At 48.0% G+C, this 72089-nt stretch overlaps 1 long non-coding RNA gene across 1 annotated transcript; it reads left to right on the plus strand.

Annotated features, from left to right (window-relative positions):
• The first annotated feature begins 36412 nt into the window (after positions 1 to 36412).
• LOC309632188 lies at positions 36413 to 54649 on the plus strand. The gene is made up of 2 exons (XR_014246782.1): positions 36413 to 36719; positions 49203 to 54649. It is a non-coding gene; the product is annotated as an uncharacterized lncRNA (long non-coding RNA).
• Positions 54650 to 72089: the final 17440 nt, after the last annotated feature.

The following is a 72089-nucleotide window of genomic DNA, read 5'->3' on the forward strand; positions in this document are numbered from 1 at the left end:
CATGGAACATCTACCACCACCACAGGTGATACTATTTGTACAAAAATACCTGCTACTCTTACCACCACCAAGAGTAACTACTTGTACCACAAAACCTGCTACTCCTACCACCACCATGAGAGCACCTACTTCTACCACAGGCCCTGTTACTACTACCTCCATCATGAGCAATCCTACTTCTACCACAGAAACTACTAGTTCTCGCACCCCCACGAGCACAACTACTTCTACCAGAGCACTACTACTCCTACCACCAGAACGAGAGCCACTACTTCTACCCTAGAAACTACTACTACCACAAACACCACGAGTGCTTCTTCTTCTACCACAAAACCTGTTATGCCTACCACCACCACGAGCGATCCTACTTCTACCACAGACACTACTACACCTACCACCACCACGAGCAATCCTACTTCTACCACAGAATCAACTACTCCTAACACCACCACGAGCGCTCCTGCTTCTACCACAGAAACTACTACTCCTACCACCAGCACGAGCGCAACAACTTCTACTACAGACACTAATACACCTACAACCAAAATGAGTGCTCCTACTTCTACCACAGTCACCACTACTCCCAACAACACCACGAGCGCTCCTACTTCTACCACAGACAGTCCTACTCCTACCACCACCACGAGCGCTCCTACCTCTAAGGAAGTATCTAGTACTCTGAACACCACCACGAGCTCTCCTACTTCTACTAGAGAAACTACTACTACCAAGACCACGAACGCTCCTACTTCTTCCACAGACTGTGCAACTCCTACCACCACCAAGTGCGCTCCTACTTCTAACACAGAACATGCTGCTCCTACCACCACCACGAGCAAAACTACTTCTAACAGAGACCCTGCTACTCGTACCACCACGAGAGCACCTACTTCTACCACAGCCACGGCAACTCCTACCACCACAATGAGCGCTCCTAATTCAACCACAGAAACTAAAACACCCACCAGCACCATGAGCGCCAATACTTCTAGTACAGACACTAGTACTCCTACCACCACCAGGAACGCTCCTACTTCTACCACAGAAACTACTACTAATACCACGGGAACGAGCACAACAACTTCTACCACAGACAGAACTATTCCTACCACCAGAACGAGTTCCCGTACTTCTACCACAGACAATACTACTACCTCCACCACGAGCACAAGTACTTCTAGCACACAAACTACTACTCCTACCACCACCACGAGTGCAACTACTACTACCACTGACACTACTACTCCTACCACCACCACGAGTGCGCATATTTCTACGAAAGACTTTGCTACTCCTACCTGCCCCACGATCACCAGTCCTTCAACCACAGAAACTACTACACCTACCACCAACAGAAGAACACCTCCTTGTACCACACACCCTGTTACTCCTACCACCACCAAGAGCACTCCTACTTCTACCACAGAAACTACTACTCCAACCACCACAACGAACACTCCTACTTCTACTGCAGAAAATACTGCTCCTATCACCACCACGAGTGAACTACATCTGCCACAGACACTACTACTCCTAACACCATCACGAGCGCTCCTACTTCTACCACAGACACTATTACTCCAAGAAGCACCATGAGCGATCTCCTCCCTCTACCACAGACACTACTCCTCCTAACAACACAACGAGCACTCCTACTTCTGTCAAAGAAACTATTACCCTACCACCACCACGAGCGCTTGTACCTCTAACAAAGTATCTAGTACTCTGAACACCACCACGAGCTCTCCTACTTCTACTAGAGGAACTACTACTACCAAGACCACGAGCGCTCCTATTTCTTCCACAGACTGTGCAACACCTACCACCACCAAGTGCACTCCTACTTCTCACACAGAACATGCTGCTCCTACCACCACCACGAGCAAAACTACTTCTAACAGAGACCCTGCTACTCGTAACACCACCCTGAGAGCACCTACTTCTACCACAGGCACTGCAACTCCTACCACCACAATGAGCACTCCCAATTCAACCACAGAAACAAAAACTCCCACCAGCACCACGAGCGCCCCTACTTCTACTACAGACACTAGTACTCCTACCACAACCAGGAACGCTCCTACTTCTACCACAGGAATTACTACTAATACCACGGGAACGAGCACAACAACTTCTACGACAGACAGTACTATTGCTACCACCACCACGAGCTCTCCTACTTCTGCCACAGACACTACTACTCCTACCACCACCACGAGTGCAACTACTACTACCACTGAAACTACTATTCCTACCACCACCATGAGTGCACATATGTCTACGAAAGTCATTACTACTCCTACCAACCACACGATCACCAGTCCTTCTACCACAGAAACTACTACTCCTACCTCCACCACAAGAGCACCTACTTGTTCCACAGACCCTGTGACTCCTACCACCACCAAGAGCACTCCTACTTCTACTACAGAAACCACTACTCCAACCACCACAACGAACACTGCTACTTCTACTGCAGAAACTACTGCTCCTACCACCACCACGAGCGAACTACATCTACCACTGACACTACTATGCCTAACACCATCACGAGTGCTCCTACTTCTACCACAGACACTATTACTCCAAGAAACACCATGAGCTCTCCTCCCTCTACCATAGGCACTACTCCTCCTACCAACACAACGAGCGCTACTACTTCTATCAAAGAAACTACTACCCTACCACCACCATGAACGCTCCTACTTCTACCACAGAACATGCAACGCATACCACCACCACAAGTGTTACTACTTCTACCACAATACCTGCTTCTCCTACCACCACCGCGAGTGGATCTTCTTGTACCCCAAAACCTTCTACTCCTACCAACACAATGAGAGCACCTACTTCTACCACAGGCCCTGCTACCTCTACCTCCATCACGAGCGATCCTATTTCTACAACAGAAACTACTACTCCTACCAACAGGAAGAGAGCTCCTAATTCTTCTACAGAAACTACTATTCCTACTACCACCACGAGCGCAACTACTTCTACCACAGACAGTACTACTCCTACCACCATCCCGAGTGTAAGTACTTCTACCACAGACACTACTGCTCTTACCACCACCACGAGTGCAAATACTTCTACCACAGACACTAGTGTTCCTACCACCAACACGAGTGCCAGTACTTCTACCACAGAAACTACTACTCCTACACCCACCACGAGCGCAACTACTTCTACCACAGACATTTCTACTGCTATCACAACCATGAGCCTCCTACTTCTATCAGAGACCGTGCAATTACTACCAGAAGGACTAGCGCTCTTCCTTCTAACACAGACACTACTACGCCTACCTCCATCACTAGCCCTCCTACTTCTACCACCATACCTGCTACTTCTACCACCACCATGAGCACAACTACTCCTACCACAGACACTACGACTCCTGTCACCACCATGAATGCTCATACAAATACGAAAGAGAATACTACTCCTACCACCCCCATGAGAACCACTGCTTCTAACACAGACACTACTACTCTTACCACTATCACGAGAGAACCTATTTGTACCACAGACCCTGCTATTCCTATCACCACCACGAGCACTGCGACTTCTACCACAGAAACTACTACTCGTAACACCACCATGGGCGCTCATACTTCTACCAAAGACACTACTACACCTTCAACCACCACGAGCACTCATACTTCTACCAAAGACATTATTACTCCTAGAACCACTACGACCACCACTACTGCTATCACAAACACTACTAATCCTACCACAACCACGGGAGCACCTACTTCTACCACAGACCCTGATATTCCTACCAACACCCTGAGCGCTCCTACTTCTACCACAGAAACTACTACTACTACCACCAACACGAGCACTCCTACTTCTACCACGGAAACTACTAATTCTCCCTCCACCACGAGCACAGCTTCTACTACCACAGAGAACACTACTCTTACCACCACCACCAGTGCTCCTACTTCTACCACAGACACTACTACTCCAAGCACCTCCACGAGCACTCCTACATCTACCACAGACACTACTACTCCTACCAACAAAATGAGCACTCCTACTTCTACCAAAGAAACTACTACCCTACCACCACCATGAGCACTCCTACTTCTACCACAGAACATGCAACTCCAAGCACCACCACAGGCGATACTACTTCTAGCACAAAACCTGCTACTCCTACCACCACCACGAGTGCAACTACTTGTACCACAAAATATGCTACTCCTTCCAACACGACGAGAGCACCTACTTCTACCACAGGCCCTGCTACTCCTACCTCCATCACGAGCGATCATACTTCTACCACAGAATCTACTGCTCCTACCACCAAGAGTGCTCCTACTTCTACCACAGAAACTACTAGTTCTCGAACCCCCACGAGCAAAACTACTTCTACCAGAGCACTACTACTCCTACCACCAGAACGAGAGCCACTACTTCTACCCTAGAAACTACTACTACCACAAACACCACGAGTGCTTCTTCTTCTACCACAAAACCTGTTATGCCTACCACCACCACGAGCGATCCTACTTCTACCACAGACACTACTACACCTACCACCACCACGAGCAATCCTACTTCTACCACAGAATCAACTACTCCTAACACCACCACGAGCGCTCCTGCTTCTACCACAGAAACTACTACTCCTACCACCAGCACGAGCACAACAACTTCTACTACAGACACTAATACACCTACAACCAAGATGAGTGCTCCTACTTCTACCACAGTCACCACTACTCCCACCAACACCACGAGCGCTCCTACTTCTACCACAGACAGTCCTACTCCTACCACCACCACGAGCGCTCCTACCTCTAAGGAAGTATCTAGTACTCTGAACACCACCACGAGCTCTCCTACTTCTACTAGAGAAACTACTACTACCAAGACCACGAACGCTCCTACTTCTTCCACAGACTGTGCAACTCCTACCACCACCAAGTGCGCTCCTACTTCTAACACAGAACATGCTGCTCCTACCACCACCACGAGCAAAACTACTTCTAACAGAGACCCTGCTACTCGTACCACCACGAGAGCACCTACTTCTACCACAGCCACGGCAACTCCTACCACCACAATGAGTGCTCCTAATTCAACCACAGAAACTAAAACACCCACCAGCACCATGAGCGCCCCTACTTCTAGTACAGACACTAGTACTCCTACCACCACCAGGAACGCTCCTACTTCTACGACAGAAACTACTACTAATACCACGGGAACGAGCACAACAACTTCTACCACAGACAGAACTATTCCTACCACCACCACGAGTTCCCGTACTTCTACCACAGACAATACTACTACCTCCACCAGGAGCACAAGTACTTCTAGCACACAAACTACTACTCCTACCACCACCACGAGTGCAACTACTACTACCACTGACACAACTACTCCTACCACCACCACGAGTGCGCATATTTCTACAAAAGACTTTGCTACTCCTACCTGCCCCACGATCACCAGTCCTTCAACCACAGAAACTACTACACCTACCACCAACAGAAGAATACCTCCTTGTACCACACACCCTGTTACTCCTACCACCACCAAGAGCACTCCTACTTCTACCACAGAAACTACTACTCCAACCACCACAACGAACACTCCTACTTCTACTGCAGAAAATACTGCTCCTATCACCACCACGAGCGAACTACATCTACCACAGACAGTACTACTCCTAACACCATCACGAGCGCTCCTACTTCTACCACAGACACTATTACTCCAAGAAGCACCATGAGCAATCTCCTCCCTCTACCACAGACACTACTCCTCCTAACAACACAACGAGCGCTCCTACTTCTTTCAAAGAAACTATTACCCTACCACCACCACGAGCGCTCGTAACTCTAACAAAGTATCTAGTACTCTGAACACCACCACGAGCTCTCCTACTTCTACTAGAGGAACTACTACTACCAAGACCACGAGCGCTCCTATTTCTTCCACAGACTGTGCAACTCCTACCACCACCAAGTGCGCTCCTACTTCTCACACAGAACATGCTGCTCCTACCACCACCACGAGCAAAACTACTTCTAACAGAGACCCTGCTACTCGTAACACCACCCTGAGAGCACCTACTTCTACCACAGGCACTGCAACTCCTACCACCACAATGAGCGCTCCTAATTCAACCACAGAAACAAAAACTCCCACCAGCACCACGAGCGCCCCTACTTCTACTACAGACACTAGTACTCCTACCACAACCAGGAACGCTCCTACTTCTACCACAGAAACTACTACTAATACCACGGGAACGAGCACAACAACTTCTACCACAGACAGTGCTATTCCTACCACCACCACGAGCTCTCCTACTTCTACCACAGACACTACTACTCCTACCACCACCACGAGTGCAACTACTACTACCACTGACACTACTACTCCTACGATCACCATGAGTGCACATATTTCTATGAAAGACTTTACTACTCCTATCTGCCCCACGATCACCAGTCCTTCAACCACAGAAACTACTACTCCTACCTCCACCACAAGAGCACCTACTTGTTCCACAGACCTTGTGACTCCTACCACCACCAAGAGCACTCCTACTTCTACCACAGAAACCACTACTCCAACCACCACAACGAACACTGCTACTTCTACTGCAGAAACTACTGCTCCTACCACCACCACGAGCGAACTACATCTACCACAGACACTACTATGCCTAACACCATCACGAGCGCTCCTACTTCTACCACAGACACTATTACTCCAAGAAACACCATGAGCTCTCCTCCCTCTGCCATAAACACTACTCCTCCTATCAACACAACGAACGCTCCTACTTCTGTCAAAGAAACTACTACCCTACCACCACCATGAACGCTCCTACTTCTACCACAGAACATGCAACTCATACCACCACCACAAGTGTTACTACTTCTACCACAATACCTGCTTCTCTTACCACCACCGCGAGTGGATCTTCTTGTACCCCAAAACTTTCTACTCCTACCAACACAACGAAAGCACCTACTTCTACCACAGGCCCTGCTACCTCTACCTCCATCATGAGCGATCCTATTTCTACAACAGAAACTACTACTCCTACCAACAAGAAGAGAGCTCCTACTTCTTCTACAGAAACTACTATTCCTACTACCACCACGAGCGCACCTACTTTTACCACAGACAGTACTACTCCTACCACCACCCCAAGTGTAAGTACTTGTACCACAGACACTACTGCTCTTACCACCACCACGAGTGCAAATAGTTCTACCACAGACACTAGTGTTCCTACCACCAACACTGGTGCCAGTACTTCTACCACAGAAACTACTACTCCTACACCCACCACGAGCGCAACTACTTCTACCACAGACACTTCTACTGCTATCACTACCATGAGCCTCCTACTTCTATCAGAGACCGTGCAATTACTACCAGGAGGACTAGCGCTCTTCCTTCTAACACAGACACTACTACGTCTACCTCCATCACTAGCCCTCCTACTTCTACCACCATACCTGCTACTTCTACCACCACCATGAGCACAACTACTTCTACCACAGACACTACGACTCCTGTCACCACCACGAATGCTCATACAAATACGAAACAGAATACTACTCCTACCAGCCCCACGAGAACCACTGCTTCTAACACAGACACTACTACTCTTACCACTATCACGAGAGAACCTATTTGTACCACAGACCCTGCTATTCCTATCACCACCACGAGCACTGCGACTTCTACCACAGAAACTACTAGTCATAACACCACCATGGGCGCTCATACTTCTACCAAAGACACTACTACACCTTCAACCACCACGAGCGCTCATACTTCTACCAAAGACATTATTACTCCTAGAACCACTACGATCACCACTACTGCTATCACAAACGCTACTAATCCTACCACAACCACGGGAGCACCTACTTCTACCACAGACCCTGCTATTCCTACCAACACCCTGAGCGCTCCTACTTCTACCACAGAAACTACTACTACTACCAGCAACACGAGCACAGCTTCTACTACCACAGACAATACTACTCTTACAACCACCACCAGTGCTCCTACTTCTACCACAGACACTACTACTCCAAGCACCTCCACGAGCACTCCTACATCTACCACAGACACTACTACTCCTACCAACAAAATGAGAACTCCTACTTCTACCAAAGAAACTACTACCCTACCACCACCATGAGCACTCCTACTTCTACCACAGAACATGCAACTCCTAGCACCACCACAGGCGATACTACTTCTAGCACAAAACCTGCTACTCCTACCACCACCACGAGTGCAACTTCTTGTACCACAAAATATGCTATTCCTTCCAACACGACGAGAGCACCTACTTCTACCACAGGCCCTGCTACTCCTACCTCCATCACGAGCGATCATACTTCTACCACAGAATCTACTGCTCCTGCCACCAAGAGTGCTCCTACTTCTATCACAGAAACTACTAGTTCTCCCACCCCCACGAGCACAACTACTTCTACCAGAGCACTACTACTCCTACCATCAGAACGAGAGCCACTACTTCTACCCTAGAAACTACTACTACCACAAACACCACGAGTGCTTCTTCTTCTACCACAAAACCTGTTATGCCTACCACCACCACGAGCGATCCTACTTCTACCACAGACAGTACTACACCTACCACCGCCACGAGCAATCCTACTTCTACCACAGAATCAACTACTCCTAACACCACCACGAGCGCTCCTGCTTCTACCACAGAAACTACTACTCCTACCACTGCACGAGCGCAACAACTTCTACTACAGACACTAATACACCTACAACCAAGATGAGTGCTCCTACTTCTACCACAGTCACTACTACTCCCACCAACACCACGAGCGCTCTTACTTCTACCTCAGACAGTCCTACTCCTAACACCACCACGAGCGCTCCTAGCTCTAAGAAAGTATCTAGTACTCTGAACACCACCACGAGCTCTCCTACTTCTACTAGAGAAACTACTACTACCAAGACCACGAACGCTCCTACTTCTTCCACAGACTGTGCAACTCCTACCACCACCAAGTGCGCTCCTACTTCTAACACAGAACATGCTGCTCCTACCGCCACCACGAGCAAAACTACTTCTAACAGAGACCCTGCTACTCGTACCACCACGAGAGCACCTACTTCTACCACAGGCACGGCAACTCCTACCACCACAATGAGCGCTCCTAATTCAACCACAGAAACTAAAACACCCACCAGCACCATGAGCGCCAATACTTCTAGTACAGACACTAGTACTCCTACCACCACCAGGAATGCTCCTACTTCTACCACAGAAACTACTACTAATACCACGGGAACGAGCACAACAACTTTTACCACAGACAGAACTATTCCTACCACCACCACGAGTTCCCGTACTTCTACCACAGACAATACTACTACCTCCACCACGAGCACTAGTACTTCTAGCACACAAACTACTACTTCTACCACCACCACGAGTGCAACTACTACTACCACTGACACTACTACTCCTACCAGCACCACGAGTGCACATATTTCTATGAAAGACTTTACTACTCCTACCTGCCCCACGATCACCAGTCCTTCTACCACAGAAACTACTACTCCTACCTCCACCACAAGAGCACCTACTTGTTCCACAGACCCTGTTACTCCTACCACCACCAAGAGCACTCCTACTTCTACCACAGAAACTACTATTCCAACCACCACAACGAACACTTCTACTTCTACTGCAGAAAATACTGCTCCTATCACCACCACGTGCGAACTACATCTACCACAGACACTACTACTACTAACACCATCACGAGTGCTCCTACTTCTACCACAGACTCTATTACTCCAAGAAGCACCATGAGCGATCTCCTCCCTCTACCACAGACACTACTCCTCCTGCCAACACAACAAGCGCTCCTACTTCTATCAAATAAACTATTACCCCACCACCACCATGAACGCTCCTACTTCTACCACAGAACATGCAACTCATACCACCACCACAAGTGTTACTACTTCTACCACAATACCTGCTTCTCCTACCACCACCGCGAGTGGATCTTCTTGTACCCCAAAACCTTCTACTCCTACCAACACAACGAGAGCACCTACTTCTACCACAGGCCCTGCTACCTCGACCTCCATCACGAGCGATCCTATTTCTACAACAGAAACTACTACTCCTACCAACAGGAAGAGAGCTCCTACTTCTTCTACAGAAACTACTATTCCTACTACCACCACGAGCGCAACTAATTCTACCACAGACAGTACTACTCCTACCACCATCATGATTGCAACTACTTCTACCACAGACCCTGCTATTTTTATGACAACCACGAGAGCATCTACTTCTACCACAGGCCCTGCTACTACTACCACAACCATGAGCACTCCTAATTCTACCACAGACACTACTTCTCCTACCACCACAACAATGGCTCCTACTTCTAACACAGAATCAAATACTCCTACCACCACCACGAGTGCTCCTGCTTCTACCAAAGAAAAGACTACTCCTACCACCTACATGAGCACAAGTACTTCTACTACAGAAAATACTTCTCCCACCACCAACACGAGAGCAAGTACTTCTACTACAGAAGCTAATACTCCTACCAACAACAAGAGCTCTCCTACTTCTACCACAGACACTACTACTCCTACCACCACCCCGAGTGTAAGAACTTCTACCACAGACAAAACTACTCTTACCACCACCACGACTGCAAGTACTTCTACCACACACTCTACTACTCCTACCACCAACACGAGTGCCAGTACTTCTACCACAGAAACTACTACTCCTACACCCACCACGAGCGCAACTACTTCTACCACAGACACTACTACTGCTATCACAACCATGAGCCTCCTACTTCTATCAGAGACCGTGCAATTACTACCAGGAGAACTAGCGCTCTTCCTTCTAACACAGACACTACTGTGCCTACCACCATCACTATCACTCCTACTTCTACCATAATACATGCTCCCACCACAATGAGCACAACTACTTCTACCACAGACACTACTACTGCTGCCACCACCCCGAGTGCTCATACAACTATGAAAGACAATACTACTCCTACCACCCCCACGAGAATCACTGCTTCTAACACAGACACTACTACTCTTACCACCATTACAAGAGAACCTATTTGTACCACAGACCCTGCTATTCCTATCACCACCAAGAGCACTGCGACTTCTACGACAGAAACTACTGCTTGTAACACCACTACAGGCGCTCCTACTTCTACCAGAGACACTACTACCCCTGCCACCACCACGAGCGCTCATACTTCTACCAAAGACAGTATTACTCCTACTACCACTACGAACACCACTACTGCTGTCACAAACGCTACTAATCCTACCACCACCACGAGAGCACCTACTTTTACCACAGACCCTGCTCTTCCTACCACCACCCTGAGTGTTCCTACTTCTACCGCAGAACCTACTACTACTACCACCAACACGAGCACCCCTACCACAGAAACTACTACTCCTCCCTCCACCTAGAGCACAACTACTACTACCACAGACAGTACTACTCCTACCAACACCACCAGTGCTCCTACTTCTACCACAGACACTACTACTCCAAGCACCTCCATGAGCACTCCTACATCTACCACAGACACTACTACTCCTACCAACAAAACGTGCAGTCCTACTTCTACCAAAGTAACTACTACCCTACCACCACCATGAGTGCTCCTAATTCTACCACAGAACATTCAACTCCAACCACCACCACAGGCAATACAACTTCTAGCACAAAACCTGCTACTCCTACCACCACCACGAGTGCAACTACTTGCACCACAAAACATGCTACTCCTTCCAACACCATGAGAGCACCTACTTCTACCATAGGCCCTGCTACTCCTACCTCCATCATGAGCGATCATACTTCTACTGCAGAAACTACTACTCCTACCACCAAGAGTGCTCCTCCTTCTACCACAGAAACTACTAGTTCTCCCACCTCCACGAGCACAACTACTTCTACCACACACACTACTACTCCTACCACCAGAACGAGAGCCACTACTTCTACCCTAGAAACTACTACTACCACAAACACCACGATTGCTCCTTCTTCTACCACAAATCCTGTTATGCCTACCACCACCACGAGCGATCCTACTTCTACCACAGACACTAATACACCTACCACCACCACGAGCAATCCTACTTGTACCACAGACCATGAAACTACTACCACTACCACTAACGCTCCTACTTCAACCACAGTCACTACTAAACCTACCACTACCATGAGTGCTCATACATCTACCATAGAAATTACCACTCCTACCACCACCACGAGAGCAACTACTTCTACCAACGACACTACTACTCCTACCACCACCACGAACGTTAGTAGTTCTACCACACAACCTGCTACTCCTAACAAACAACCAGCGGAACTACTTCTACCACAGACACTACTAAGCCTCTCACCAACACTAGCCTTCCTACTTCTACCACTGACCATGCAAATACTACCACCACCATGAGCACTCCTACTTCTACCATAGACACTACTACTCCTACCAACACCATGAGTGCAATTACTTCTACTACAGACACTACTACTCCTTCATCCACCACGAGTGCAAATACTTCTACCACAGACATTACAATTCCTATCACCACCACGAGCCCTCCTACTTCTACCACAGAGCGTGCACCTACTACCACCACCACTAGAGCTCCTATATCTACCACAGACACTACTACTCCCACCACCACCACGAGTGCTCATATTTCTACCACAGAACCTGCTACTCCTAAAACAACCACCAGTGCAATTACTTCTACCACAGACACTAAATCCTATCACCACAACGAGCCTTCCTGCTTGTACCAGAGACCGTGCACCTACAATGACCACCACTAGTGCTCCTAATTCTACAACAGACACTACTACTCCTACAACCACCACGAGTGCACCTACTTCTACCACAGACCCTAGTACTCCTTCCAACACCACGAGAGCACCTACTTGTACCACAGACACTGCTACCCCTACCACAACCATGAGCGCTCCTACTTCTACTACAGAAATTTCTACTCCTACCACCACCATGAGCGCACCTACTTCTACCACAGGCCCTAGAACTCCTACCACAACCACGAGCGCTCCTACTTCTAACACAGAATCTAATACTCCCACCAGCACCACAAGTATTCCTACTTCTACCACAGAAATTACTACTCCTACCACCACCACAAATGGTCCTATTTCTACGGCAGAAACTACTACTCATACTACCACCACGAGTTCAACTACATCTACCACAGACACTAATACCTCTACCACCACCACGAGCACTCCTACTTGTACCATAAAAACTACTACTTCTACCACCACAACGAGACCTCCTAATTCTACCACAGAGCCTACTACTACCACCAACAACACGAGCGCTCCTATTTCTCCCACAAAACCTGCTACTCCTCCCACCAGCACGAGAGCACCTACTACTACCACAGGCCTTGTTACTCCTACCACGACCACGAGCGATCCTACTTCTACAACAGACCGTGCAACTCCTACCACAACCACGAGCACTCTCACATTTAACACAGAAACTGCTACTCCTACCACCACTACGAGTGCTCCTATTTCTACCCCAGAATCAACTACTCCTACCACCACCACGAGCATCCTACTTCTACCACAGAAACTACTATTCCTACCACCACCACGAGCGCAACTACTTTGACCACAGACACTACTACTCCTACCACAACCACAAGCGCTCCTACATCTACCACAGACCATGCAACATCTACCACCACCACGAATGCTCCTACTTCTACCACAGAATCTGCTACTCCTACCACCACCACGATTGCAACTACTTCTACCAAACACCCTTCTACTCCTACCACCACCACGAGAGCATCTTCTTCTACCACAGTCCCTGCTACTCTTATCACCACCACAAGCACTGCTAATTCTACCAAAGAAACTACTACTCCTACCAACACCAAGAGTGCTCCTACTTCTACCACAGAAACTACTACTCCTACCACCACCATGTGCGCTCCTACTTCTACTACAGACACTATTACTCCTACCACCACCATGAGTTCTTGTACTTCTACCACAGACACTACTACTCCTACCCTCACAACGAGCACAACTACTTCTACCACAGACACTACTACTGCTATCACAACCACGAGCCCCCCTCTACTACCAGAGACCATGCAACTAATACCAGCAGGACTAGTGCTCCTACTTCTACCACAGACACTACTACTCCAAGCACCACCACAAGAGTTGCTACTTCTACCACAGACACTACTCCTCCTACCAACACCATGAGCGCTCCTACTTCTACCAAAGAAACTACTACCCTACCACCACCATGAGCGCTACTACTTCTACCACAGAACATGCAACTCCTGCCACCACCACGAGTGATCCTACTTCTACCACAAAACCTGCTACTTCTACCATCACCATGAGAGCACCTACTTTTACCAAAGGCCCTGCTACTCCTTCCACTACCATGGGCGATCCTACGTTTACCATAGAAACTACTACTCCTACCAACACCAACAGTGCTGCTATTTCTGCCACAGAAAATACTACTCCTACAACCACCAGGAGCGCTCCTACTTTTATGGCAGAAACCACTACCCCTCCCACGACCACGAGAGCATCTACTTCTACCACAGGCCGTTCTACTCTTACCACCACCACGAGCGATCCTACTTCTACAACAGACACTACTACTCCAAACACCACCACGAGCACTCCTACTTCTACCACAGACACTACAACTCCTACCAACACAACGAGCGCTTCTACTTCTATCAAAGAAACTACTACACTACCACCACCATGAGCGCTCCTACTTCTACCACAGAACATGCAACACCTACTATCACCACCAGCGATACTACTTCTACCACAGACACTACTATTCTTACCACCAAGATGAGCGATCCTCCTTTTAGAACAGACATTACTACAACCACCACCACCACGAGCACTCCTAATTCTACGACAGACAGTACTACTCCTTCCACCACCACGAGCACTCCTACTTCTACCACACAAACTACTACTCCTGCTGCCACAATGAGCGATCCTACTTCTACCACAGACACTATTACTCCTACCACCACCACGAACACTCCTATTTCTACCACAGACCATGCAACTACTACCACCACCACTAGCGCTCCTACTTCAACAACAGTCACTACTTAACCTACCACTAACATGAGCGCTCATCCTTCTACCACAGACATTACTACTCCTACCACCACCATGAGAGCAACTACTTCTACCAAATACACTATTATTACTCCCACCACCATGAACGTTAGTACTTCTACCACACAACCTGCTACTCCTAAATAAACAACCAGCACACCTACTTCTACCACAGACCCTACTAAGCCTATCATCAACACGAGCCTTCCAATTTCTACCACGGACCATGAAAATACTACCACCACCACGAGCCCTCCTACTTCTACCACAGACACTACTACTATTACCACCACCATGAGTGCAAGTATTTCTACCACAGAAACTCCTACTCTTATCACCACCGTGAGCGCTCCTACTTCTACCACAGACACTACTACTCTTACCCCCACCACGAGTGCAATTACTTCTACTACAGACACTACTACTCCTACCTCCACCACGAGTCCAACTACTTCTACCACAGACAGTACAACTCCTATCACCACCACGAGCCCTCCTACTTCTACCACAGGTCATGCAAATACTACCACTACCACTAGTGCTTCTACTTCAACCACAGACACTACTACACCTACCACCAACACAAGCGCTCATACTTCTACCACAGACACTACAATTCCTACCACGACCACGAGCTCTCCTACTTCTACCACATACCTTGTAACTCCTACAACCACCACGAGGGCTCCTACATCTACTACAGAATCTGCTACACCTACGACAACCATGATTGCAACTACTTCTACCACAGAGCCTGCTACACCTACCACCACCTAGAGATCACCTACTTCTACCACAGGCCCTGCTACTCCTATCTCCAAAACGAGCTCAACTATTTCTACCAAAGACACTAGTACTCCTATTACCAACATGAAACCTCCTACTTCTACCATAGACCGTGCAACTACTACCACCACCACTAGCGCTCCTACTTCTACCACAGACACTACTACTCATACCACCACCAGGAGCACTCCTAATTCTACCACAGAACCTGCTACTCCTAACACCACGACCATTGCCACTACTTCTACCACAGTCACTACTACTCCTACCATCTCCAAGAGCGCTCCTTGTTCTACCACAGACCGTTCAACTACTACCACTACCACTAGCACTCCTACTTTTACCACAAACACTACTACTCCTAACACCACCACGAGCCCTTCTACTTCTACCACAGAAACTACTATTCCTACCACCACCACGAACGCTACTACTTCTACCACAGACACTACTACTCCTACCTCGCAGGTTCGTGAACCTGTGGGAATGATCGAAACATCAAGCAGTCCCAGGAAAGAGTGCAGTGTGTTGCCCGACACTCGACTTACACAGAGTGACTCCGAAGGACTACAGGCCTGGATGTTGCTTAGAAGGCCAGGGGAGCCTGGGGATACTCAGTGTTTTTGCATGGAATACTATGCCCACGTGATGCTCCTAGGTGTCCTGAAAATCGTACTGGCTTTAAAATACTGCAGAGCAGCGAATACGGCCTCATAGAAAGTGCTGCACACCTCCGCTTCTTCATGGCAATTTAGGGCCTTACCTCGAGGCAAGTCCTCACGTTGAGTGCCCCGTGAGTGACAGAGCATAGTAGGTTGCTGAGTTTCTCCTTGAGTAGATTGACTTCAGGTACGAGGTCTGCGAAGAATTCTAAGCAGAGTGTTTTCTCACTGCAGCTCAGACGAGGGCTAAGATGAAGACTTCCAGGGCACGTTGGACTGCCTAGAAATGTGATCCTGATGCTGTTCGAGTGCTCTCGAAATGTAGCTCTCCTGAAGTAACGTGCAGTGTGTTGCCCAACATTCGGCAGACACAGAGGGCCACCGAGGGACCTATGGGCCTTGATGTTGTTTGGCAGGCCCACAGGGGACTGGAGGCACTCAGTGAACTTGGTGGGAGAATGATGCACACCCGAGGGGACTAGGAGTCCTGAAAAGGGTACTTCCTTTAAAATAAAGTGGAACAGCGTCTAGGACTACAAGGAAACAGCTGCATGCCTCCCTTTCTACATGGTTACCAGGGCCTTTCCTCAAGGCAATTATTCACGATGAGTTTCCCTTTAGCTCAAGTGCATGGCAGGATGAGCCCCACCCCAGCCATGGAAGCACCCTGTGTAGCCAGAGAAAACTCATTTTCTTCCCAGACCCATGCCTAGAGTGGCCAAAGGCCTGTCAACAGCAGAGAATTTCAGGGAGCTTCAAGGCAGCATGAATGGAGCTTTCCAAATGGAAAAGCAAGGCTAGTACCATCACACCCCCATTTCCATGGGCACATGCAGCATATATCCCTGTGGTTTCTAACAACTCAAAAGACACACAGAGTACACACTGATTCCTTCCCTGAATCAACTTCTCGAGGCAGGGTATTCTGCATCTAGTGAATTGCCTCAACCAAGTAGTGCCTTAGCTAGGCCTCTGGGCCTATGACTCTTCAAAAGCCTGCAGTGCTACAGGAAGAACTATGTTTTAGTGGCAATAGAAATGCAAGCCGACTTTCTCCTGGAGGCAGGGTGACTGCAGGTAGGAGGTCCAAGATGGAATGCGAAGCCGAGGCTTTTTCTCAGTGCAGCTCAGACTAGGGAATGAGTGCGACATCCACGACATGTTGGAACTCGCTAGAAAGGTGTTCATGAACCTGTGCGAGTGCTGGAGAAATCAAGATGTCCCAAGAAAGAGTGCACTGTGTTGCCCTACAGTCGTCCTACACAGAGTGAGTCCAAAGGGCTACGGGCCTGGATGTTGCTTTGCAGGCCCAGTGCAGCCTGGGGATACTCAGTGTTCTTGCAGGGAATAGAGTGCCCACGTGAGGCTCCTAGGTGTCCTGAAAAGCATACAGGCATTAAAAGGCTGTGGAGCAGAGACTACGGCCTCAGGAAACTGCTGCATGCCTCCGCTTCTGCATGGCAATTCTGGGCCTTACCTTGAGGCGAGTAATCACGTTGAGTGTCCCGTGAGCAACACAGCATGGTAGGATGCTGGCTTTCCCCTTGAGTAGAGTGACTTCAGGAACGAGGTCCTCAAAGAATTCTAAGCAGCGTGCTTTCTCATGGCAGCTCAGACGAAGGCCATGATGAAGACTTCCAGGGCACGTTGGACTGGCTAGAACTCTGGTCCTGATGCTGTTCGAGTGCTCTCGAAATGTAGCTCTCCTGAAGGAACGTATAGAGTGTTGCCCATCACTCGGCATACACAGAGGGCCTCCCAGGGACCTATGAGCCTTGATGTTGCTCAGCAGGCCCACAGGTGTCTGGAGGTACTCAGTGATCCTGGAGGGAAAATGTGTCACTGCCTGAAAAAGGAGTAGTGTAAGGGCCTTAGTTAGGGACAGTGTCAGGGCCTTAGTTAGGAGTAGTGTCACGGCCTTCATTATGGACAGTGTCAGTCCATAAGTTAGAAGTAGTGTCAGATCCTGTGTTAAGTATAGTGCCATTGCCTGTGTTGGGAGTAGTGTCAGGGCCTTAGTTAGGGACAGTGTCACGGCCTGCATTAGGAGTAGTGTCATGGCTTAGTTAGGGTCAGTGTCAGTGCCTGAGTTAGGAGTACTGTTTGGGCCTGAGTTAGGAGTAGTGTGAGTACATAGTTAGGGACAGAGTCAGTGCGTGAGTTAGGAGTAGAGTTGGGGCCTTTGTTAGGGACAGGGTCAGTGCCTGTGTTAAGAGTAGTGTCAAGGCCTTAGTTAGGGAGAGTGTCAGTGCCTGAGTTAGGAGTAGTGTCAGGGTCTTGTTAAAGATAGTGTCAGTGCCTGTGTTGGGAGTAGTGTTAGGGCCTTAGTTAGGGATAGTGTCAGTGTTTGAGTTAGGAGTAGTGTCACAAACTTAATTAGGGAAAGTGTCAGTGCCTGAGTTAGGAGAAGTGTCAGGGTTTTAGTTACGGAAAGTGTCAGTGCCTGAGGAGGGAGTAGTGTCAGGGCCTTAGTTAGGGACAGTGTCACGGTCTGAGGTAGGAGTAGTCTCAGAGCCATAGTTAGGGACACTGTAACACCCTGAGTTAGGAATAGTGTCACGGACTTAGTTAGGGACAGTGTCAGTGCCTGAGTTGGTATTAGTGATAGGGCCAGTGTTAGGAGTAGTGTCACGGCCTTAGTTAGGGAGAGCGTCAGGGAATGAGTTACGTGTACTCTCAGGACCTTAGTTAGGGACAGTGTCAGGGTCTGAGTGAGGAATAGTCTCAAGGTCTTAGTTAGGGACAGTGTCAGTGCCTCAGTTAGGAGTAGTGTCATGGCCTTAGTGAGGGACTGTGTCAGCGGCTGTGTTGGGAGTAGTTTCAGGGCCTTAGTTAGCAAGGGTGTCAGTGCCAGAGTAGGGAGTAGTTTCAGGGCCTGATCTAGGAGTAGTGTCAGGGCCTTAGTTAGGGACAGTGCCAGTGCCTGTGCTAAGAGTTGTGCCCAGGCCTTAGTTAGGGAGAGTGTCGGGGCCTGAGTTAGGTGTATTGTCAGGGCTTTACTTATGGATAATGTCAGGGCCTGAGTTAGGTGTAGTGTCATGACCTTAATTAGGGACAGTGTCAGTGTTTGAGTTAGGAGTAATGTCAGAGTCTTAATTAGGGAAAGTTTCAGTGCCTGAGTTGGGAGTAGTGTCAGGGCTTTAGTTAGGGGCAGGGTAAGTGTCTGAGTGAGGAGTAGTCTCAGGGCCTTAGTTAGGGACAGGCTCAGTGCCTGTGTTAGGAGAAGTGACATGGCCTTAGTTAGGAAAAGTGTCAGCGCCTGTGTTGGGAGTAGTGTCATCGGCTTAGTTAGGGACAGTGTCATTGCCTGAGATAGGAGTAGTGTCAGGGCATTAGTTAGGGATAGTGTCACTGCCTGAATTAAGAGTAGTGTTAGTGCCTGTGTTACAAGTAATGTGAGGGTCTTACTTTGTGAAAGTGTAAGGCCCTGAAGTAGGAATAGAGTCACGGACTTAGATAGGGACAGAATCAGTGCCTGTGTTAGGTATAGTGTTAGGGCCTGAATTAGGAGTAGTGTCATCCCTTAGTTAGGGACAGTTCAGTGCCTGAGTTAGGAGTAGTGTCACGACCTTAATTAGGGGCAGAGTCAGTGCCTGGGTTAGGCGTAGTGTGAGGGTTTTACTTTCGCAATGTGTCAGTGCCTGAGTTGGGAGTAGTGTCAGGGCCTTAGTTAGGGGCAGTGTCACTGCCTGTGTTAAGAGTAGTGTCAAGGCCTTTGTTAAGCAGAGTGTCAGTGCCTGAGTTAGCAGTAGTGTTAGGGCCTTAGTTAGGGACAGTGTAAGTGATTGTGTTAGGAGTAGTGAGAGGGCCTTAGGTAGGGACAGTGTCAGTGCCTGAGTTAAGAGTAGTGTCAGAGCCTTAGTTAGGGACAGTGCTAGTGCCTGTGTTAAGAGTAGTGCCCAGGCCTTAATTAGGGAGAGTGTCGGGAATTATTTAGGTGTACTGTCAGGGCGTTACTTAGGGACAGTGTGAGGGCCTGCGTTAGGAGTAGTGCCACGGCCTTATTTAGGGACAGTGTCACTGCCTGTGTTGAGAGGAGTGTCAGGGCCTTAGATATTGACAGTGTCAGTGTCTGTGTTCAGAGTAGTGTTAAGGCCTTACTTAGGGAGAGTGTCAGTGCTTGAGATGGGAGTAGTGTCAGGGCATAAGTTAGGGACAGTGTCAGAGTCTGAGTTAGGAGTAGTGTCAGGGCCGTAGTTAGGAACAGTTTCAGTGTGTTAGTTAGGAGTAGTGTCAGAGCCTTAATTAGGAAAATGTAGGTCCCTGAGTTAGGAGTAGTGTCAAGGACATAGTTAGGGACAGTGTCAGTTCCTGAGTTAGGAGTAGTGTTAAGGCCTGAGATAGGAGTAGTGTGAGGGCCTTTATTAGGGATAGTGTCAGTGCCTGAGTTAGGCTTAGTGTCTGGGCCTTACTTAGGGACAGTGTCAGGCCCTGCGTTAGGAGTACTGTTACGGCCAAAGTTAGGAGTAGTTTGAGGGCCTTATTTAGGGACAGAGTCAGCACTTGTGTTAGGAGTAGTGGCAGGGCCTTAGTAAGGACAGTGTCAGCACCTGTGTTGGGAGTAGTCTCAGGGCCTTATTTAGGTACAGTGTCAGTGCCTGATTTAGGAGTAGTGAAAGGGCCTGAGTTAGGAGTAGTGTGAGGGCCTTAGTTAGGGACAGTGTAAGTGCCTGTGTTAGAAGTAGTGTTAGAGCCTTAGTTAGAGACAGTGTAAGGCCCTGTGTTACGAGTAGTGTCTCGGACTTTGTTAAGGGTAGTGTGAGGGCCTTAGTTAGGGACAGTGTCAGTGCCTGTGTCAGCAGTATTGTCAGGGCTTTAGTTAGGGGCAGTGTCAGTGCCTGTGTTAAGAGTAGTGTCAAGGTCTTAGTTGGGAGATTTTCAGTGCCTGAGTTAGGAGTAGCGTTAGGGCCTCAGTTACAAGTAGTCTGATCGCTACTCCTAACACCAACATGATTGCAATTACTTCTACCACAGACCCTGTTACTCCTATCACAACCATAAGAGCACCTACTTCTACCACAAGCCCTGCTTCTCCTACCACCACCATGAGCACTGCTAATTCTACCACAGTCACTACTTCCCCTATCACCACTACGGGCCCTCCTACTTCTACCATGGACCATGCAACAGCTACCACCACCACGAGTGCTCCTACTTCTACGGCAGAAACTACTACTCCTACCACCACCACGAGCGCATCTGTTTATACCACAAAACCTGCTACTCCTACCACCACCACAGGTGGTACTATTTCTAAAACAATACCTGCTACTCCTACCACCACCACGAGTGCAACTACTTGTACCACAAAACCTGCTACTCCTAAAACAACCACCAGCGCAATTCCTTCTACCACAAACACTAATAATCCTATCACCACCACGCGCCTTCCTACTTGTACCACAGACCGTGCAACTACAACCACCACCACTAGTGCTCCTACTTGCTCCACAGACACTACTACTCCTACAACCACCACGAGCGCACCTATTTCTACCACAGACACTAGTACCTCTACCAACACCACGAGAGCACCTACTTGTACCACAGTCCCTGCTACTCCTACCACATCCGGGAGTGCTCCTACTTCTACTACAGAAACTTCTACTCTTACCACCACCACAAGCGCTACTACTTCTACCACAGACACTAATATTCTTATCACCATCACGAGCACTCCTACTACTACTTCAGACACTACTACTCTTACCACCACCACGAGCACTCCTACTCCTATAACAGAAATTACTACTCCCACCAACACAATGCACACTCCTATTTCTACCACAGACTCTTCTATTACTACTAACACCACAAGCCCTCCTAATTCTACCACAGACAGTACCACTCCTACCCCCACCACGAGCAATCCTTCTTCTCCCACAGACACTACTATTCCTACCACCACCACTAGCTCAACTACTTCTACCCCAGAAAGTACTGCTACCACCACCACGAGTGCTCCTACTTCAACCACAGACATTACAACAGCTACCACCATCACGAGGGCTCTGACTTCTACCACAGACCGTGCAACTCCTACCAATACCATGAGTGCAACTACTTCTAACACAGACCCTGCTACTCCTACCAACACCACGAGCCCTCCTACATCCACCAAAGACCATGCAACTACTACCACCACTACTATCGCTCCTTCTTCCACCACAGACACTACTAGTCCTACCACCACCATGAGCGCTCCTAATTCTACCACAGAAACTACTACTCCTACCAACACCAAGAGTGCTCCTACTTCTCCCACAGAAACGACTACTCCTACCACCACCATGAGCGGTACTACTTCTACTACAATACCTGCTACTCCTACCCCCACCATGAGCACAACTACTTGTAACACAGACACTACTACTCCTACGACCACCACGAGAGCACCTACTTGTACCACAGACCCTGCTACTCCTACCACCACCATGAGCACTGAGACTTCTACCACAGAAAATACTTCTCCTACCACCAAAAAGAAGACTCCTACTTCTACTGCAGAAACTACTACTCTGAACACAACCACGAGCGCTCAAACTTTTACCACAGACACTACTACTTCTACCACCACCACGAGCGCAATTACTTCTACCACAGAAAGTACTACTCCTACCACCACAAGGTGCGCACCTTCTTCTACGGCAGAAACTACTACTCTTACCACCACCACGAGTGCAACTACTTCTACCACAGACACTAATACTCCTAACACCACCACAAGCGCTCCTACTTCTACAATGGACACTCCTACTACTCCTGCCACCACCACGAGCACTCATACTTCTACGAAAGACCTTACTACTCCTACCACCCCCAAGAGCACCATTGCTTCTACCACAGGCACTACTACTCCTACTACCACCATGATAGGACCTACTTGTACCACAGACCCTGCAACTCCTACCACCACCTCTAGCATTCCTACTTCTACCACAGACAGTACTACTCCTACCACCACCACAAGCGCTCGTACTTCTACCAAAAACATTACCACTCCTGCCACCATCACGAGCACCTCTACTTCTACCACAGACACTACTACTTCTACCACCACCACAAGAGCAACTACTTGTACCACAGACCCTGTTACTCCTACCACCACCACGAGCACTGCGACTTCTACCACAGAAACTATTACTTTTACCACCACAACGAGCACTCCTACTTCTACCGCAGAAAAGACTACTCCTAACACCACTACGAGCGCTCATACTTCTATCACAGACACTACTACTCCTGTCACCACCACGAATGCTCATACTTCTACCAAAGACATTACTACTCCTACTACCACTATGAGCACCACTACTTCTATCACAGACATTACTTATCCTACCACCACCACGAGAGCACCTACTTCTACAACAGACCCTGCTACTCCTACGACCACCATGAGCACTCCTACTTCTACCACAGTCACTACTACTCCCACTAGCACCATGAGTGCTCCTACTTCTACCACAGACAGTTCTACTCCTACCACGACCACGAGTGCTCCTACTTCTACCAAAGAACGTACTACTACTAACACCACCATGAGCTCTTCTACTTCTATCACAGAAACTACAACTACCAAGACCATGTTCGCTCCTACTTCTTCCACAGACACTACTGCTCCTATCAACACCACGAGCGCAACTACTTCTACCCCAGGCACTACTACACCTACCACCACCACTAGTGCTCCTGCTTATACCATAGAAACTACTACTCCTACCACCACAAGGAGACCTCCTACTTCTACCCCAGGAACTACTACTACCACCACCACCACGAGCGCTCCTACTTCTCTCACAAAACCTCCTACTCCTCCCACCACCAGGAGAGCACCTACATCTACCACAGTTCGTGCTACACTTACCACCACCGTGAGCCATCCTACTTCTACCACAGACTCTACTACTCTTACCAACACAACGAGCACTCCTACTTCTATCAAAGAAACTACTACCCTACCACCACCATGAGCGCTCCTACTTCTACCACAGAACATGCAACACCTACCACCACCATGAGCAATACTACTTCTACCACAGACACTACTACCATAATCACCAAGACGAGCACTCTTCCTTCTAGCACAGACACTACTACTCCCACCACCACCACGAGCACTCCAACTTCTACAACAGAAAGTACTACTTTTTCCACCACCACAAGCGCTCCTACTTCTACCAAAGACACTACTACTCCTACCATCACCACTAGCTCTCCTACTTCTAACAGAGAAACTACTACTACCACCACCACAAGCACTACTACTTCTACCACAGATTGTGCAACTTCTACCACCACAACAAGCGCTCCTACTTCTAACACAGTTCATGCTACTCCTACCACCACCACAAGCGCTCCTTCTTCTACCACAGAAACAACTACTCCCACCAGCACCACGAGTGCCCCTACTTCTACTACAGACACTACTACCTCTACCACCACCAGGAATGCTCCTACTTCTAGCACAGAAACTACTACTTCTACCACCACCACGAGTGCAACTACTTCTACCACAGACACTACTACTCCTATCACCACCACGAGCCCTCCTACTTCTACCACAGACCATGCAACTATTACCACCACCACTAGTGCTCCTACTTCTACCACAGACACTACTACTCCTAATATCAACATGAGCGCAAATACTTCTACCACAGACACTACTACTCTTACCACGACCATGAGCACTCCTACTTCTACCACAGACCATGCAACACCTACAACCACCACGAGCGCTAATACTGCTACCACAGGTTCTGCTACTCCTAAAACCACCACAATTGCAACTACTTCTACCACAGACCCTGCTACTCCTACCACAACCACGAGAGCACCTACTCCTACCAGAGGCCCTGCTACTCCTACCTTCACCACGAGCGCTCCTAATTCTACCACAGACACTACTACCCCTATCACCACTATGAGCCCTCCTACTTCTACCACAGACAGTGCAACAACTACCACCACCACTAGCGCTCCTACTTCTTCCACAGACACTACTACTTCTACCAGCACCACGAGCGCAACTACTTCTACCACAGAAACTACTACTCCTACGACCACCAAGAGTGCTCCAACTTCTACGGCAGAAACTACTACTCTTACCACCACCATGAGCACAAACACTTCTACCACAGAAAGTACTACTCCTAACACCACCACGAGCATCCTACTTCTACCACAGATATGACTACACCTGCCACCACCACGAGCGCTCATACAACTATGAAAGACATTGCTACTCCTACCACCCCCAAGAGAACCACTGCTTCTACCAAAGACACTACTAAACCTACAACCACCACGAGACCACCCTCTTTAACGACAGGCCCTGAAACTCCTACCACCACAACGAGCGCTCCTACTTCTACCACAGAAACTACTACTCCCACCAGCACCACGAGCGCTCCTACTTCTACTACAGATACTACTACCCCTACCACTGTCAGCAACGCTCCTACTTCTTTTTTTTTTTTTTTTTAATTTATTTATTTATTTATTTTTGGCTGTGTTGGGTCTTTGTTTTCTATGCGAGGGCTTCCTCTAGTTGCAGCGAGCAGGGGCCACTCTTCATCGCAGTGTGCGGGCCTCTCACTGTCACGGCCTCTCTTGTGGCAGAGCACAAGCTCCAGACGCGCAGGCTCAGTAGCTGTGGCTCACGGGCCTAGTTGCTCCGCGGCATGTGGGATCTTCCCAGACCAGGACTCGAACCCGTGTCCCCTGCATTGGCAGGCAGACTCTCAACCACTGCGCCACCAGGGAAGCCCAACGCTCCTACTTCTACCACAGAAACTATTACTTCTACCACCACCTCTAGCGCAAGTACTTCTACCACAGACACAACTACTCCTAACACCACCACTATTGCAACTACTTCTACCACAGACCCTGATACTCCTACCACAACCATGAGAGCACCTACTTCTACCACAGGCCCTGCTACTCCTACCACCACAATGAGCACTCCTAATTGTACCACAGACAGTACTACACCTATCAGCACTATGAGCCCTCCTACTTCTACCACAGACTGTGCAAAAACTACCACCACCACTAGCGCTCCTAATTCTTCCACAGACACTACTATTTCTACCACCACCACGAGCGCAACTACTTCTACCACAGACACTACTACTCCTACCAGGACCACGAGCACTCCTACTTCTACCACAGATCGTGCAACTCCTAACACCACCACGAGCGTTCCTACTTCTACCACACAATCTGCTACTTCTAACTCCAACACGATTGCAACTACTTCTACCACAGACCCTGCTACTCCTACAACATCCAGGAGCACACCTACTTCTACCACAGGCCCTGCTACTCCCACCACCACCATGAGCGCTCCTAATTCAACCACAGACACTACTACCCCTATCACCACTAGGAGCCCTCCTACTTCTACCACAGACCATGAAAAATCTACCACCAACACTAGCGCTCCTATTTCTTCCACAGACACTACTACTTCTACCACCACCACGAGTGCCCCTAATTCTACCACAGAAACTACTACTCCTATCACCACCAAGAGCACAACTACTTCTACCACAGACACTATTACTCCTAACACCACCATGAGCACTCCTACTACTACCACAGATGCTACTACTCCTGACACAACCACGAGGGCTCATACAACTATGAAACACTTTACTACTCCTACCACCCCCACGAGAACCACTGCTTTTAACACAGACACTACTAATCCTACCACCACCACGAGAGAACCTATTTGTACCACAGACCCTGCTACTCCTACCACCATCACGAGCACTGGGACTTTTACCACAGAAACTACTACTCATACCACCACAACGAGAGCTCCTACTTCTACCCCAGAAACAACTACTACCACCAACACCACGAGTGCTCCTACTTCTCCCACAAAACCTCCTACTTCTCCCACCACCACGAGACTATCTACTTCTACCACAGCCCCTGCTTCTCCTACCACCACCATGAGCAATCCTACTTCTACCACAGACACTACTACTCTTACCAACACAACGAGTGCTCCTAATTCTATCAAAGAAACTACTACCCTACCACCACCATGAGTGCTCCTACTTCTACCACAGAACATGCAACACCTACCACCACCATGAGCAATACTACTTCTACCACAGACACTACTATTCTTACCACCAAGACAAGCACTCCTCCTTCTAGAACAGACACTACTACTACCACCGCCACTACGAGCGCTCCTACTTCTACCACAGGCAGTACTAAAACTTCCACCACCATGGGAGCTCCTACTTCTACCAAAGAAACTACTTCTCCTACCAACACAACTATCTCTCCTATTTCTACCAAAGAAACTACTACTACCACCACCACGAGCACTACTACTTCTACCACAGACTTTGCAACTCCTACCTCCAAAATGAGCACTCCTAATTCTACCACAGAGAATACTCTTCCTACCACCTCCACGAGTATTCCGACTTCTACCACAGACAACACTACACCTACCTCCACCACGAGCGCAAATACTTCTACCACAGAAACTATTACTCCTACCGCCACCATGAGCGATCCTACTTCTACCACAGACACTATTTCTCCTACCAACACCATGAGCGCTCCTACTTCTCCACAGACACAACTACTCCTACCACCACCACGAGGGCCACTACTTTGACCACAAACACTACTACCCCTACTACCACCAAGATTGCCACTACTTTGACCACAGACACTACTACCCCTACTACCACCACGAGTGCTCCTACTTCTACCACAGACACTACTACTCTTAACACCACCATGAACACTCCTACTTCTACCACAGACCATGCAACTAGTACCACCACCACTAGAGCTCCTACTTCTTCCACAGAGACTACTACTTCTACCACCACCACGAGCGCTACTACTTCTACCACATAAAATACTACTCCTACAACCACCACAAGTGCTACTACCTCTACGGCAGAAACTACTACTCCCACCACCATGAGAGCATCTACTTCTACCACAGGCCTTGCTACTCCTACACCATCATGAGCGATCCTACTTCTACCACAGACACTACTACTCCAAGAACCACCACGAGCGCTCCTACTTCTACCACAGACACTACTACTCCTACCAAAACAACGAGCACTTCTACTTCTATCAAAGAAACTACTACCCTACCACCACCATGAGTGCTCCTACTTCTACCACAGAACATGAAACACCTACCACCACCACGAGCAATACTACTTCTACCACAGACACTACTACTTCTACCATCACCACGAGCGCAATTACTTCTTCCACAGAAACTACTACTCCTACCACCACCATGGACGTTCCTACTTCTACAGCAGAAACTACTACTACTACCACCACCACGAGTGCTCCTACTTCTACGTCAGAATCTACTACTCCTAGCACCACCACGAATGCAACTACTTCTACCAAAGACACTACTACTGCTAACACCACCACGAGCGCTCCAACTTCTACCACAGAAACTACTACTCCTACCAACACCACAAGCGCTTATACAACTACAAAGACATTATTACTCCTACCACCCCGACAAGAACCACTGCTTCTAACACAGACACTACTACTCCTAACACCACCAGAAGTGCTCCTACTTCTACCACAGACACTACTACTCCTGCCACCACCACGAGCGCTCATACAACTACAAAAGACATAACTACTCCTAGCACCCCCACGAGAACCACTGCTTCTAACACAGACACTACTACTCCTACGACCACCATGAGTGCTCCTACTTCTTCTACAGACACTACTACTCTTGCCACCATCGTGGGTGCTTATACAGCTACAAAACACATTACTACTCCCACCATCCCCACGAGAATCACTGCTTCAAACACAGACACTACTACCCCTTTGACCACCACGAGAGCACATACTTGTACCACAGACCCTCCTACTCCTACCACCACCATCAGCACTGTGACTTCTACCACAGAAAGTATGACTCCTAGCACCACAACGAGGACTCCTACTTCTACCGCAGAAACTACTACTCTTAACACCACCAAGAGCACTCATAATTCTACCACAGACACTACTACCCCTGCCACCACCACGAGCGCTCATACTTCTACCAAAGACATTACTACTCCTACTACCAGTACAAGCACCACTACTTCTATCTCAGACACTACTAATCCTACCACCACCACGAGAGCACCTACTTCTACCACAGAAACTACTACTCCTACCACCAACACGAGCACTCCTACTTCTACCGCAGAAACTACTACTCCTACCTCCACCATGAGCACAACTACTACTACCAGAGACAGTACTACTCCTACCACCACCATGAACGCTCCTACTTCTGCCAAAGACACTACTACTCCAAGCACCACCAAGAGCGCTCCTACTTCTACCACAGACACTACTACTCCTACCAACACAACAAGCGCTCCTACTTCTATCAAACAAACTACTACCTTACCACCACCATGAGCACTCCTACTTCTACCACAGAATATGCAACTCCTACCACCACCACAAGCATTACTACTTCTACCACAAAACCTGTTACTCTACCACCACCATGAGTGGAACTACTTGTACCACAACACCTTCAACTCCTATCACCACCACGAGAGCACCTACTTCTACCAAAGGTCCTGCAACCTCTACCTCCATCACGAGCGATCCTACTTCTACAACAGAAATTACTACTCCTACCAACACCAAGAGTGATCGTACTTCTGCCACAGAAACTACTAATCCTACCAACACCACGAGCACAACTACTTCTAACACAGAAATTACTTCTCCTACCACCACAGCAAGAGTCCCTACTTCTACCCCAGAAACTACTACTACCACAACCCACAAGAACGATCCCATATTTTCACAGAACCTGCTACTCCTACCACCATCACGAGTGATACTACTTCTACCACAGACACTATTACTCTTACCACAAAGATGAGCAATCCTCCTTCTTGCTCAGACATTACTAATCCCACCACCACCACGAGAGCTCCTACTTCTACCATAGATAGTACTACTCCTTCCACCACCACGAGCGCTCCTACTTCTCCCAAAGAGACTACGACTCCTACCATCACCACTAGCTCTCCTACTTCTACCAGAGAAACTACTACTACCACCAAAATGAGCACTACTTCTTCTACCACAGACTGTGCAACTCGACCACCACAACGAGCTCTCCTACTTCTAACACAGAATATGCTACTCTTACCTCCACCACAAGCACAAGTATTTCTACCACAGGATCTACTACTCCTACCACCATCACGAGCGATCCTATTTCTACCACAGACACTACTACTCCTACCAACACCACGAACGTTCCTACTTCTAACTCAGACAGTACTACTCCTACGAACACCATGAGCGCTCATATTTCTACCACAGACACTACTACTCCTACCACGACCACGAGCGCTCCTACTTCGACCACATACCTTGCAACTGCTACAACCACCACGAGCACTCCTACATCTACTACAGAATCTGCTACTCCTACGACAACCACGATCGCAACTACGTCTACCACAGACCCTGCTACACCTACCACTACCTCGAGATCACCTACTTCTACCACAGGCCCTGCTACTCCTACCACCACCACAAGTGCTACAAATTCTACCACAGAAACTACTACTCCTACCAACAACAAGAGTGCTCCTATTTCTCCCTCAGAAATGACTACTCTTACCACCACCACGAGTGGTACTACTTCTACCACAATACCTGCTACTCCTACTCCCACCACGAGCAAAATTACTTTTACCACAGACACTAATACTCCTATTACCACCATGATCCCTCCTACTTCTACCACAGACCATGCAACTACTACCACCACCACTAGCGCTCCTACTTCTACCACAGAGACTACTACTCTTACCACCACCAGGAGCACTCCGACTTCTACCACAGAACCTGCTACTCCTAACACCACCACCATTGCCACTACTTCTACCACAGTCACTACTACTCCTACCACCTTCAAAAGTGCCACTAATTCTACCACAGAAACTACTACACCTACAACCACCACGAGCGCTCCTACTTCTACCACAGACACTACTACTCCTACCTCCCATGTTTGTGAACCTGTGGGAGTGGTGGAAACTTCAAGCAGTCCCAGGAAAGAGTGCAGTGTGTTGCCCGACACTCGGCATACATAGAGTGACTCTGAAGGACTACAGGCCTGGATGTTGCTTAGAAGGCCCAGGGGAGCCTGGGGATACTCAGTGTTCTTGCATGGAATACAGTTCCCGCGTGTGGCTCCTAGGTGTCCTGAAAAGGGTACTGGCTTTAAAATACTGCAGAGCAGCAAATACGGCCTCATGGAAAGTGCTGCACACCTCCGCTTCTTCATGGCAATTCAGGGCCTTACCTCGAGGCAAGTCCTCACGTTGAGTGTCCCGTAAGTGACACAGCATGGTAGGTTGCTGACTTTCTCCTTGAGTAGAGTGACTTCAGGTACGAGGTCCGCGAAGAATTCTAAGCAGAGTGTTTTCTCACTGCAGCTCAGACAAGGGCTATGACGAAGACTTCCAGGGCATGTTGGACTGCCTAGAAATATGATCCTGAGGCTGTTCGAGTGCCCTGGAAATGTAGCTCTCCTGAAGTGATGTGCACTGTGTTGCCCAACAATCGGCAGGCACAGAGGGCCACCGAGGGACCTATGGGCCTCAATGTTGTTCGGCAGGCCCACAGGGGACTGGAGGCACCCAGTGATCTTGGTGGGAGAATGATGCACACCAGAGGGGACTAGGAGTCCTGAAAAGGGTACTTCCTTTAAAATATAATGGAACAGCATCTAGGACCACAAGGAAACAGCTGCATGCCTCCCTTTCTACATTGTTACCAGGGCCTTTCCTCAAGGCAGTTATTCACGATGAGTTTCCCTTTAGCTCAAGCACATGGCAGGATGAGCCCCAACCCGGCCATGGAAGCATCTTGTGTAGCCGGAGAAAACTCATTTTCTTCCCAGACCCATGCCTACAGTGGCCAGAGGCCTGTCAACAGCAGAGAATTTCAGGTAGCTTCAAGGCAGCATGAATGGAGCTTTCCAAATGGAAAAGCAAGGCTAGTACAATCACGCCCCAATTTCCATGGGCACACGCAGCATACATCCCTGTGGTGTCTAACAAGTCAAAAGACACACAGAGTACACACTATATCCTTCCCTGAATCAACTTCTCGAGGCAGGGTGTTCTGCATCTAGTGAATTGCCTCAACCAAGAAATGCCCTAGCTAGGCTTCTGGGCCTATGGCTCTTCAAAAGCCTGCAGTGCTACAGGAAGAACTGTGTTTTAGTGGCAATAGGAAGGCAAGCCGACTTTCTCCTGGAGGCAGGGTGACTGCAGGTAGGAGGTCCAAGATGGAATGCGAAGCCGAGGCTTTTTCTCAGTGCAGCTCAGACTAGGGAATGAGTGCGACATCCACGGCATGTTGGAACTCGCTAGAAAGTTGTTCGTGAACCTCTGCGAGTGCTGGAGAAATCAAGATGTCCCAAGAAAGAGTGCACTGTGTTTCCCTACACTCGCCCTACACAGAGTGAGTCCGAAGGGCTACGGGCCTGGACGTTACTTTGCAGGCACAGTGCAGCCTGGGGATGCTCAGTGTTCTTGCAGGGAATAGAGTGCCCACGTGAGGCTCCTAGGTGTCCTGAAAAGCATACTGGCATTAAAATGCTGCAGAGCAGAGACTACGGCCTCATGGAAACTGCTGCATGCCTCCGCTTCTGCATGGCAATTCAGGGCCCTACCTTGAGGTGAGCCCTCACGTTGAGTGTCCCGTGAGCGACACAGCATGGTAGGATGCTGGCTTTCTCCTTGAGTAGAGTGACTTCAGGTACGAGGTCCTCAAAGAATTCTAAGCAGCATGCTTTCTCATGGCAGCTCAGACGAGGGCCATGATGAAGACTTCCAGGGCACGTTGGACTGGCTAGAACTCTGGTCGTGATGCTGTTCCAGTGTTCTCGAAATGTAGCTCTCCTGAAGGAACGTGCAGAGTGTTGCCCATCACTCGGCATACACAGAGGGCCTCTCAGGTACCTATGAGCCTTGATGTGGCTCAGCAGGCCCACAGGGGTCTGGAGGTACTCAGTGATCCTGGAGGGAAAATGTGTCAGTGCCTGAGAAAGGAGTAGTGTAAGGGCCTTAGTTAGGGACAGTATCAGGGCCTGAGTTAGGAGTAGTGTCACTGCCTTAGTTAGGGTCAGTGTCAGTGCCTGAGTTAGGAGTAGTGTCAGGACATAGTTAGGGATAGAGTCTGTGCCTGAGTTAGGAGTAGAGTCGGGGCCTTTGTTAGGGACTGTGTCAGTGCCTGTGTTAAGAGTAGTGTCAAGGCCTTAGGTAGGGAGAGTGTCAGTGCCTGAGTTAGGAGTAGTGTCAGGGTCTTAGTTACAGAAAGTGTCAGTGCCTCAGTTGGGAGTAGTGTTAGGGCCTTAGTTAGGGACAGTGTCAGGGTCTCTGTGATGAGTAGTCTCTGGGACTTAGTTAGGGACCGTGTCAGTGCCTGAGTTACGAGTAGTGTCATCCCTTTGTTACGGACAGTGTCAGTACCTGAGTTAGGAGTACTGTCACGGCCTTAGTTAGGGACAGTGTCCATGCTTGAGTTAGGAGTCGTGTCACAAACTTAGTTAAGAACAGTGTCAGTGCCTGAGTTAGGAGAAGTGCCAGGGTTTTAGTTCTGGAAAGTGTCAGTGCCTGAGGAGGGAGTAGTGTCAGGGCCTTAGTTAGGGACAGTGTCAGGGTCTGAGTGAGGAGTAGTCTCAGGCCCTTCGTTAGAGACAGTGTCAGTGCCTGAGTTATGAGAAGTGACATGGCCTTAGTTAGGGACAGTGTCAGTACCTGAGTTAAGAGTAATGTTAAGGCCTGAGTTAACAGTAGTGTGAGGGCCTTAGTTAGGGACAAAGTCACAGCCTGAGTTAAGAGTAGAGTCAGGGCCTTAGTTAGGGATGGTGTCAGGTCCTGTGTTTACACTAGTGTCAAGGCCTTAGTTACGGAGAGTGTCAGTGCCTGAGTTAGGAGTAGTGTCACAGCCTTAGGTAGGGACATTGTACGGCCCTGAGTTAGGAGTAGTGTCCCAGACTTAGTTAGTGACAGGGTCAGTGCCTGAGTTAAAAGTAGTGTTAGGACTTGAGTTAGGAGTAGTGTGAGGGCCTTAGTTAAGGAGAGAGTCACTCCCTGAGTTAGCAGTAGTGTTAGGGCCTCTGTTAGGAGTAGTGTGAGGGCCTTAGTTAGGGACAGTGTCAGTGCCTTAGCTAAGAATAGTGTCACGGCCTTAGTTCGGGACAGTGTCAGTACCTGAGTTAGAAGTAGGGTCATGACCTTAATTAGGGACAGTGTCAGTGCCTGAGTTAGGAGTAATGTCAGGGTCATAGTTACAGAAAGTGTCAGTTCCTGATTTGGGAGTAGTGTCATGGCCTTAGATAGGGATAGTGTCAGCACCTGCGTTGGGAATAGTGTCAGGGCCTTAGTTAGGGACAGTGTCAGTGCCTGGATTAGGAGTAGTGTTAGGGGCTCAGATACAAGTAGTGTGAGGGCCTTAGTTAGGGACAGTGTCAGTGCCTGAGTTAGGAGTAGTGTTAGGGCCTAAGTTAGGAGTTGTGTGGGGGCCTCATTTAGGGACAGTGTCAGTGCCTGGTTTAGCAGTTGTGTCAGGGCCCTTGTTACGGACATTCTCAGGGCCTGTGTTGAGTAGTGTCAAGGCCTTTGTTATGGGGAGTGTCAGTGCCTGAGTTATGTGAAGTGTCAGGGCCTTACTTAGGGACAGTGTCAGGGCCTACATTAGGAGTAGTGTCACGGATTTAGTTATGGTCAGTGTCAGTGCCTGAGTTAGGAGTAGTGTCAAGATTTTAATTATTGACAGTGTCAGTGTCAGAATTAGGAGAAGTGTCAGGGTCTTAGTTATGGAAAGTGTTAGTGCCTGAGTTGGGAGTAGTCTCAGGGCCTTATTTAGGGACAGTGTAAGGCCGTGAGTTCAGAATAGTGTCACGGACTTTGTTACGGACAGTGCCAGTGCCTGAGTTAGGAGTAGTGTCACGACCTTAATTCGGGACAGTGTCAGATCCTGAGTTAGGAGTAGTGTCAGGTTCTTAGTTACTGAAAGTGTCAATGCCTGAATTGAGAGTAGTGTCAGAGCCTTAGTTAGGGGCAGTGTCATTGCCTGTGTTAAGACTAGTGTCAAGGCCTTAGATAGGGACAGTGTCAGTGCCTGAGTTGGGAATAGTGTCAGGGTCTTTGTTATGGACAGTGTCAGGGCATGAGTTAAGAATAGTGTCAAGGCCTTAGTTAGGGATAGTTTCAGTGCCTGAGTTGGGAGTAGTGTCAGAGCCTTAATTAGGGACAGCGTCAGTGCCTGAGTTGGGAACAGAATCAGGACTTTAGTTATGGACAGCGTCAGGGCCTTAGTTAGGGACAGTGTCATTGCCTGAGTTGGGAGTAGTGTCAGGGCTTTAGTTAGGAACATTGTCAGTGCCTGAGTTGTGATTAGTGTCAGGGTCTTTATTATGGACAGTGTCATTGCCTGAATTGGGAGTAGTGTCAAGGCCTTAGGGACAGCGTCACTGCCAAAATTGGGAATAGTGTCAGAGCCTTATTTAAGGACAGCTTCAGTGTCTGAGTTCTGAGTAGTGGTAGGCTCTTAGTTAGGGACAGTGTCAGTGCCTGAGTTAGGAGTAGTGTGAGGGCCTTTTTAGTTATAGTGTCAGGGCCTAAGTTAGGAGTAGTATCAGCGTCTTAGTTAAGGACAGTGTCAGTGCCTGAGTTGGGAGTAGTATCAGTGCCTTAGTTTAGGACAGTGTCAGGGCCTGAAATGGGAGTAGTCTCTGGGCCTAAGTTAGGAACAGTGTCAGTGACTGAGTTGGGAGTAGTGTCAGCGTGTTAGTTAAGGACAGTGTCAGGGCACGATTTAAGTATTGTGTCAAAGCCTTCGTTATGGAGAGTGTCAGTTCTTGAGTTAAGAGTATTGTAATGGCCTTAGTTAGTGACAGTGACAGTGCCTGAGTTAGGAGTGGAGTCAGGGCCTTAGTTAGGGACAGTGTCAGTGCCTGAGTTGGGAGTAGTGTTAGGGCCTTAATTAGGGAGAGTGTCAGTGTCTGAGTTAGGAGTAGTGTTAGAGCCTTAGTTAGGGACAGTACCAGTGCCTGAGTTGGGAGATGTGTTATGGCCTTAGTTAGTGACATCGTTAGTGCCTGAGTTGGTAGTAGTGTCAAGGCCATAGTTAGGGACGGTGTCAGTGGCTGAGATGGGAGTAGCGTCAGGGCCTTAGTTACAGACAGTGTCAGTGCCTGAGTTGGGATTAGTGTCAGGGTCTTTATTACAGACAGTGTCAGGGCCTGAGTTAAGAGTAGTGTCAGGGCCTGAGTTAAGGGTAGTGTCAAGTCCTTAATTTGGTGGCATGTCAGTGTCTGAGTTGGGAGTAGTGTCAGACCCTTAGTTAGGGACACCGTCATTGCCTGAGTTGGGAGTAGTGCCAGGCCCTATGTTACGGACAGTGTCAGGGCCTGAGTTAGAAGTAGTGTAATGGCCTTAGTTATTGTCAGTGTCAGTGCCTGAGTTCGGAATAGTGCTAGGGCCTGAGTTAGGATTATTTTGAGGACCTTACTTAGGGACAGGGTCAGTGACTGAGAACAGAGTAGTGTCAGGGCCTTAGTTAGGGGTAGTGTCAGTGACTGTGTTAACAATAGTGTCAAGGCTTTAGATAAGGAGAGTGTCAGTGCCTGAATAGGGGGAATATCACGGCCTAACTTAGGGACAGTGTCAGTGCCTGAGTTGAGAAGTGTCAGGGCCTTAGTTACGGACATTGTCAGGGCCTGAGTTAGGAGTAGTGTCACGGCCTTAGTTAGGGACAGTGTAAGGCCCTGAGTTAGGAGTAGTGTCACGGTCTTAGTTAGGGACAGTGTCAGTGTCTGAGTTGGGATTAGTGTCAGGTTCTTTGTTATGGACAGTATCAGGGCCTGAGTTAAGAGTATTTCCAAGGCCTTAATTTGGGAGAGTGTCAGTGTCTGAGTTGGGAGAAGTGTCAGACCCTTAGTTAGGGACAGCGTCTTTGCCTCAGTTGGGAGTAGTGCCAGGGCCTATGTTATGGACTATGTCAGGGCCTGAGTTAGGAGTAGTCTCAGGGCCTTAGTTAGGGACAGTGTCAGTGACTGTGTTAGGAATAGTGTCAGGGCCTGAGTTGTGAGTAGTTTCAGGGCCTTAGTTAGCGAAAGTGTCAGTGCTGGGGTTGGGAGTAATATCAGGGCCTTAGTTAGGGACAATATCAGTGCCTGAGTTGGGAGTAGTGTCAGGGCCTTATGTACTTAGGGACGGCATCAGTGCCTTAGTTGGGAGTAGTGTGAGGGCTGTAGTTAGGGACACTCTCAGTGTCTGAAGTGGGGTAGTGTCAGGGCCTTTGTTAAGGACTGTGCCAGGGTTTGAGGTAAGAGTAGTGTCAAGTCCTTAGATAGGGACAGTGTTAGTGCCTGAGTTGAGAGTAGTGACAGGGCCTTAGTTAGGGACAGTGTCAGTGTCTTAGATGGGAGTAGTGTCAGGGCCTTAGTTAGGGACAATGTCATTGCATGAGTTATGAGTAGTCTCTGGGCTTTAGTTAGGTACAGTGTCTATGCCTGAGTTGGGAGTACTGTCAGGGCATATTTAGGTACAGTCTCAGAGCCTATGTTGGGAGTAATGTCAGGGCCTTTGTTAGGAACAATGTCAGTGCCTTAGTTGGGAGTAGTGTCAGGACATTAGTAAGGGACAGTGTCAGTGCCTGAGTTAGCAGTAGTGTTAGGGCCGTAGTTAGGGAAAGTGTCAATGGCTTAGTTGGGAGTAGTGTCAGGGCCTTTGTTAGGGACAATATCAGTGCCTGAGCTGGGAATAGTGTCAGAGTCTTTGTTAGGGAGAGTGTCAGGGCCTGAGTTAAGAGTAGTGTCAAGGCCTTAGTTAGAGACAGTGTTAGTGCATGAGTTGAGAGTAGTGACAGGACCTTAGTTAGGGACAGTGTCAGCGTCTTATTTGGAAGTAGTGTCAGGGCCTTATTTAGGGACAGTGTCAGTGCCTGAGTTGGGAGTAGTGTCAGGGTCTTAATTAGGGGCAGCTTCAGGGCCTGAGTTGGAATTAGTGCCAGTGCCTTAGTTAGGGACAGCGCCAGTGCCTGAGTTGGGAGTAGTGTCAGCACCATAGTTAGGGATGGTGTCAGTGGCTGAGTTGGGATTAGTGTCAGGGTCTTTATTATGGACAGTGTCAGGGCCTGAGTTAAGAGTATTTTCAAGGCCTTAATTTGAGAGAGTGTCAGTGCCTGAGTTGGGAGTAGTGTCAGCACCATAGTTAGGGATGGTGTCAGTGGCTGAGTTGGGATTAGTGTCAGGGTCTTTATTATGGACAGTGTCAGGGCCTGAGTTAAGAGTATTTTCAAGGCCTTAATTTGAGAGAGTGTCAGTGCCTGAGTTGGGAGTAGTGTCAGACCCTTAGTTAGGGACAGCATCTTTGCCTCAGTTGGGAGGAGTGCCAGGGTCTATATTACGGACTATGTCAGGAACTCAGTTAGGAGTAGTCTCAGGGCCTTAGTTAGGGAAAGTGTTAGTGACTGTGTTAGGAATAGTGTCAGGGCCTGAATTAGGAGTGATCTGAGACCGGTAGTTAGAAGCAGTGTCAGGGCTGAGTTGTCAGTAGTTTCAGGGCTTTAGTTAGCGAAAGCGTCTGTGCCGAATTTGGGAGTATTTTCAGGGCCTTAGTTAGAGACAGTGTCTGTGCCTGAGTTGGGAGACGTGTCTAGTTAGGACTAGTTAGGGGCAGTGTGAGTGCCTGAGTTGCATGTAGTGTCAGGGCATTAGTAAGGGATAGTGTTAGTGCCTGAGTTGAGAATAGTGTCAGGGGCTTAGGTAAGGACAATATCAGTGCCTGAGTTGAAAGTAGTGTCAGGGCCTTAGGGACAGTGTCAGTGGCTGAAATGGGAGTAGTCTCAGGGTCTTAGTTAGGGACAGTGTCAGGGCATGAGGTAAGAGTAGTGTCAAGGCCTTAGTTAGGGAGAGTGTGAATGCCTGTTTTGGGAGTAGTCTCATAGCCTTAGTTAGAGACAGCGTCAGTGCCTGAGCTGGAAAGAGAGTCAGGGCTTTAGTTAGGGACAGCGTTTGTGCCTGACTTGGGAGTAGTGTTAGGGCCCTAGTTAGGGACAGCATCATTGCCTGAGTTGGGAGTAGTGTCAGGGCTTTATTTAGGGGCAGTGTTAGTGCCTGAGTTGGGAGTAGTGCCAGGGGCTTGTTAGGGACAGTGTCAGTGCCTGATTTGGGAGTCGTGTCAAGGTCTTACTTAGGGACAGCGCCATTGCAGGAGTTGGGAGTAGTGTCAGGGTCTATGTTACGGACAGTGTCAGGGCCTTAGCTAAGAGTAGTGTTAAGGCCTTAGTTAGGGAGATTGTCAGTGCCTGAGTTAGAAGTAGTGTCAGGGCCTAAGTTATGGCCAGTGTCATTGCCAGAGTTAGGAGTAGTGTGAGGGTCTTTCTTAGTTATCGTGTCAGGGCCTGAGTTAGGGGTAGAGTCACGGCCTTGGTTAGGGACAGAGTCAGGGCCTGAGTAAGGAGCATTCTCAGGGCCTTAGTTAGGGACAGTGTCAGTGACTGTGTTACGAAATAGTGTTAGGGCCTGATTTAGGAGTAGTGTGAGAGCGGTATTTAAGGACAGTGTCAGGGCTTGTGTTGTGAGTAATGTAAGGATCTACGTTAGCCACAGTATCAGTGCCTGAGTTGGGAGTAATGTCAGGGCCTTAGTAAGGGACAGTGTCAGTGCCTGATACTGGAGTTGTATCAGAGCCTAGTTAGGGAGAGTGTCAGTGCCTATATTGGGAGTATTTTCACTGCCTTATTTAGGGACAGTTTCAGTGCCTGAGGTGGGAGTAGTGTCAGGACATTAGTAAGGGATAGTGTCAGTTCCTGAGATGGGAGTAGTATCAGGGCCTTATTACAGAGAGTGTCAGTGCCTGAGTAGGGAGTAGTATCAGGGCCTTAGTTAGGGACAGTGTCAGGGTCTGAGGTAGAAATAGTCTAAGGGCCTTAGTTAGGGACATAGTCAATGCCTGAGTTAGGAGTAGTGTCAGAGGCTTTGTTAGGGACAGTGTCAGGGCCTGAGGTAAGAGTAGTGTCACAGTTTTAGTTAGGACCAGTGTCAGGGCCTTAGTTAAGACCAGCATCAGGGCCTATGATAGGAATCAGATCAGAGACTGTGTTACGTGCAGTGTCAGGGCCTTAGTTAAGGGCAGTGTCAGGGCCTGACTCCTGACTTACTCCTTGCTCTCTTCACTAAGGACTTTTGACACTACTGCTATTTCAGGCCCTGATACTGTCCCTAACGAAGGCCCTGACACTTTCCCTGGCTAAGGCCCTGAACTTCTCCTAAATCAGGCCCTGAAACTGTCCCTAAAAATGGCCCTGACACTACACCTAAGTTAGTCCCTGACATGATACCTAACAAAGGCTCTGTTGCTAGTCCAAACTAAAGCCCTAAAATTTGTCCTAAATAAGGCCTTGACACTAATCCTAACTCAGGCCCTAAAACTGTCCCTAACTAAGACCCGGACAGTATGCCTTAACTCAGGCCCTCAAACGATTCCTAACAATGGCTCTGATGCTAGTCCAAACTAAGGCCCTGAAATTGGTCCTAAATAAGGCCTTGACACTAATCCTAACTCAGGCCCTAACACTGTCCCTAACTAGGTCTCAGACAGTACACCTAACTCAGATCCTGACGCAGTCCCTAAGCAAGGCCCTGACACTATTCCTAACTCAGTCCCTTACACTGTACCTAACAAAGTCTCTGATGCTAGGCCTAACTTAGGCCCTGAAACTGTGTGTAACTAAGGCCCTGCGGCCATCACTATCTAAAGTCCTGACATTATCCTGAGCTAATATCCTGACCTATCTCTTTCCAAGGTCCTGAAACTGTCCCAAAGTAATCCCTGACGCTGTCCCTAAGTCAAGACCTGAGGCTGTCCCTAACTCAGGCCCTGAAGCTTTCCTTAACTGAAGCCTTGAAGCTGTGACTAATTCAGGCACTGATCATGTACCTAACGAAGACCTTAATGTTGATCCAGCAAACACGCTGATGCTGCTCCAAAGTCATGCCCTGACAGAGTGCCCAGCTAAGGGCCTGAAGCTAGGCCTCCCTCAGGCCCTGTCGCTCTTCCTAAGTCAGGCCCTGACACTGTCACTAACTAAAGCCTTGACTCTACTCCTAACTCAGTCCCGTACATTGTACCTAACAAAGGCTCTGATGCTAGTCGTAACTCAGGGCCTGACACTGTCTCTAACTAAGGGCTGCTGCCATCAACATCTAAAGTCCTGACATTATCCGGAGCTAATAACCTGAGCCATGTCTTACCAAGGTCCTGAAACTGTCCCAAAGTAAGCCCTGACGCTGTCCCTAAGTGAGGCCCTGAAGCTTTCCCTAACTAACTCAGGCCTTGATGCTGTGACTAACTCAGACCCTGATCATGTCTTTAACTAAGACCCTAAGGCTGATCCAACAGAGGCCCTGATGCTGCTCCTAAGTCATGCCCCGATAGTGTCCCCCACTAAATGTCTGATGCTAGGCCTCACTCAGACCCTATCGCTCTCCCTAAGTCAGGCTCTGATGCTGTCCCTACCTGAAGCCCTAACACTGGTTCTGAATAAGGCCCTGAGAGTCTCCGTAACAAAGGTCTTCACACTATCCTTAGGTCATTTCCTGACACTATCCCTAGATGTTAAACTGACACGGTCACTAGCTAATGTCCTGCCTCTTATGCTACCTGAAGCCCTTAGGCTGTGCCTACCTCAGGCACTGAATTTAGTCCCAAGACCATGAAACTGTACCGAACTAAGGCCTAGATGCTCGCCCTACATCCGGCCCTGACACTGTCCCTAACCAAGGCCCTAACACTATTGCTAACTGAGGATCTGACACTGGACCTATCAGAGGCCCGCTACTCCTAACTAACGCCTTGAAACTTTCCCTAACGTAGGCGCTGCTACCATCCATATCTAAAGTCCTGACATTATCCTGAGCTAATATCCTGACCCATGTCTTACCAAGGTCCTGAAACTCTCCCAACGTTAGCCCTGACACTGTCCCTAAGTGAGGCCCTGAGGCTGTCCCTCACAGAGGTCCTGATAATGTCTTTAACTAAACTCTAATGCTGATCTTACAGAGACCCTTATGTTGATCCTATGTCATGCCCTGACGCTGTCCGTAGCTAAGGCCCTGACTCTAGGCATCACTCAGGCCCTGTCGCTCTCCCTAAGTCAGGCTAAGACTCTGTCCCTACCTGAAGCCCTGACACTGGGCCTAAATTAGGCACTGATGCTCTAATTAGCTATGGTCTTGACACTATCCCTAGGTCATTTCCTGACACTATCCCTAGATCTTAACCTAAACTTGTCTTTAGCTATTGTCGAGCCTCTTATGCTAACTAAATCCCTGATGCTGTCTCTAACTAAGAGCCTGAAATTAGTCCCGAGGCCGTCAACCTGTCCCTAACTGAGGTTGGAGGCTCATCCTAACTGAGGCGCTGACACTGTCCCTATCTAAAGCCCTGACACTACACCTAACTCAATCCCTGACACTGTACTTTACAAGGGCTCTGATGCTAGTCCTAACTAAGGCCCTGACACTGTCTCTAAGTAAGGCTCAGAATTTTCCCCTAATATAGGCCCTGCTGTCAGCAATAACTAAACACAGGACACTAGCCTGAGTTAATATCCTGACATATTTCTAACCAAGGTCCTGACACTGTCCCTAAGAAAGCCCTGTCGCTGTCCCTACGTTAAGAACTGAGGCTGTCCCTAACTCAGGCCCTGAAGCTTTCCCTAACTGAGGCCTTGAAGCTGTGACTAAGTCAGGCCCTGATCATATCTGACAAAGACGCTAAGGCTGATCCAACAGAGGCGCTGATTCTGTTCCTAAGTCATGCCCTGACAGTGTCCTCAGCTAAGGGCCTGACACTAGGCCTCACTCAGGCCCTGTCACTCTCCCTAAGTCAGGCTCTGATGCTTTCCCTACCTGAAGCCCTGACACTGGTTCTAAATAAGGATCTGATACTCTCAGTAACTAAGGTTTTGACACTATGCTTAGGGCCTTTCCTGACACTATCCCTAGACCATAACCTGACCCTGTCCTTAGCAAATGTCGTGCCTCTTATGCTAACTACAGCCCTGCTGCTGTCCTTAACTAAGGGCCTAAAATTACTCTCGAGGCTGTGATCCTGTCCGTACCTAAGGCCTCGATGTTCGTCCTAATTCAGGGCCTGACACTGTCCCTAACTAAGGCCCTGATGTCGTCAATATCTAAAGTCCTGACACTATCCTGAGCTAATTTCTTGACCCATCTCTTATCAAGGTCCTGAACCTGTCCCTAAGGAAGCCCTGATGCTGTCTCTAAGTGAGGCCTTGAGGCTGTCCCTAACAGAAGCCCTGATAATATCTTTAACATAGCCCCTGAGGCTGATCCTACCGTGGCTCTTCTGCTGCTCCTAAGTCATGCCCTGACACTGTCTCTAGCTAAGGCCCTGAGGCTAGGCCTCACTCAGGCCCTGTCCCACTCCCTAAGTCAGGCTCTGACACTCTTCCTACCCGAAGCCCTGACACTCACTGCTCCTAAATTAGGTCCTGATGTGCTAAGTAACTAAGGTCTTGACAATATCCCTAGGTCATTTCCTGACACTTTCCCTAGACCTTAGCCTAACCTTCTCTTTAGCTAATGTCGAGATTAGCTAAAGAGATTATTTAGAACGAGATTCTTTCATCTTCTGAATATAGTTTTCTTCAAAACATAATTTTTATAGTGTTACTAACTTTAACCAAAATGTACTCAACTGCTGTGGAATATTCCTTCATAGGAGCGTGCATGGTTCACTTCTGCATCTGCTTGTGGTGGTGTTCAGGTTGCTTTCAGCTGTAGATCCCCTTATGCTAGCTAAATCCCTGATTCTGTCCCTAAATGAGGCCCTGAATTTAGGTCCGAGGCCGTGAACCTGTCCCTAACTGAGGCCTGGAGGCTCGTCCTAATGCAGGCCCTGACACTGTCCCTAACTAAGGCTCTGACACTACACCTAACTCAGTCACTGACACTGTACCTAACAAAGGCTCTGATGCTAGTCCTAACTTAGGCCCTGACACTGCCTCTAACTAAGGCCCTGCTGCCATCAATATCTCAACACCTGATATTATCCTGAGCTAATAGCCTGACCCATGTCTTACCAAGGTCCTGAAACTTTCCCAAAGTAAGCCCTGACGCTGTCCCTAAGTGAGGCCTTGAGGCTATCCCTAACGGAGGCCCTGATAATAGCTTTAACGAAGACCCTAATGCTGATCCTACAGAGGCCTTTATGCTGCTCCTAAGTCATGCCCTGATACTGTCCCTTACTCAGGCCCTAAAGATAGGCCTCACTTAGGCCCTGTTGCTGTACCTTAGTTAGGCTCTGATGCTGTCCATACATGAAGCCCTGGCGCGGGTCCTGATTAAGGTGCTCACGCTGCTGCTAACTAAGGCCCTGATGCTCTCATTAACTAAGGTCTTCTCGTTATCCCTTGGCCATTTCCTTTCACTATCTCTGGCCTGGAACCTGACTCTGTCCCGAGATAATCTCCTGCATCTTATGCTAACTGAAACCCTAATGCTGTCCCTAACTAAGGCCCTGACTACTCCCAACTAAGGCCAAGACACTGAATCTAACAAAGGCCCGGAATCTGTCCTTAATATAGGTCCTGCTGCCAGCAATAACTAAAATCCTGACACTCTCCTGAGCTAATATCCTGACTCATTTCTAACCAAGGTCCTGACACTGTCCCTAAGAAAGCCCTGTCGCTGTCTTTAAGTGAAGACCTGAGGCTGTCTGTAACTCAGACCCTGAAGCTTTCCCTAACTGAGGCCTTGACGCTGTGACTAACTTGGGCTCCGGTCATGTCTTTAACTAAGAGCCTAAAGCTGATCCAACAAAGGCACTGATGCTGCTCCTAAGTCATTCCCTGACAGTGTCCCCAGCTAAGGGCCTGACATTAGGCCTCACTCAGGCCCTGTCGCTCTCCCTAAGTCAGGCCCTGATGCTGTCCCTACCTGAAGCCCTAACACTGCTTCTGAACAAGTCCCTGAGAGTCTCAGTAACAAAGGTCTTCACACTATCCTTAGGTCATTTCCTGACACGATTCCAAGCCTTTACCCTAACCCTGTCCCGAGCTAATGTCCTACCTCTTATGCTAACTAAAGACCTTATGCTGTGCCTAATTCAGGCACTGAATTTAGTCCCAAGGCCGCTAGACTGTCCCTAACTCGGATCGATGCCCTTATCGTCACAATGTTCCATGACCACTGTCATCACAATGCTCCATGAACTTTGTCATCGCAATGCTACATGCCATTGTCATCACAATGCTCTATGCCCTTATCATCACAATGCTCCATGACCCCTTTCATCACAATGCTCCATGACCCTTGTCTAAAATGCTACATGTCTGTGAAATCACAAAGCTCCATGCCCCCTGTCATCACAAGTCTCCATGACTCTTGTCATCACAATGCTCCATGATCCTTGTAATCAAAATGCTCCTTGACCCTTTCTTCACAATGCTCCATGCCGCTGGTCACCACAATGCTCCATGACCTCTGTCATCACAATGCTCCATGTCCCTTGTCATTAAAATGCTCCATGGCCCCTGTCATCACAATGCTGCATGATCCTTATAATCTCAACGCTCCATGGTCCTCGTCATCACAAATCTCCACGCATTTGTCATCACAATGCTCCATGACCACTTTCATCACAATGCCCCATGACCCCTGTAATCAAAATGCTCCATGGCCCTTGTCACCACAATGCTCCAGGACCCGTCATCACAATTCTCCATGGCCCTTGTCATCACAATGCTCCATGGCGCTTGTCATCACAATGATCCAGAGCCTTAGTGCTTGAGTTGGGAGTAGTATCATTGCCTCAGTTAGGGACACTGTCATTGCCTGAATTGGGAGTAGTGTCAGAGCCTTAGTTAGGGACAGTGCCAAGGCGAGTTGGGAGTAGTGCCAGGGCCTTAGTTAGGGACAGCGCCAGTGCTTGCGTTGGGAGTAGTGTCAGGGCCATAGTAAGGGACAGTGTCAGTGGCTGAGATGGGAATAGTGTCAGGGCCTTAGTTACGGACATTGTCAGTGCCTAAGTTGGGATTTTTGTCAGGGTCTTTATTATGGACAGTGTCAGGGCCTGAGATAAGAGTAGTGTCAAGGCCTTAATTTGGGAGAGTGTCAGTGTCTCAGTTTGGAGTAGTGTCAGACCCTTAGTTAGGAACAGCGTCAGTGCCTGAGTTGGGAGTAGTGACATGGCCTAAGTTATGGACAGTGTCAGGGTCTGAGTTAGGAATAGTCTCAGGACCTTAGTTAGGGACAGTGTCAGTGACTGTGTTAGGAATAGTGTCAGGGCCTAAGTTAGGAGTAGTCTGAGACCGGTAGTTAGGAACAGTGTCAGGGCCTGAGTTGTGAGCAGTTTCAGGGCCTTAGTTAGTGACAGTGTCAGGGCCTGAGTTGTGAGCAGTTTCAGGGCCTTAGTTAGTGCCAGTGTCAGTGCCTGAGTTGGGAGTAGTGTCAGGGCCTAGTTAGGGACAGGGTCAGTGCCTGAGTTGTGAGTAGTTTCAGGGCCTTAGTTAAAGAAAGTGTCAGTGCCAGAGTTGGGAGTTATGTCAGGGCCTTAGTTAGGGACAGTGTCAGTGCCTGAGTTGGGAGTAGTGTCAGGGCATTAGGGACAGTGTCAGTGGCTGAGATGGGAGTAGTGTCAGGGTCTTAGTTAGGGAGAGTGTCAGTGCCTGAGTTGGGAATAGTCTCAGGGTCTTTTTTGGGGACAGCATCAGGGCATGAGTTAAAAGTAGTGTCAAGGCCTTAGTTAGGGAGAGTGTCAGTGCCTGTGTTGGGAGTAGTATCAGGCCCTTCGTTAGGGACAGTGTCAGGGTCTGAGGTAGAAGTAGTCTCAGGGCCTTAGTTAGGTAGCGTGTCAGTGCCTAAGTAAGTAGTAGTGTGAGGGCCTTAGTTAGGGACAGTGTCAATGCCTGTGTTGGGAGTAGTGTCAGAGACTTAGTAAGGGACAGCGTCAGTGCCTGCGTTGGGAGTAGTGTCAGGGCCTTACTTAGGGACAGCGTCAGTGCCTGAGTTAGGAGTAGTGTGATGGCCGTAGTTAGGGACACTCTCAGTGCCAGAGTTGGGGGTAGTGGCAGGCCTTTGATAGGGACTGTGCCAGGGCCTGAGTTAAGAGTAGTGTCAAGTCCTTAGTTAGGGACAGTGTTAGTGCCTGAGTTGAGAGTAATGTCAAGGCCTTAGTTAGGGCCAATGTCAGTGCTTAGTTTGGGAGTAGTGTCAGGGCCTTAGTTAGGGACAGTGTCAGTGCCTGAGTTGGGAGTACTGTCAGGACGTATTTCGGGACAGTCTCAATGCGATTTAGGGAGTAGTGTCACGGCCTTAGTTAGTGACATTGTCAGTGCCTGAGTAAGGAGTACTGTCCGGGACTTAGTTAGGGCCAGTGTCAGTGCCTGAGTCAGGAGTAGAGTCAGGGCCTAAGTTAAGGACAGTGTCAATGCTTGAGATAGGAGTAGTGTCAGGGTCTTAGGGACATTGTCAGGGCATGATTTAGGAGTTGTGTTAGGGCATGAGCTATGAATAGTGTCAGGGCCTTAGTTAGTGACAATGTCAGTGCTGAGTTTGGAGTGGTATCAGGGCCTTAGTGAGAGACAGTGTCAGGGCCTGAATTAGGTGTATGTAAGGGCCTTAGTTAGAGAAAGTGTCAGTGCCTGAGTTGGGAGTAGTGTCAGGACCTAGTTAGGGACAGTGTCAGTGCCTGAGTTGGAAGTAGTGTCAGGGCATTAGGGACAGTGTCAGTGGCTGAGATGGGAGTAGTTTCAGGGTCTTAGTTAGGGAGAGTGTCAGTGCCTGAGTTGGGAATAGTCTCAGGGTCTTTTTTGTGGACAGCATCAGGGCATGAGTTAAAAGTAGTGTCAAGGCCTTAGTCAGGGAGAGTGTCAGTGCCTGTGTTGGGAATAGTATCAGGCCCTTCGTTAGGGACAGTGTCAGGGTCTGAGGTAGAAGGAGTCTCAGGGCCTTAGTTAGGTAGCGTGTCAGTGCCTAAGTAAGTAGTAGTGTGAAGGCCTTAGTTAGGGACAGTGTCAATGGCTGTGTTGGGAGTAGTGTCAGAGACTTAGTAAGGGACAGCATCTGTGCCTGAGTTGGGAGTAGTGTCAGAGCCTTAGTTAGGGACAGCGTCAGTGCCTGCGTTGGGAGTAGTGTCAGGGCCTTACTTAGGGACAGCGTCAGTGCCTGAGTTAGGAGTAGTGTGATGGCCATAGTTAGGGACACTCTCAGCGCCAGAGTTGGGGGTAGTGGCAGGTCTTTGTTAGGGACTGTGCCAGGGCCTGAGTTAAGAGTAGTGTCAAGTCCTTAGTTAGGGACAGAGTTAGTGCCTGAGTTGAGAGTAATGTCAAGGCCTTAGTTAGGGACAATGTCAGTGCCTCGTTTGGGAGTAGTGTCAGGACCTTAGTTAGGGACAGTGTCAGTGGCTGAGTTGGGAGTACTGTCAGGGCATATTTCGGGAGAGTCTCAGGGCCTATTTTGGGAGTAGTGTCACGGCCTTAGTTAGTGACATTGTCAGTGCCTGAGTAAGGAGTAGTGTCCGGTCCTTAGTTAGGGACAGTGTCAGTTGCTTAGTTAGGAGTAGTGTCACGGCCTAAGTTAGGGCCAGTGTCAGTGCCTGAGTCAGGAGTAGAGTCAGGGCCTAAGTTATGGACAGTGTCATTGCTTGAGATAGGAGTAGTGTCAGGGTCTTAGTTAGGGACATTGTCAGGGCATGATTTCGGAGTTGTGTTAGGGCGTGAGCTATGAATAGTGTCAGGGCCTTAGTTAGTGACAGTGTCAGTGCTGAGTTTGGAGTAGTATCAGGGCCTTAGTTAGAGACAGTGCCAGGGCCTGAGTTAGGTGTATGTCAGGGCCTTATTTAGGGACAGTGTCAGTGCCTGATTTAGGAGTAGTGTCAGAGGCTTTGTTAGGGACAGTGTCAGGGCCTGAGTTAAGAGTAGTGTCACAGCTTTAGTGAGGACCAGTGTCAGGGCCTTAGTTAAGTCCAACATCAGCGCCTATGATAGGAATCAGATCAGGACCTGTGATACAGGTAATGTCAGGGCCTTATTTAAGAACAGTGTCAGGGCCTGAGTCCTGACTTACTCCTTACTCTCCTCACTAAGGACTTTTGACACTACTGCTAATTCAGGTCCTGATAATGTCCCGAACTAAGGCCCTGACACTTTCCCTGGCTAAGGCCCTGAACTTCTCCTAAGTCAGGCCCTGATACTGTCCCTAACAATGGCCCTGACACTACACCTAACTGAGGCCCCAACATGATACCTAACAAAGGCTTTGTTGCTAGTCCAAACTAAAGCCCTAAAATTGGTCCTAAATAAGGCCTTGACACGAATCCTAACTCAGGCCCTAAAACTGTCCCTAACTAAGGCCTTGATAGTATGCCTACCTCAGGCCCTCATAGGATTCCTAACAATGGCTCTGATGCTATTCCAAACTAAGGCCCTGAAACGGGTCCTAAAGAAGGCCTTGACACTAATCTTAACTCAGGCCCTAGCACTGTCCCTAACTAGGTCTCAGACAGTACACCTAAATCAGACCCTGACACTGTCCCTAAGCAAGGCCCTGACATTACTCCTAACTCAGTCCCTTACACTGAACCTAACAAAGTCTCTGATGCTAGGCCTAACTCAGGCCCTGAAACCGTCTGTAACGAAGGCCCTGCTGCCATCACTATCAAAAGTCCTGACATTATCCTGAGCTAATATCCTGACCTATGTCTTTCCAAGGTCCTGAATCTGTCCCGAAGTAAGCCCTGACGCTGACCCTAAGTGAAGACCTGAGGCTGTCCCTAACTCAGACCCTGAAGCTTTCCTTGACTGAAGCCTTGAAGCTGTGACTAAGTCAGGCCCTGATCATGTACCTAATGAAGACCCTAATGCTGATCCAGCAAAGACGCTGATGCTGCTACAAAGTCATGCCCTGACAGTGTGCCCAGCTAAGTGCCTGATGTTAAGCCTCACTCAGGCCCTGTCGCTCTCCCTAAGTCAGGCCCTGACACTGTCACTAACTAAGGCCCTGACTCTACTCCTAATTCAGTCCCGTACATTGTATCTAACAAAGGCTCTGATGCTAGTCGTAACTCAGGGCCTGACACTGTCTCTAACTAAGGGCTGCTGCCATCAACATCTAAAGTCCTGACATTATCCGGAGCTAATAACCTGACCCATGTCTTACCAAGGTCCTGAAACTGTCCCAAAGTAAGCCCTGACGCTGTCCCTAAGTGAGGCCCTGAAGCTTTCCCTAACTAACTCAGGCCTTGATGCTGTGACTAACTCAGACCCTGATCATGTCTTTAACTAAGACCCTAAGGCTGATCCAACAGAGGCCCTGATGCTGCTCCTAAGTCATGCCCCGATAGTGTCCCCCACTAAGTGTCTGATGCTAGGCCTCACTCAGACCCTAACGCTCTCCCTAAGTCAGGCTCTGATGCTGTCCCTACCTGAAGCCCTAACACTGGTTCTGAATAAGGCCCTGAGAGTCTCCGTAACAAAGGTCTTCACACTATCCTTAGGTCATTTCCTGACACTATCCCTAGATGTTAAACTGACACGGCCACTAGCTAACGTCCTGCCTCTTATGCTACCTGAAGCCCTTAGGCTGTGCCTACCTCAGGCACTGCATTTAGTCCCAAGACCATGAAACTGTACCGAACTAAGGCCTAGAGGCTCGCCCTACATCCGGCCCTGACACTGTCCCTAACTAAGGCCCTAACACTATTGCTAACAGAGGATCTGACACTGGACCTATCAGAGGCCCGCTACTCCTAACTAACGCCTTGAAACTTTCCCTAACGTAGGCGCTGCTACCATCCATATCTAAAGTCCTGACATTATCCTGAGCTAATATCCTGACCCATGTCTTACCAAGGTCCTGAAACTCTCCCAAAGTTAGCCCTGACACTGTCCCTAAGTGAGGCCCTGAGGCTGTCCCTCACAGAGGTCCTGATAATGTCTTTAACTAAACTCTAATGCTGATCTTACAGAGACCCTTATGTTGATCCTATGTCATGCCCTGACGCTGTCCGTAGCTAAGGCCCTGACTCTAGGCATCACTCAGGCCCTGTCGCTCTCCCTAAGTCTGGCTAAGACTCTGTCCCTACCTGAAGCCCTGACACTGGGCCTAAATTAGGCACTGATGCTCTAATTAGCTATGGTCTTGACACTATCCCTAGGTCATTTCCTGACACTATCCCTAGATCTTAACCTAAACTTGTCTTTAGCTATTGTCGAGCCTCTTATGCTAACTAAATCCCTGATGCTGTCTCTAACTAAGAGCCTGAAATTAGTCCCGAGGCCGTCAACCTGTCCCTAACTGAGGTTGGAGGCTCATCCTAACTGAGGCGCTGACACTGTCCCTATCTAAAGCCCTGACACTACACCTAACTCAATCCCTGACACTGTACTTTACAAGGGCTCTGATGCTAGTCCTAACTCAGGCCCTGACACTGTCTCTAAGTAAGGCTCAGAATTTGCCCCTAATATAGGCCCTGCTGTCAGCAATAACTAAACACTGGACACTAGCCTGAGTTAATATCCTGACATATTTCTAACCAAGGTCCTGACACTGTCCCTAAGAAAGCCCTGTCGCTGTCCCTACGTTAAGAACTGAGGCTGTCCCTAACTCAGGCCCTGAAGCTTTCCCTAACTGAGGCCTTGAAGCTGTGACTAAGTCAGGGCCTGATCATATCTGTAACAAAGACGCTAAGGCTGATCCAACAGAGGCGCTGATTCTGTTCCTAAGTCATGCCCTGACAGTGTCCTCAGCTAAGGGCCTGACGCTAGGCCTCACTCAGGCCCTGTCGCTCTCCCTAAGTCAGGCTCTGATGCTTTCCCTACCTGAAGCCCTGACACTGGTTCTAAATAAGGATCTGATACTCTCAGTAACTAAGGTTTTGACAGTATGCTTAGGGCCTTTCCTGACACTATCCCTAGACCATAACCTGACCCTGTCCCTAGCAAATGTCGTGCCTCTTATGCTAACTACAGCCCTGCTGCTGTCCTTAACTAAGGGCCTAAAATTACTCTCGAGGCTGTGATCCTGTCCGTTCCTAAGGCCTCGATGTTCGTCCTAATTCAGGGCCTGACACTGTCCCTAACTAAGGCTCTGCTGCCGTCAATATCTAAAGTCCTGACACTATCCTGAGCTAATTTCTTGACCCATTTCTTATCAAGGTCCTGAAACTATCCCTAAGGAAGCCCTGATGCTGTCTCTAAGTGAGGCCTTGAGGCTGTCCCTAACAGAAGCCCTGATAATATCTTTAACATAGCCCCTGAGGCTGATCCTACCGTGGCTCTTATGCTGCTCCTAAGTCATGCCCTGACACTGTCTCTAGCTAAGGCCCTGACGCTAGGCCTCACTCAGGTCCTGTCCCACTCCCTAAGTCAGGCTCTGACGCTGTTCCTACCCGAAGCCCTGACACTCACGGCTCCTAAATTAGGTCCTGATGTGCTAAGTAACTAAGGTCTTGACAATATCCCTAGGTCATTTCCTGACACTCTCCCTAGACCTTAACCTAACCTTCTCTTTAGGTAATGTCGAGATTAGCTAAAGAGCTTCTTTAGAACGAGATTCTTTCATCTTCTGAATATAGTTTTCTTCAAAACATAATTTTTACAGTGTTACTAACTTTAAACAAATGTACTCAACTGCTGTGGAATATTCCTTCATAGGAGCGTGCATGGTTCACTTCTGCATCTGCTTGTGGTGGTGTTCAGGTTGCTTTCAGCTGTAGATCCCCTTATGCTAGCTAAATCCCTGATTCTGTCCCTAAATGAGGCCCTGAATTTAGGTCCGAGGCCGTGAACCTGTCCCTAACTGAGGCCTGGAGGCTCGTCCTAATGCAGGCCCTGACACTGTCCCTAACTAAGGCTCTGACACTACACCTAACTCAGTCACTGACACTGTACCTAACAAAGGCTCTGATGCTAGTCCTAACTTAGGCCCTGACACTGCCTCGAACTAAGGCCCTGCTGCCGTCAATATCTCAACACCTGATATCATCCTGAGCTAATAGCCTGACCCATGTCTTACCAAGGTCCTGAAACTTTCCCAAAGTAAGCCCTGACGCTGTCCCTAAGTGAGGCCTTGAGGCTCTCCCTAACGGAGGCCCTGATAATAGCTTTAACGAAGACCCTAATGCTGATCCTACAGAGGCCTTTATGCTGCTCCTAAGTCATGCCCTGATACTGTCCCTTACTCAGGCCCTAAAGATAGGCCTCACTTAGGCCCTGTTGCTGTACCTTAGTTAGGCTCTGATGCTGTCCATACATGAAGCCCTGGCGCGGGTCCTGATTAAGGCGCTCACGCTGCTGCTAACTAAGGCCCTGATGCTCTTGTTAACTAAGGTCTTCTCGTTATCCCTTGGCCATTTCCTTTCACTATCTCTGGCCTGGAACCTGACTCTGTCCCGAGATAATCTCCTGCATCTTATGCTAACTGAAACCCTAATGCTCTCCCTAACTAAGGCCCTGACTACTCCCAACTAAGGCCATGACACTGAATCTAACAAAGGCCCGGAATCTGTCCTTAATATAGGTCCTGCTGCCAGCAATCACTAAAATCCTGACACTCTCCTGAGCTAATATCCTGACTCATTTCTAACCAAGGTCCTGACACTGTCCCTAAGAAAGCCCTGTCGCTGTCTTTAAGTGAAGACCTGAGGCTGTCTGTAACTCAGACCCTGAAGCTTTCCCTAACTGAGGCCTTGACGCTGTGACTAACTTGGGCTCCGGTCATGTCTTTAACTAAGAGCCTAAAGCTGATCCAACAAAGGCACTGATGCTGCTCCTAAGTCATTCCCTGACAGTGTCCCCAGCTAAGGGCCTGACATTAGGCCTCACTCAGGCCCTGTCGCTCTCCCTAAGTCAGGCCCTGATGCTGTCCCTACCTGAAACCCTAACACTGCTTCTGAACAAGTCCTTGAGAGTCTCAGTAACAAAGGTCTTCACACTATCCTTAGGTCATTTCCTGACACGATTCCAAGCCTTTACCCTAACCCTGTCCCGAGCTAATGTCCTACCTCTTATGCTAACTAAAGACCTTATGCTGTGCCTAATTCAGGCACTGAATTTAGTCCCAAGGCCGCTAGACTGTCCCTAACTCGGCTCGATGCCCTTATCGTCACAATGTTCCATGACCACTGTCATCACAATGCTCCATGAACTTTGTCATCGCAATGCTACATGCCATTGTCATCACAATGCTCTATGCCCTTATCATCACAATGCTCCATGACCCCTTTCATCACAATGCTCCATGACCCTTGTCTAAAATGCTACATGTCTGTGAAATCACAAAGCTCCATGCCCCCTGTCATCACAAGTCTCCATGACTCTTGTCATCACAATGCTCCATGATCCTTGTAATCAAAATGCTCCTTGACCCTTTCTTCACAATGCTCCATGCCGCTGGTCACCACAATGCTCCATGACCTCTGTCATCACAATGCTCCATGTCCCTTGTCATTAAAATGCTCCATGGCCCCTGTCATCACAATGCTGCATGATCCTTATAATCTCAATGCTCCATGGTCCTCGTCATCACAAATCTCCACGCCTTTGTCATCACAATGCTCCATGACCCCTGTCATCCCAATGCTCCATAGCACTTTTCATCACAATGCTCCATGACCACTTTTATCACCATGTTCCATGACCACTTTCATCACAATGCTCCATGACCACTTTCATCACAATGCCCCATGACCCCTGTAATCAAAATGCTCCATGGCCCTTGTCACCACAATGCTCCAGGACCCGTCATCACAATTCTCCATGGCCCTTGTCATCACAATGCTCCATGGCGCTTGTCATCACAATGATCCAGAGCCTTAGTGCTTGAGTTGGGAGTAGTATCATTGCCTCAGTTAGGGACACTGTCATTGCCTGAATTGGGAGTAGTGTCAGAGCGTTAGTTAGGGACAGCGCCAGGGCGAGTTGGGAGTAGTGCCAGTGCCTTAGTTAGGGACAGCGCCAGTGCTTGCGTTGGGAGTAGTGTCAGGGCCATAGTTAGGGACAGTGTCAGCGCCTGAGTTGGGAATAGTCTCAGGGTCTTTTTTGGGGACAGCATCAGGGCATGAGTTAAAAGTAGTGTCAAGGCCTTAGTTAGGGAGAGTGTCAGTGCCTGTGTTGGGAGTAGTATCAGGCCCTTCGTTAGGGACAGTGTCAGGGCCTGAGGTAGAAGTAGTCTCAGGGTCTTAGTTAGGTAGCGTGTCAGTGCCTAAGTAAGTAGTAGTGTGAGGGCCTTAGTTAGGGACAGTGTCAATGCCTGACTTGGGAGTAGTGTCAGGGACTTAGTAAGGGACAGCGTCAGTGCCTGAGTTAGGAGTAGTGTGATGGCCGTAGTTAGGGACACTCTCAGTGCCAGAGTTGGGGGTAGTGGCAGGCCTTTCTTAGGGACAGTGTCAGGACCTTGGTTAGAAATGAGTCAGGATATTAGCTCTGGAGAGTGTCAGGATTTTAGTTATTGCTGGCAGCAGGGCCTATATTAAGGACAGATTCCGGGCCTTTGTTAGATTCAGTGTCATGGCCTTAGTTGGGAGTAGTCAGGGCCTTAGTTAGGGAGAGCATTAGGGTTTCAGTTAGCATAAGATGCAGGAGATTATCTCGGGACAGTGTCAGGTTCCGGGCCAGAGATAGTGAAAGGAAATGACCAAGGGATAACGAGAAGACCTTAGTTATTGAGATCATCAGGGCCTTAGTTAGCAGCAGCGTGAGCGCCTTAATCAGGACCAGCGCCAGGGCTTGATGTATGGACAGCATCAGAGCCTAACTAAGGTACAGCAACAGGGCCTAAGTGAGGCCTATCTTTAGGGCCTGAGTAAGGGGCAGTATCAGGGCATGACTTAGGAACAACATAAAGGCCTCTGTAGGATCAGCTTTAGGGTCTTCGTTAAAGCTATTATCAGGGCCTCCTTTAGGGAGAGCCTCAAGGCCTCACTTAGGGACAGCGTCAGGGCTTACTTTGGGAAAGTTTCAGGACCTTGGTAACACATGGGTCAGGCTATTAGCTCAGGATAATATCAGGTGTTGAGATATTGACGGCAGCAGGGCCTTAGTTCGAGGCAGTGTCAGGGCCTAAGTTAGGACTAGCATCAGAGCCTTTGTTAGGTACAGTGTCAGTGACTGAGTTAGGTGTAGTGTCAGAGCCTTCGTTAGGGACAGTGTCAGGGCCTGCATTAGGACGAGCCTCGAGGCCTCAGTTAGGGACAGGTTCACGGCCTCGGACCTAAATTCAGGCCCTCATTTAGGGACAGAATCAGGGATTTAGCTAGCATAAGGGGATCTACAGCTGAAAGCAACCTGAACACCACCACAAGCAGATGCAGAAGTGAACCATGCACGCTCCTATGAAGGAATATTCCACAGCAGTTGAGTACATTTTGGTTAAAGTTAGTAAGACTATAAAAATTATGTTTTGAAGAAAACTATATTCAGAAGATGAAAGAATCTCGTTCTAAAGAAACTCTTTAGCTAATCTCGACATTAGCTAAAGAGAAGGTTAGGTTAACGTCTAGGGAGAGTGTCAGGAAATGACCTAGGGAGAGTGTCAAGACCTTAGTTACTTAGCACATCAGGACCTAATTTAGGAGCAGTGAGTGTCAGGGCTTCGGGTAGGAACAGCGTCAGAGCCTGACTTAGGGAGTGGGACAGGGCCTGAGTGAGGCCTAGCGTCAGGGCTTTAGCTAGAGACAGTGTCAGGGCATGACTTAGGAGCAGCATAATAGCCACGGTAGGATCAGCCTCAGGGGCTATGTTAAAGATATTATCAGGGCCTCTGTTAGGGACAGCCTCAAGGCCTCACTTAGAGACAGCATCAGGGCTTCCTTAGGGACAGTTTCAGGACCTTGGTAAGAGATGGGTCAAGAAATTAGCTCAGGATAGTGTCAGGACTTTAGATATTGACGGCAGCAGGGCCTTAGCTAACTAAGGATAGTGTCAGGCCCTGAATTAGGACGAACATCGAGGACTTAGGTACGGACAGCGTCACAGCCTCGAGAGTAATTTTAAGCCCTTAGTTAAGGACAGCAGCAGGGCTGTAGTTAGCATAAGAGGCACGACGTTTGCTAGGGACAGGGTCAGGTTATGGTCTAGGGATAGTGTCAGGAAAGGACCTAAGCATAGTGTCAAAACCTTAGTTACTGAGAGTATCCGATCCTTATTTAGAACCAGTGTCAGGGCTTCAGGTAGGGACAGCATCAGAGCCTGACTTAGGGAGAGCGACAGGGCCTGAGTGAGGCCTAGCGTCAGGCCCTTAGCTGAGGACACTGTCAGGGCATGACTTAGGAACAGAATCAGCGCCTCTGTTGGATCAGCCTTAGCGTCTTTGTTACAGATACGATGAGGGCCTGACTTGGTCACAGCGTCAAGGCCTCAGTTAGGGAAAGCTTCAGGGCCTGAGTTAGGGACAGCCTCAGTTCTTAACATAGGGACAGCGACAGGGCTTTCTTAGGGACAGTGTCAGGACCTTGGTTAGAAATATGTCAGGATATTAACTCAGGCTAGTGTCCATTTTCTAGTTATTGCTGACAGCAGGGCCTATATTCGGGGCAAATTCTGAGCCTTACTTAGAGACAATGTCAGGGCCTGAGTTAGGACTAGCATCAGAGCCCTTGTAAAGTACAGTGTCAGGGACTGAGTTAGGTGGAGTGTCAGGGCTTTAGTTAGGGACAGTGTCAGCGCCTCAGTTAGGATGAGCCTCCAACCTCAGTTAGGGACAGGTTGACGGCCTCGGGACTAATTTCAGGCTCTTAGTTAGAGACAGCATCAGGGATTTAGTTAGCATAAGAGGCTCGACAATAGCTAAAGACAAGTTTAGGTTAAGATCTAGGGATAGTGTCAGGAAATGACCTAGGGATAGTGTCAAGACCATAGCTAATTAGAGCATCAGTGCCTAATTTAGGCCCAGTCTCAGGGCGTCAGGTAGGGACAGAGTCTTAGCCTGACTTAGGGAGAGCGACAGGGCCTGAGTGATGCCTAGAGTCAGGGCCTTAGCTACGGACAGCGTCAGGGTATGACATAGGATCAACATAAGGGTCTCTGTAAGATCAGCATTAGAGTTTAGTTAAAGACATTATCAGGACCTCTGTGAGGGACAGCCTCAGGGCCTCACTTAGGGACAGTGTCAGGGCTAACGTTGGGAGAGTTTCAGGACCTTGGTAAGACATGGGTCAGGATATTAGCTCAGGATAATGTCAGGACTTTAGATAGTGATGGCAGCAGGGCCTTCGTTACAGATGGTTTCAGGGCCTGAGTTAGGCATAGCATCAGAGACTTTGTTAGGTACAGAATAAGGGCCTGAGTTAGGCATAGCATCAGAGACTTTGTTAGGTACAGAATAAGGGACTGAGTTAGGAGTAGTGTCAGGGCCTTGCTTAGGGACAGTGTCAGGGTCTGATTTAGGTGTACTGTCTGAGACCTAGTTTGGGACAGTGCTAGGGCCTGAGTTAGGATTAGTGTCAAGGTCTTATTTAGGACCAATTTCAGGGCCTTAGTTTGGACTAGCATCAGAGCCTTTGTTAGGAATCGTACAACGGCCTGAGTTTGGCATACTATCAGGGCCTTAGTTAGGGACTGTTTTAAGGCCTGAGTTAGGATTAGTGTCAAGGCCTTATTTAGGACCAATTTTAGGGCTTTAGTTTGGACTAGCAACAAAGCCTTTGTTCGGTATCATGTCGGGGCCTCAGTTTGGTGTAGTGTCAGGGCCATTGTTAGGGACAGTATCAGGGCCTGACTTAGGAGAAGTTCAGGGCCTTAGCCAGGGAATGTGTCAGGGCCTTAGTTAGGGACATTATCAGGGCCTGAATTAGCAGTAGTGTCCAAAGTCCTTATTGAGGAGAGTAAGGAGTAAGTCAGGACTCAGGCCCTGACACTGTTCTTAAATAAGGCCCTGACATTACCTGTAACACAGGTCCTGATCTGATTCCTATCGTAGGCGCTGATGTTGGACTTAACTAAAGCCCTGACACTGTTCCTAACTAAAGCTGTGACACTACTCTTAACTCAGGCCCTGACACTGTCCCTAACAAAGCCTCTGACACTACTCCTAAATCAGGCACTGACACTGTCCCTAACTAAGGCCCTGACACTATTCATAGCTCACGCCCTAACACAACTCCTAAATCATGCCCTGACAATGTCCCTAACTAAGGCCCTGACACTACTCCCAAACTAGGCACTGACATTGTCCCTAACTAAGGCCTTGACATTACTCTCAACTCAGGCACTAACACTGTCCCTAACTAAGGACTTGACACTACTCTTAACTCAGGCCCTGTCACAGTCCCTAACAAAGGCCTGCCACTACCCCCAACTTGGCACTGAGACTGTCCCTAACTACGGCCATCACACTACTCCTAACTCAGGCACTGACGCTGTCCTTAAGTAAGGCCCTGACACTACTCCCAACTCAGGCACTGACGCTGTCCCTAACTAAGTCTCTGACACTACTCCCAACACCGGCATTGACACTGTCCCTAACTAAGGCCCTCACACTACTACTTACTTAGGCACTGACACGCTACCTAACTAAGGCCCTGAGACTACTTCTACCTCAGACCCTGACACTGTCCCTAACGAAGGGCCTGATACTACTCCAAACACAGGCACTGACACTCTCCCTAAGGCCTTGACACTACTTTTTTTTTTTTTTAATATTTTTTTAAATTTTCTTTAAAACATCCTTATTGAAATATAATTGCCTTACAATGGTGTGTTAGCTTCTGCTTTATAACAAAGTTAATCAATTATACATATACAATATGTTCCCATATCTCTTCCGTCTTGCATCTCCCTCCCTCCCACCCTCCCCATCCCACCCCTCTAGGTGGTCACAAAGCACCGAGCTGATCTCCCTGTTCTATGCGGCTGCTTCCCACTAGCTATCTATTTTACATTTGGTACTGTATATATGTCCATGACACTCTCTCACCCTGTCACATCTCACCCCACCCCCTCCCCATATCCTCAAGTCCATTCTCTAGTAGGTCTGTGTCTTTATTCCCGTCTTGCCACTAGGTTCTTCATGGCTTTTTTTCCCCTTAGATTCCGTATATATGTGTTAGCATACTGTATTTGTTTTTCTCTTTCTGACTTACTTCACTCTGTATGACAGACTCTAACTCCATCCACCTCATTACAAATACCTCCATTTCATTTCTTTTTATGGCTGAGTAATATTCCATTGTATATATGTGCCACATCTTCTTTATCCATTCATCTGTCGATGGACATTTAGGTTGCTTCCATCTCCAGGCTATTGTAAATAGAGCTGCAATGAACATTTTGGTACATGACTCTTTTTGAACTATGGTTTTCTCAGGGTATATGCCCAGTAGTGGGATTGCTGGATCGTATGATAGTTCTATTTGTAGTTTCTTTAAGGAACCTCCATACTGTTCTCCATAGTGGCTGTATCAGTTTACATTCCCACCAACAGTGCAAGAGAGTTCCCTTTCCTCCACAGCCTCTCCAGCATTTATTGTTTCTAGATTTTTTGATGATGGCCATTCTGACCGGTGTGAGATGATATCTCATTGTAGTTTTGATTTGCATTTCTCTAATGATTAATGATGTTGAGCATTCTTTCATGTGTCTGTAGGCCATCCGTATATCTTCTTTGGAGAAATGTCTATTTAGGTCTTCTGCCCATTTTTGGATTGGGTTGTTCGTTTTTTTGTTATCGAGCTGCATGAGCTGCTTGTAAATCTTGGAGATTAATCCTTTGTCAGTTGCTTCATTTGCAAATATTTTCTCCCATTCTGATGGTTGTCTTTTGGTCTTGTTTATGGTTTCCTTTGCTGTGCAAAAGCTTTTAAGTTTCATTAGGTCCCATTTGTTTATTTGTGTTCTTATTTCCATTTCTCTGGGAGCTGGGTCAAAAAGAATCTTGCTGTGATGTATGTCATAGAGTGTTCTGCCTATGTTTTCCTCTAAGAGTTCGATAGTGTCTGGTCTTACACTTAGGTCTTTAATCCATTTTGAGTTTATTTTTGTGCATGGTGTCAGGGAGTGTTCTAATTTCATACTTTTACATGTATCTGTCCAATTTTCCCAGCACCACTTACTGAAGAGGCTGTCTTTTCTCCACTGTATATGCTTGCCTCCTTTATCAAAGATAAGGTGACCATATGTGCGTGGGTTTATCTCTGGGCTTTCTATCCTGTTCCATTGATCAATATTTCTGTTTTTGTGCCAGTACCAAACTGTCTTGATTACTGTAGCTTTGTAATATAGTCTGAAGTCAGGGAGCCTGATTCTCCCAGCTCCATTTTTCGTTCTCAAGATTGCTTTGGCTATTCGGGGTCTTTTGTGTTTCCATACAAATTGTGAAATTTTTTGTTCTAGTTCTGTGAAAAATGCCAGTGGTAGTTTGATAGGGATTGCATTGAATCTGTAGATTGCTTTGGGTAGTAGACTCATTTTCACAATGTTGATTCTTCCAATCCAGGAACATGGTATATCTTTCCATCTATTTGTATCATCTTTAATTTCTTTCATCAGTGTCTTATAATTTTCTGCGTACAGGTCTTTTGTCTCCTTAGGTAGGTTTATTCCTAGATATTTTATTCTTTTTGTTGCAATGGTAAACAGGAGTGTTTTCTTAATTTCACTTTCAGATTTTTCGTCATTAGTGTATAGAAATGCAAGAGATTTCTGTGCATTAATTTTGTATCCTGCTACTTTACCAAATTCATTGATTAGCTCTAGGAGTTTTCTGGTAGCATCTTTAGGATTCTCTATGTATAGTATCATGTCATCTGCAAACAGTGACAGCTTTACTTCTTCTTTTCCGATTTGGATTCCTTTTATTTCTTTGTCTTCTCTGATTGCTGTGGCTAACACTTCCAAAACTATGTTGAATAATAGTGGTGAGAGTGGGCAACCTTGTCTTGTTCCTGATCTTAGTGGAAATGGTTTCAGTTTTTCACCATTGAGGACGATATTGGCTGTGGGTTTGTCATATATGGCCTTTATTATGTTGAGGAAAGTTCCCTCTATGCCTACTTTCTGCAGGGCTTTTATCATAAATGGGTGTTGAATTTTGTTGAAAGCTTTCTCTGCATCTATTGAGATGATCATATGGTTTTTCTCCTTCAATTTGTTAATATGGTGTATCACATTGATTGATTTACGTATATTGAAGAATCCTTGCATTCCTGGGATAAACCCCACTTGATCATGGTGTATGATCCTTTTAATGTGCTGTTGGATTCTGTTTGCTAGTATTTTGTTGAGGATTTTTGCATCAATGTTCATCAGTGATATTGGCCTGTAGTTTTCTTTCTTTGTGACATCTTTGTCTGGTTTTGGTATCAGGGTGATGGTGGCCTCGTAGAATGAGTTTGGGAGTGTTCCTCCCTCTGCAATATTTTGGAAGAGTTTGAGAAGGATAGGTGTTAGCTCTTCTCTAAATGTTTGATAGAATTCACCTGTGAAGCCATGTGGTCCTGGGCTTTTGTTTGTTGGAAGGTTTTTAATCACAGTTTCAATTTCAGTGCTTGTGATTGGTCTGTTCATATTTTCTATTTCTTCCTGGTTCAGTCTCGGCAGTTTGTGCATTTCTAAGAATCTGTCCATTTCTTCCAGGTTGTCCATTTTATTGGCGTAGAGTTGCTTGTAGTAATCTCTCATGATCTTTTGTATTTCTGCAGTGTCAGTGGTTACTTCTCCTTTTTCATTTCTAATTCTATTGATTTGAGTCTTCTCCCTTTTTCTCTTGATGAGTCTGGCTAATGGTTTATCAATTTTGTTTATCTTCTCAAAGAACCAGCTTTTAGTTTTATTGATTTTTGCTATTGTTTCCTTCATTTCTTTTTCATTTGTTTCTGACCTGATCTTTATGATTTCTTTCCTTCTGCTAGCTTTGGGGTTTTTTTGTTCTTCTTTCTCTAATTGCTTTAGGTGCAAGGTTAGGTTGTTTATTCGAGATGTTTCCTGTTTCTTGAGGTAGGCTTGTATTGCTATAAACTTCCCTCTTAGCACTGCTTTTGCTGCGTCCCATAGGTTTTGGGTCGTCGTATCTCCATTGTCATTTGTTTCTAGGTATTTTTTGATTTCCCCTTTGATTTCTTCAGTGATCACTTCATTATTAAGTAGTGTATTGTGTAGCCTCCATGTGTTTGTATTTTTTACAGATCTTTTCCTGTAATTGATATCTAGTCTCATAGCGTTGTGGTCGGAAAAGATACTTGATACGATTTCAATTTTCTTAAATTTACCAAGGCTTGATTTGTGACCCAAGATATGATCTATCCTGGAGAATGTTCCATGCGCACTTGAGAAAAATGTGTGTTCTGTTGTTTTTGGGTGGAATGTCCTATAAATATCAATTAAGTCCATCTTGTTTAATGTATCATTTAAAGCTTGTGTTTCCTTATTTATTTTCATTTTGGATGATCTGTCCATTGGTGAAAGTGGGGTGTTAAAGTCCCCTACTATGATTGTGTTGCTGTCAATTTCCCCTTTTATGGCTGTTAGTATTTGCCTTATGTATTGAGGTGCTCCTATGTTGGGTGCATAAATATTTACAATTGTTATACCTTCCTCTTGGATCGATCCCTTGATCATTATATAGTGTCCTTCTTTGTCTCTTATAATATTCTTTATTTTAAAGTCTATTTTGTCTCATATGAGAATTGCTACTCCAGCTTTCTTTTGATTTCCATTTGCATGGAATATCTTTTTCCATCCCCTCACTTTCAGTCTGTATGTGTCTCTAGGTCTGAAGTGGGTCTCTTGTAGACAGCATATATATGGGTCTTGTTTTTGTATCCATTCAGCCAGTCTGTGTCTTTTGGTGGGAGCATTTAATCCATTTACATTCAAGGTAATTATTGATATGTATGTTCCTATTCCTATTTTCTTAAATGTTTTGGGTTTGTTATTGTAGGTGTTTTCCTTCTCTTGTGTTTCTTGCCTAGAGAAGTTCCTTTAGCATTTGTTGTAAAGCTGGTTTCGTGGTGCTGAACTCTCTCAGCTTTTGCTTGTCTGTAAAGGTTTTAATTTCTCCATCACATCTGAATGAGATCTTTGCTGGGTAGAGTAATCTTGGTTGTAGGTTTTTCTCCTTCATCACTTTAAGTATATCCTGCCACTCCCTTCTGGCTTGCAGAGTTTCTGCTGAAAGATCAGATGTTAACCATATGGGGATTCCCTTGTGTGTTATTTGTTGTTTTTCCCTTGCTGCTTTTAATATGTTTTCTTTATATTTAATTTTTGACAGTTTGATTAATATGTGTCTTGGCGTGTTTCTCCTTGGGTTTATCATGTATGGGACTCTCTGTGCTTCCTGGACTTGATTAACTATTTCCTTTCCCATATTAGGGAAGTTTTCAACTATAATCTCTTCAAATATTTTCTCAGTCCCTTTCTTTTTCTCTTCTTCTTCTGGGACCCCTATAATTCGAATGTTGGTGCGTTTAATGTTGTCCCAGAGGTCTCTGAGACTGTCCTCAGTTCTTTTCATTCTTTTTTCTTTATCCTGCTCTGCAGTAGTTATTTCAACCATTTTATCTTCCAGGTCACTTATCCTTTCTTCTGCCTCAGTTATTCTGCTATTGATCCCATCTAGAGTATTTTTAATTTCATTTATTGTGTTTTTCATCGTTGCTTGGTTCCTCTTTAGTTCTTCTACGTCCTTGTTAAATGTTTCTTGCATTTTGTCTATTCTATTTCCAAGATTTTGGATCATCCTTACTATCATTATTCTGAATTCTTTTTCAGGTAGACTACCTATTTCCTTTTCATTTGTTAGGTCTGGTGTGTTTTGACCCTGCTCCTTCATCTGCTGTGTGTTTTTCTGTCATCTCATTTTGCTTATCTTACTGTGTTTGGGGTCTCCTTTTCACAGGCTGCAGGTTCGTAGTTCCCGTTGTTTTTGGTATCTGTCCCCAGTGGGTAATGTTGGTTCAGTGGGTTGTGTAGGCTTCCTGGTGGAGGGGACTATTGCCTGTGTTCTGGTGGATGAGGTTGAATCTTGTCTTTCTGGTGGGCACGTCCACGTCTGGTGGTGTGTTTTGGGGTGTCTGTGGCCTTATGATTTTAGGCAGCCTCCCTGCTAATGGATGGGACTGTGTTCCTGTCTTGCTAGTTGTTTGGCATAGGGTGTCCAGCCCTGTAGCTTGCTGGTCATTGAGTGAAGCTGGGTCTTGATGTTGAGATGGAGATCTCTGAGAGATTTTTGCCGTTTGGTATTACGTGGAGCTGGTAGGTCTCTTGTGGACCAGTGTCCTGAAGTTGGCTCTCCCACCTCAGAGGCACAGCCCTGATGCCTGGCTGGAGCACCAAGAGCCTTTCATCCACACAGCTCAGAATATAAGAGAGAAAAAAATAGAAAGAAAAAAAGAGGATAAAATAAAATAAAATAAAGCTATTATAATAAAAAATAAGAAAAAATATTATTAAGAGTAAATGTATTCAGAAAATTTTTTTTTAATTTTTAAAAATAGATTTATTAATTTTTTATAGTAAAAAATAAGAAAAAAATTTTTAAGAAAAAAATTTATTAAGAAAAAAAATTTAATTTTTTAAAATAAAAAATATGAAAAAACTTATTAAAATTTTTTTTAATTTCTAAAAATAGAAAATAAGGAAAAATTATTAAGAAAACATATATTAGGAAAAAAAATTTTTTTAAGTAAAAAAAAAAAAAAATGGATGGACCTAACCCTAGGACTGATGGTGAAAGCAAAGCTATACAGACAAAATCTCACCCAGAAGCATACACATATACACTCACAAAAAAAGGAATAGGGGAAATTAATATATCCTGCTCCTAAAGTCCACCTTTTGAATTTGGGATGATTCGTTGTCTATTCAGGTATTCAACAGATGCAGGCACATCAAGTTGTTTGTGGAGCTTTAATCCGCTGCTTCTGAGGCTGCTGGGGGAGATTTCCCTTTCTCTTCTTTGTTCGTACAGCTCCCAGCGTTCAGCTTTGGATTTGGACCCGCCTCTGCGTGTAGGTCGCCTGAGGGCGTCCTTTCCCCGCCCAGACAGAACGGGGTTAAAGGAGCAGCTGCTTCGGGGGCTCTGGCTCACTCAGGCGGGGGGAGGGAGCGGTACGGAGGAGGCGGGGCGAGCCTGCGGCGTCAGAGGCGTCGTGACGTTGCAGCAGCCTGGGCTTGCCGTGTGTTCTCCCGGGGAAGTTTTCCCCGGATCACGGGACCCTGGCAGTGGCGAGCTGCACCGGCTCCCGGGAGGGGCAGTGTGGAGAGTGACCTGTGCTCGCACATAGGCTTCTTGGTGGCGGCAGCAGCAGCCTTAGCGTTTCCTACCAGTCTCTGGGGTCCGCGCTGTTAGCCACGGCTCGCGCCCGCCTCTGGAGTTCGTCTAGGCGGCGCTCTGAATCCCCTCTCCTTGCGCGCCGCAAAACAAAGAGGCAAGAAAAAGTCTCTTGCCTCTTCGGCAGCTGCAGACCTCCTCTCCGGTTCCCTCCTGGCTCGCCGCGGCACGCCAACCCCTTCAGGCTGTGTTCACGCCGCCAACCCCAGTCCTCTCCCTGCGATCCAACCGAAGCCCGCGCCTCAGCTCCCAGCCCCGCCTGCCCCAGTGTGTGAGCAGACAAGCCTCTCGGGCTGGTGAGCGCTGCTCGGTGCTGAGCCTCTGTGCGGGAATCTCTCCGTTTTTCCCTCTGCGCCCCTGTTGCTGTGGGATCCGCGCTGATAGCCGCGCCTCGCACCCGTCTCTGGATTTCATTTAGGCAGCGCTCTGAATCCCCTCTCCTTGCGCGCCGTGAAACAAAAAGGCAAGAAAAAGTCTCTTGCCCCTTCGGCAGCTGCAGACTTTTTCCCGGACTCCCTCCCGGCTCGCACCAAAGCCCGAGCCTCAGCTCCCAGCCCCCGCCCGCCCCGGCGGGTGAGCAGACAAGCCTCTCGGGCTGGTGAGTGCTGGTTGGCACAGAGCCTCTGTGCGGGAGTCTCTCCGCTTTGCCCTCCGCACCCCTGTGGCTGCGCTCTCCTCCGCGGCTCCGAAGCTTCCCCCCTCTGCCACCCGCAGTCTCTGCGCGCAAAGGGGATTCCTAGTGCCTGGAAACCTTTCCTACTTCACGGCTCCCTCCCACTGGCGCAGGTCCCGTCCCTATTCTTTTGTCTCTGTTATTTCTTTTTTCTTTTACCCTACCCAAGTACGTGGGGATTTTCTTGCCTTTTGGGAGGTCTGTCGTCTTCTGCCAGCGTTCAGTGGGTGTTCTGTAGGAGCAGTTCCACGTGTAGATGTATTTCTACTGTATCTGTGGGAAGGAAGGTGATCTCCGCGTCTTAGTCTTCCGCCATCTTGTCCCTACTCTGACACTACTTTTAACTCATGCCCTGATGCTGTCCCCAAAAAAGACCCTGAGACCATTGCCAACTCAGACACTGACACTCTCCCTAACTAAGACCCTGACACTACTCCCATCGCAGCCACTGACACTGTCCCTAATGCCCTGACACCACTTCCAACTCAGGCACTGACACTGTCCCTAACTAGGCCCTGAAACTACTCACAACTCAGGCCCTGACACTGTTCCTAACTACCGGTCTCAGACTACTCCTAACTTAGGCCCTGACACTATTCCAAACACAGTCACTGGCACTGTCCCTAACTAAGGTCCTCAGACTATTCCTAACTAAGACCCTGACACTGTCCATCACTTAGGCCATGTCACTACTCCCAACTCAGGCACTGACGCTGTTCCTAACTAAGGGTCTGACACTACTCCAAACTGAGACACTGACACTCTTCCAAATTAAGGCCTTGACACTACTCTTAACTCAGGCCCTGACACTGTCCATAATAAAGACCCTGACAAAAATCCCAACTTAGGCACTGACAATGTCCGTAACTAAGGCCCTGACACTATTCCCATCTCAGCCTCTGACACTGACCCTAACTATGGCCCTGACACTACTCCCAACGCAAGCACTGGCGCTGTCCCTAACTAAGGCACTGGCACTACTCCCAACTCGCCCTGGCGCTGTCCCTAACTAAGGCTCTGACACTACTCCCAATTCAGGCAATGACAGTGTCCCTAACTGAGGCAATGATACTACTCCCCACTCAAGCACTAAGGCTCTGGATCATTGTGATGACAAGCGCCATGGAGCACTGTGATGACAAGGGCCATGGAGAATTGTGATGACGGGTCCTGGAGCATTGTGGTGACAAGGGCCATGGAGCATTTGGATTACAGGGGTCATGGGGCATTGTGATGAAAGTGGTCATGGGGCATTGTGATGAAGGTGGTCATGGAACATGGTGATAAAAGTGGTCATGGAGCATTGTGATGAAAAGTGCTATGGAGCATTGGGATGACAGGGGTCATGGAGCGTTGTGATGACAAATGCGTGGAGATTTGTGATGACGAGGACCATGGAGTATTGAGATTATAAGGATCATGCAGCATTGTGATGACAGGGGCCATGGAGCATTTTAATGACAAGGGACATGGAGCATTGTGATGACAGAGGTCATGGAGCATTGCGGTGACCAGCGGCATGGAGCATTGTGAAGAAAGGGGTACTGTAACATTGTGATGAAAGGGTCAAGGAGCATTTTGATTACAAGGCTCATGGAGCATTGTGATGACAAGGGCCATGGAGCATTGTGATGACAGGGCTCATGTGGCATTATGATGACAGTGGTCCTGGAGCAATGTGATGAACACTGTCATGGAGCACTGTGATTACAGGGGCCATGGAGAATTGTGAGGACAAAGGCCAGGGAACATTGTGATGACAGGGGTCATGGAGCATTGTGATGAAAACGGACCTGGAGCATTGTGATGAAATGGGGCCTGGAACATTGTGATGACAGGAGTCATGGGGCATTGTGATGACAAGGGCCATGGAACGTTTTAATGGCAGTGGTCATATGGCATTTTGATGACAAGAGTCATGGAGACTTGTGATGACAGGGGGCATGGAGCTTTGTGATTTCACAGGCATGTAGCATTTTAGACAAGGGTCATGGTGCATTGTGATGATAAGCGCATGGAGCATTGTGATGACAATGGCATGTAGCATTGCGATGACAAAGGTCATGGAGCATTGTGATGACAGGGGTTATGGAGCATTGTGATGAAAAGGGCGTGGAGCATTGTGATGACAGTGGTCATGGAACATTGTGACGATAAGGGCATCGAGCCGAGTTAGGGACAGTCTAGCGGCCTTGGGACTAAATTCAGTGCCTGAATTAGGCACAGCATAAGGTCTTTAGTTAGCAGAAGAGGTAGGACATTAGCTCGGGACAGGGTTAGGGTAAAGGCTTGGAATCGTGTCAGGAAATGACCTAAGGATAGTGTGAAGACCTTTGTTACTGAGACTCTCAGGGACTTATTCAGAAGCAGTGTTAGGGCTTCAGGTAGGGACAGCATGAGGGCCTGACTTAGGGAGAGCGACAGGGCCTGAGTGAGGCCTAATGTCAGGCCCTTAGCTGGGGACACTGTCAGGGAATGACTTAGGAGCAGCATCAGTGCCTTTGTTGGATCAGCTTTAGGCTCTTAGTTAAAGACATGACCGGAGCCCTAGTTAGTCACAGCGTCAAGGCCTCAGTTAGGGAAAGCTTCAGGGTCTGAGTTACAGACAGCCTCAGGTCTTCGCTTAAAGACAGCGACAGGGCTTTCTTAGGGACAGTGTCAGGACCTTGGTTAGAAATGAGTCAGGATATTAGCTCAGGAGAGTGTCAGGATTTTAGTTATTGCTGGCAGCAGGGCCTATATTAAGGACAGATTCCGGGCCTTTGTTAGATTCAGTGTCATGGCCTTAGTTAGGAGTAGTCAGGGCCTTAGTTAGGGACAGCATTAGGGTTTCAGTTAGCATAAGATGCAGGAGATTATCTCGGGACAGAGTCAGGTTCTAGGCCAGAGATAGTGAAAGGAAATGACCAAGGGATAACGAGAAGACCTTAGTTATTGAGAGCATCAGGGCCTTAGTTAGGAGCAGCGCGAGCGCCTTAATCAGGACCAGCGCCAGGGCTTGATGTATGGACAGCATCAGAGCCTAACTAAGGTACAGCAACAGGGCCTAAGTGAGGCCTATCTTTAGGGCCTGAGTAAGGGACAGTATCAGGGCATGACTTAGGAGCAGCATAAAGGCCTCTGTAGGATCAGCATTAGGGTCTTCATTAAAGCTATTATCAGGGCCTCCGTTAGCGATAGCCTCAAGGCCTCACTTAGGGACAGCGTCAGGGCTTACTTTGGGAAAGTTTCAGGACCTTGGTAAGACATGGGTCAGGCTCTTAGCTCAGGATAATATCAGGTGTTGAGATATTGACGGCAGCAGGGCCTTAGTTAGAGGCAGTGTCAGGGCCTAAGTTAGGACTAGCATCAGAGCATTTGTTAGGTACAGTGTCAGTGACTGAGTTAGGTGTAGTGTCAGAGCCTTCGTTAGGGACAGTGTCAGGGCCTGCATTAGGACGAGCCTCCAGGCCTCAGTTAGGGACAGGTTCCCACCCTCGGACCTAAATTCAGGGCCTCATTTAGGGACAGAATCAGGGATTTAGCTAGCGTAAGGGGATCTACAGCTGAAAGCAACCTGAACACCACCACAAGCAGATGCAGAAGTGAACCATGCACGCTCCTATGAAGGAATATTCCACAGCAGTTGAGTACATTTTGGTTAAAGTTAGTAAGACTATAAAAATTATGTTTTGAAGAAAACTATATTCAGATGAAAGAATCTCATTCTAAAGAATCTCTTTAGCTAATCTCGACATTAGCTAAAGAGAAGGTTAGGTTAAGGTCTAGGGAGAGTGTCAGGAAATGACCTAGGGAGAGTGTCAAGACCTCAGTTACTTAGCACATCAGGACCTAATTTAGGAGCCGTGAGTGTCAGGGCTTCGGGTAGGAACAGCGTCAGAGCCTGACTTAGGGAGTGGGACAGGGCCTGAGTGAGGCCTAGCGTCAGGGCCTTAGCTAGTGTCAGGGCATGACTGAGGAGCAGCAGAAGAGCCACGGTAGGATCAGCCTCAGGGGCTATGTGAAAGATATTATCAGGGCCTCTGTTAGGGACAGCCTCAAGGCCTCACCTAGAGACAGCATCAGGGCTTCCTTAGGGACAGTTTCTGGAACTTGGTAAGAGATGGGTCAAGAAATTAGCTCAGGATAGTGTCAGGACTTTAGATATTGACGGCAGCAGGGCCTTAGTTAGGGACAGTGTCAGGCCCTGAATTAGGACGAACATCGAAGCCTTAGGTACGGACAGGGTCACAACCTCGAGAGTAATTTTAGGCCCTTAGTTAAGGACAGCAGCAGGGCTGTAGTTAGCATAAGAGGCACGACGTTTGCTAGGGACAGGGTCAGGTTATGGTCTAG

The sequence above is a fragment of the Balaenoptera borealis genome, assembly GCF_965194805.1.
Source record: "Balaenoptera borealis genome assembly, chromosome: 7".
Classification (NCBI taxonomy): Eukaryota; Metazoa; Chordata; class Mammalia; order Artiodactyla; family Balaenopteridae; genus Balaenoptera; species Balaenoptera borealis.